At 46.1% G+C, this 71,598-nt stretch overlaps 2 protein-coding genes across 3 annotated transcripts in view; both read right to left on the reverse strand.

Moving 5' to 3' along the window:
- Positions 1 to 5,328: 5,328 nt before the first annotated feature.
- Positions 5,329 to 21,561, reverse strand: GPRC5A (G protein-coupled receptor class C group 5 member A). The gene is made up of 4 exons (XM_008140858.3): positions 21,426 to 21,561; positions 7,928 to 8,856; positions 6,621 to 6,679; positions 5,329 to 6,317 (listed from the first exon to the last, which is right to left on the reverse strand). The coding sequence occupies exons 2-4, from the start codon at positions 8,847 to 8,849 to the stop codon at positions 6,225 to 6,227; spliced, it is 1,074 nt and encodes a 357-aa protein (XP_008139080.2). The 5' UTR covers positions 8,850 to 8,856; positions 21,426 to 21,561; the 3' UTR covers positions 5,329 to 6,224.
- A 38,492-nt stretch (positions 21,562 to 60,053) lies between these two features.
- DDX47 (DEAD-box helicase 47) overlaps positions 60,054 to 71,598 on the reverse strand; it is a 13,676-nt gene continuing 2,131 nt past the window's right edge. Inside the window, exons 3-12 of one of the 2 annotated variants that reach the window (XM_008140426.3) lie at positions 70,092 to 70,280; positions 69,775 to 69,846; positions 68,747 to 68,865; positions 68,068 to 68,139; positions 67,820 to 67,936; positions 66,691 to 66,837; positions 64,867 to 65,004; positions 62,822 to 62,892; positions 61,991 to 62,120; positions 60,054 to 60,620 (exon numbers count right to left, since the gene is read on the reverse strand). In XM_008140426.3, the coding sequence (XP_008138648.1) occupies positions 60,489 to 60,620; positions 61,991 to 62,120; positions 62,822 to 62,892; positions 64,867 to 65,004; positions 66,691 to 66,837; positions 67,820 to 67,936; positions 68,068 to 68,139; positions 68,747 to 68,865; positions 69,775 to 69,846; positions 70,092 to 70,280 (1,187 nt within the window). In that variant the 3' untranslated portion in view covers positions 60,054 to 60,488. The remainder of the gene's footprint in view (positions 60,621 to 61,990; positions 62,121 to 62,821; positions 62,893 to 64,866; positions 65,005 to 66,690; positions 66,838 to 67,819; positions 67,937 to 68,067; positions 68,140 to 68,746; positions 68,866 to 69,774; positions 69,847 to 70,091; positions 70,281 to 71,598) is intronic. The other variant, XM_028143959.2, reaches the window with a different exon arrangement.

The raw sequence follows: 71,598 nt of genomic DNA on the forward strand, positions 1-71,598 counted from the left end.
GCCTCTCTCCTAACACAGAATTCCCCACGTCATCCTCAACAGAGCATCATTGAGATTGAACACCTCCAGCAGCAGGTCACCCACCACTTTGCAGGAAGTTCTTCTGGGATCTGCCTCCCTAAAACTCCTAACACTGAGCCACCTGTTATGCTGCCATTGTTCAAGACAGCTGGGAGGCAGCAGCATGGGGTCATGCATAAGGGATCCAAAGGCAGCCCTATCACTTGGTAGCTGTGTCACCTTGGAGCTTCCATTCCTGCAGGTGTTAAGTAAAAAGGGATGATAATCATAATCTACACTAATAAAAGAGGAAGATGCAAATTGACCATACCTTCATGACGCCCACCAGCCAATCAGGAGTGAGTATGCAAATTAACCCAACACAGATGGTGGGTTAATTTGCATACACAGGTGCCCAGCAGCTGGGGGCGGGACGCTTGCATCATCGCCATGGCGAAAACGCAGGCATTTTGTACCACCCCAGCCGTTCTGGGTCTCTGGACAGTGTGGGAAGGTGGAAAGGCGGCTCCGGGCCGGAGCAAAAGCTGTGCCACCAGCCAGGGTAAGGAAGGCCCATTCTGCACGAATCTTCATGCTTCGGGCATCTAGTAACTTATAAGGCCTTATAAGTATTAAATAATATTATACAAGTAAAGCCCTTAAAATAAAGCCTGGCACAGAGTAAGCGCACATTAAATGTTAGCTCTAATCATGATAACACACCCTGCAAAGTCCTCTCCTCTCCAGATGAAATATCTCTATTTCCATCAACCGTTCTGTATATCATGTGGTTCTTTTAAAAAGCTCCTCTGTGAGAAGCTCCTTCAATCCCATGAGACCCACGGAAATGGATTTAATATTCTGATGTGGTGTAACATGCCTCCCATTCCGTGGGAACAGTGCTGGCCTTGACCTACACTACACGACTTTGTCAGTACTGCCTGTGATGGCCTCGGCTCTTTGCCTGCTGAGCCACATCACGGGTCCTTAGCAGTCTTACAGCCCATTCTGTGCACAGCAGGGTCTGTGCCTTGGGAGGCTGCTTCTCCTCATGACTGTCAAACCAAGTACTTACGTGGTTTATTTGGGGAGGCATGAACACATTTATAACAAACTAAATTTGGGACCTTTATTCTAATCTGTTCCAATACATTATTATTCCATCTTTCCTAATGTTGTGTCATGTGTGTCATGGGCTTATCAGAGGGGTGATTTTTTTGTTGTTTGTGTTTGTTTGTTTGTTTGTTTGTTTGTTGAGTTGATGGATCTTAATATGGAAGGGGGCCTGAACTAGAAGTAGCTGGGACCAGACAGTTGGGTATTGCACATGTGGTAACCAAATTTCATTAAAGTTTCCTCTTCTTGCCGAAACCGGTTTGGCTCAGTGGGTAGAGCGTCAGCCTGCGGACTCAAGGGTCCCAGGTTCGATTCCAGTCAAGGGCATGTACCTTGGTTGCGGGCACATCCCCAGCAGGGGGTGTGCAAGAGGCAGCTGATCGATGTTTCTCTCTCATTGATGTTTCTAACTCTCTATCCCTCTCTCCTCCTCTCTGTAAAAAATCAATAAAAAAAAAAAAAGTTTCCTCTTCTTTTCTGTTGAAGATCGTGATTGACTCTGGTGCTTGAGACACACACTCAGGTCATTATACACAACAGTTACTTACAAAGTTTTTCCAGGGACTGCCTCTGAAATCTGCCATCAGAAACTGCACAGGGAGTGAGAGATTGCCCTTGAGGGGGCCCTGTAGCTCCACACCAAGGAAAGGAAGAGGTGCTGGGTATGGGTTCTTGACTCTATGTGGGACTTAGAGACGTGGAAGGATCATCATGCTGGCGGGGGGAATGAAGAATTCTTTTTTGCCTTGAAATCCGTCTTATGACAGCCCACTCCCTCAAGAGGCATATGCTCATTTGGCTTGGGGGTTGCAGGACAGTGATCTGTGGTTTAAGAAAATGTCGACCGCCCTCCAGTCCCTCTCCCCACAGCTTACATGCAGAGGGGAAGGGAGATCATTGGAAGAGAAACAGGGGAACAAAAGGCAATTAGGAAGACAAAGGAAAATGAGAGGAATTCAAAACATGGGTGACCATGGTCACTTTATCTGATTCTGTGCTCAAACCCCCTTTTGGAAAAAATGTGTCTAACACTGACCTCCCAAGTATCAACAGTATTCAGAGCACAGAACCAGAAATCTGGTCCCAGTCCTATCTAATAAAAGGGTAATATGCAAATTAACCATCACTCCATCACAAAGATAGCGCCCATAGCCACAAGATAGCGGTGCCCAGTCCTCTCAGCCCCGCCAGAGTACCCCAGTCCCGGGGGGCAGCCGCTGAGAGTGGGCAGCGTGAGCAGCCTGGCGGAATGCTTGCTTCGTTGCCATGGCGATGAGGCAAGCGTTCTGCGCCCAGCCATGGATGGGCCTCTGGGCCGCGGAGAGCCTCTGGGCAGCGGGCACGGAGCGGCCAGGCCCCACAGAGAGCTACTGGCGCACGGATTCATGTGCAGGGCTACTAGTTGTATTATATCCATCAGTCCTGAGCTCCCTCTGAAAAGTGAGGGCTGTGAGGCACCAATTAAAGAAACTCCGTGACCTTCTCAAACGCTACCATTTTAGGCACTGGAGTGTCCCACTCTGAAGGGTCAAGAAAACTGTAATAATCCAGAGGTTGCCAAAATCAGACTCAGACACCGATGTACTGCTCCCCACACCCATCTGCACACCTGAAGCCAGGGAGGGCAAAGCATTGTCTGCCCTGGGTGGAGGAGTTCCAGAGAAGCCTACAGTTTGGACCAGATAATTCCCCAAAGCAGCAGGTCCACAAGCTGAAGGCTGTCTTGCCAGATCCCAGATCTCCGCAGTCAACACTGAAGAAAGGTTTTTCTGAACCCGCCACTTCCAATTCTGAAATAATCCCTGTTCAGGTTAGGGCTGGGAGAGCGGCAAACCTTCCCACCCCGGTAGCAACGGAAGGACATGGGCAAGGAAGGACACGACCAGCTGTGTGCAGCTCAGTTCTCAGCAGTAAGGACAAGTCTGGAAATGAAGGAAGGAAACCCAGAATGCACCGGGAGGGGGAAGAATGGGTGTTATTGTTGCATTTCCAGGGCCAGGCTGTACCTTTTTGTTTTTGGCACACTTTTCCTGACAAAAAGCCAATGTTCTCACCACAAACATACTCGTCGACATTAGTAACAACAGCATATGAGACCATTGTCTGCAAAGATGCCAGATTGCATGCAAATGGGCTGGAAATACTTTGGAGAATTTCACAAAAATCAGACACAGGGCAATTAAACTCTGGCAGAGGAGATCGGAGCAAATTCTCTAAAGACGGTGGGAGGAAGGACGCAAACAGCTCATACACACAAGCCTTTCAAAATTGGACACGTTTGCCTCAAGCCCACTGGATATCTGCTGTTCTGCCTCATGCCCTTCACGGGAAAGCAGCTTTAGATGTTCGTTTTTGAGGGGCTCGGCGTCCTTGAGGGCCGATGCCTGAGGTTCCACTGCCACCAAGTGGAGCCACGCGGTATTGCAGCGATGGACGTTCTCTCAGCCTAAAGCGAGAGGCAGAAGTGACAGGTGGTCTATTTCTCATCTGACAATGAAAGATGAGAGGAAGGTTGTGAACTTCATTTTATTAGCATTCATTTAGTTCAAAGGAGGTGTCATTTTGGATCCCAGCCATCAATCAAACTGGCTTCGCTCAAGGACCTGGCTGGGCTAAATTTGCACCTTCTATTTCCGCCCAGGTGGAGACGGGCTGGGAAACTCTCTTCTCTAGTATCATCACAGAGATTGTTAGAGGCCAAAACCTCCAGCCCCCAAGATGTTCCTCGTTTAACAACAGAGTTTAATTATGTTCAGGAGGCATAAGACCTGAAGACGGGTTAACAGCCGCGGGGGGTGGGGGGGTGACAAGTGTAGTTGAATGGGGAGGGAGCCTTCCACGACTGCCTTTTAAGAACCAAAAAATCAGCGAAATGGTTGCCCACTAGTCCAAACGCCAGAGACCACTTTATTTCTTAGAAAAGAAACCAATTTCCACCCTGGCTGGGTGGCTTGGTTGGTTGGAGCGTCATCCAGTACCCCAAAAGGTTGCAGGTTCGATTCCCAGTCAGGGCACATACCTAGGTTGCAGGTTCCATCCGATCGATCAGGACACATATGGGAGGCAACCAATCAATGTTTCTCCTCTCTCTTCTGTCTGTCTGTCTCTCTCTCTCTCTCAAATCAATAAAAACATCCTTGGGTAGGGGTATAAAAAAAAAAAAAAGAAACCAGTTTCCAGCGATGGGTCCCCTTCCATGTCCTTCCATTTTGGAAGAGGTTGACTTGAGTCCTACGGATACAGAGGCCTATAGACTCTTTTCTAACAAGAAAGCAGATCCAGGTGTTCTGTGGCTCTACCTTTTATTCAGCCGCCTGCGCTTGGCTGATAGGCCAGACACCGAAAGGAAGACAAGAGGGAAGGAAATGGGTACTTCCTGGGTACCTACCCTGTGGCACATCGATAAATGTGAAACTATATTGCTTTTTCCTCACTGGATTATGCCCTCTGGGGAAAGACTAGAATAGTCAGGATATAAATCATTATTTGTAATTCCCCTTTTCAATGCAAAACTTGGCTAATGTTGGTGCAAAGCCATTGAGAAACCCTCAACCAAATCTTTGTGGAATGTAAATAGCCCTAATTCAGCGTGTCATCCATTCACCAACCTCACCTCACCCCTTTCCACGCTAGTTTTTCCTTTTGATGAAAAGCAGAGCATCCGGCTCTTGGGAGGTAACTCCCTAACTCAGCTACACGTTTTAAAATGCCATTTGGTTTCTGTGTATGGGATTTCTTTTTCCTTCACCAAAGAGCAATTTCCTATTGCCCTGCCCCATAGAGCTGTTTCGGGGATTAAGTAAATCATAGTTGTTAGGTACCATGACTTTTCCGAGAGATATTATGAACCAATTCCGTCAAATAAGGGATATGGATTTATTTCCTCCTACAATTAAACTTCGGGTGAATGGCCAAACTGGCTTTAAGGTCTCCTTCCTGTCTTACCTGGGCTGCCAAACCCCATTCCACTGTTGCCACTCCTCTGCCTTCCTGGAGCAAAGCCTCAGGGCCCGTGATCCCTCTTGGCTTCCCCCCTCACCCTTGCCACCCACCTCAAAAGTTGGGGAAAACACGCTTGTCTTGGACACATATGGAGAAGAGAAGGAGAGACACACGGAGAAGGGTCAAGCCCACACCCAGTGGAACCGAACCTTGAACTTCAGCTGCAACATGACTAACGTCCGCCGCTCCTACTGCCGCGGCCACAGTGAACGAGTTGCCACCACATCTTTATTGCATCTCCAGGTAAAGAACGGTGAATAACTTACAATACAAGGCACACTCCCCTCCACAGACAATGCCTGCTTACAGAACGCAGGAGGTGAACACAGTGCAAATCTAGTTACAGAGGCTGGGATTCGGACCAGTGCCAGGAACACACAGAAAGAACAGTGCACAAATGCTCCTGGCAAAGAGAGATCGGGCTTGCCCACACTAGTGAGGTCCAGAAGGAAAACTCCCGGTAAAACATGTAGGGGAGAATAGTTGGGGGATTGACAGCAAGTGTGGGAGTGACCCAAGGAGGGGGGGGGGGGGGACTGTGACTCGGTGCTGGGGACCCACAGAGGCCCTGTGTGTTAGCACCACAGAGATGAGTAAATTTAGGGTGACCTTTGGCCTCTCCTACCCAGGCAAGAAGGGAGGGTCCAGCAAGTTGGCTTCCAGTGTAGATTTAGGCAGGGAGGGGCTGAGAGACAGCCCTTTACTATTTTTGCTCAGATCTGCAGTTCTGCTCTGGGCTGAGCAATCCTTACAAAACCAGCGTTGAGTGTCGGCTTCTGAAGTTGAGTGAGCCAGTCCGCAGTTAGATGGCCGGAGCTTGAGTCACGTGTAAAGTGACAGAGAAGAGTAAGAGAGAAACCCTGAGTTGCCTAGAGACTCCCACCTATAAGAAGCGTCCTAAATATGGAACAAAGGAAAAACTACGGTGCTGCTAAAAACTGGAGTGTCCTAGCCCCCCAGCAACTCCAGAACAGAAGAATAGCTGTTGAGGCTGGCGCGGAGGCCGGGTCTTCCCACAACGTTGTGTATGGTTTCCTTAGAAGACTCGGGACTTAACCCACATCCCTTTAGTTCTGCTGACTTGTCGTGTTCATCCCGCTCTTCAGCTAACTGCCGTTTTTCCTTCCTTCATAGTCATTGTAAGGGCTAACCCGAGTCTGGGCCCGTGGAATGGAGAAATCCTTTTGGGAGGTCCGATTCTGAAAAGGAAGCACCATATTGTTAAGCCCTCTCCCGTTCCCGGATATTTCAACAGAACTTCAATCTGGGCAGGAATCTCACTTTCTTCCCTTTCTCCTAAACCCTCCCCCTAAAGTCCTCCCTGTGCCCTACCCCGCAGTCGTCTGCCCTAACCCCAGAAGGTGGATGAGAGCAAAGTAGACATGTCATCCTTTTAAGGTGGCCATTTAGGAGCCAACAGAATGGTAACACCTTCTATGCCCAAGGGACACGTTCCTGGGGCGCTGAGGCTGCTGATGAAAAAGGAGAAAGAGATCACTTGCCTGCAGCTGGAAATGGGTGGTATAAGGGACATAGGTGGTATCACCTAGCTCTTCAAGACCTGAAACAGAGGGAGAGGAGAAATTAAAGCATTAGGGTCCCATTCCTCGGGCACCCACTCATGCTCACCCCAGTTGAGTCATCTACCAAAGCGTGATAGATACCTTACCCATTGAATTTTCTCTCTGGTAGGCTTCTGAGTGCCCAGGAGAGCCCCCCACTCCCACCCCACCCCCCACTACAGGGAGAAGCACCAGAAGGCTTCGCACCCCAGGCTTCAGGAGCAGAGCCATTGTAAGCAGCAGCTAAGAACCGGGCCTTAGAGGCCCCTCACTCCTCTCCCAAACCCATTCCTCTCTCCTGATTAGGTCCAGAGATCAACGTAAACCCTGGAGAGCAAGACACAGCTCCTGATGGGCAAGGGCAGTGTCTCGATATCAGCTGAGCCTCTTTATGTTACGAGAACAACATAACATCTACTCACACCACCAGGCAAGAGCAAAATCGGTTCGTTCTTTCATGTCAAGATAGGATCTCTTCCCTCCCATGGGCCCAGACACATACAATAAAATGCAGCTCTTCAGGGTAAATTGGAATCCTTAGTAACTCTGTGGAGATTTCCGCTGGTTTGTGATCAAAAGGCTTTCTAACCTCTCTGTGCCCGGTGGTCACTGCAAGAAGTCGTGGCGTGGCTTTACGCGCCCAAATATAGGAAGGTCTCACATTTCCAGAAGGGGTGCCGAGTTATCTTTTATAAAGAACACGATCTCACCTACTTATCTCTAAGAATGTTTCGAGTCATTCCTTTTCCATTCCTTTGCTTCATCTTATTTTTTTTTAAAGATATATTTTATTGATTTTTCACAGAGAGGAAGAGAGAGGGATAGAGAGCTGGAAACATCGATGAGAGAGAAACATCAATCAGCTGCCTCCTGCACACCCCCCACTGGGGATGTGCCCGCAACCAAGGTACATGCCCTTGACCGGAATCGAACCTGGGACCCTTCAGTCCGCAGGCCGACGCTCTATCCACTGAGCCAAACCGGTTTCGGCTGCTTCATCTTATTTTTATTCAGAGAAACCTACATGGACTGTGTCAAAAGTGCTGGATTACAGCTCCAGAGGCAGCTTCTAGATCCACTTGTCAACTAGCTGGATGGTTTTAAGCATGAGCTGAGCCTTGGGGACCTTATCTGTTCTGTCAGGGACACGAGCTGGATAAATACCTGCATGCTCCTTACAGTTATAATACCCTATGATTCTCCCCCATCTCTCTACAAAGGACTGGCCACCCAGCCCGGCTCTATACCTTGAGTGATTTCCTCTTGAGTGTAGGCTCTGTTCTCCACGCCATAGCTCTGCTTCATGAATTGAGGTTTACAGAAAGCATCCTCAACAGGGTAGTCCATGGGGTTCTGTTGCTTTGTGAGCAGCTGAAACTCAGGTGCAACATAAGCCAACAGGAAAATCCAGCCATTGGCCACCAAGGCTGCACTGAGGATGGTATCATCCCACATGGTGTCAGGGGTAGGGGTGACCAAGAGCAAGGTGATCCATGCCACCCAGATGGCCATGGAGAGGAGCGTGGTGAGATAGATGTGGGCTCCGTGTCTCTTCCAGCCTGTGAAGGGGCCACAGAAGGTGAAGCAGGATGTGAGGAAGGTCAGTGCCATCAAGAAGAGGACGAAGATGAGGAGCATGACAAAGTCTTCGTTGCGCCGAGGAGGAGAAAGCTCAGCGAAGATGCCAGTATTGGTCCTGTTCATGGTGAGGACGACATACTCGATAGCGATGACGTCCTGCACCAGGCTGACGCCCACCGCCAGGCCCAGCATCACCAGCAGGGAGAGGGGCTTCCAGCCGCGGACCAGCTTCGTCAAGTTGAAAGCATGAGCCAGGAGGCAGGAGAAGCAGAGGGAGAAGAGGACGCCGAAGAGGAAGAAGCGTGTGGGCCCCGTGTAGCTGTCCAGTTTGATGATGAAGGCAAAGGTCATGCCGAAGACCCCCAGCACACCCACAAGGAAGAGGAACTGGACCGGAAGCACCTTCCGCCTGTTGGAGTCCTGCACCTTGCAGATGAGGGCCAGGAGAGCGAGCATGAAGGCCACTGAGGTCACAGCCCCCACGGCAGCCACAGTTTCCAGGACGATGCCCCAAGCTTCGGACGTATCACAAAGTCTGTGGTACTTGGGTTCCAGGTCACTGCGGCAATCACGAGCGGTTGTGGTCATTTTGATTCTGTGTGAAAGCAAATCAGAGGCAGAGGGTGAATGTCCTAACAAACGCAGGCACAGAGGACCAAGAGAGATTCAGAAAAAAATGTTGTATGTTCAGCCAAGGTTTTGCCCATGACCTTACCATATTAGATAAAGCTACTATCTTTTCTCTATGTCCTTGTGGCAAATCCTAAAGGCTGATGAAAGGAAAGAACAAATCCCATATGTCCTTCCCCATAACTGAACTATAATATTAATATTTACCCTGAAGCTAGAGGGCCCGGTGCTCTGTTGAGGGGTTTCAGAGTCTCAGTTCAAAAAATATGTCACAAATAACTTCCAGTATTCCTGATATTTTTGTCTAGTGTTTTCTTAGGAATCAGTGAGCATGGGAATACCTGTCTCAGACATTATTTGTGAGCATCCCACTCTCCCATGGATAAAAGGAGTTATCTAAATTGTAGATTTCCCTATTTTTCAGAAGCCACTGGATTCTCTTCTTAAACTCTGCTATCACATAGTAGGTGTCTTTCCCTCCTTAGCATTTGTAAGGATGGCTCTACTAATTCCAAAAAGTAATGAAGGAGTCTTCCTTATCATAATGAACTCTTAATTATATATGCAGTATAACACATACATTCATATATGAATGAATATTGTGTATATATTAGAATATTATATTAGTGGTATGTCAGCGTAAGTTAAATATAAATAACAAAAAATTTCTAGTTTAAATCTATCTTCCTAACTTCTTGTGAAACTGGCCCTCCAAGTTTAACTTTGTATTATATAATCATTCGTTCAACCATTATTTTTTTAATATATTTTTATTGATTTTAGAGAGAGAGGAAGGGAGAGGGAGAAAGAGAGAAACATCAATGATGAGAGAGAATCATTGATCGGCTGCCTCCTGCACGCCCCACACTGGGGATCGAGCCCGCAACCCAGGCATGTGCCCTGACTGGGAATCGAACCGTGACCTCCTAGTTCATAGGTCGACGCTCAACCACTGAGCCACGCCGGCTTGGCTCAGCCAATATTTATTGAATGCCACTCTGTGTCAATCACTATTCTAGATACTCAATGGGAAAGGGGGAAACAGACTTGTTCTCTGCCATAGCAGAAGAGACAGACAGACATAATTTGCCACTACTGCCCCAGGCATCCCTTGGCCTTCTCTTACCATGGGTCTGTCGCCTGCACTCTACCCCACAGGAATTACTCCTCCCACATGCAGAGCACAGAGCAAAGCACGGACTAGATTCTACCTCTCCAGGGGAGAGAATGAGAAACATGGGTAAGAAAGGCAGATGAACTTCAGATACAGGCAAGCCCTGAAATGCAAGTACCCAAAGCCTGAAAGCTCTGCCTACAAATGTCCACTCCGGGGCGCTATGGGAAGGGGAGATGTGGAGGGTGCCATGGTTACGGAAGAGGAGGAACCCTGTCCAATTCAAGGGCAGCACAAACAAGGGAAGGGATCCAGGCAGGCCCTGTGCATTTCATCTTCGCTCACTTCACCTCTCCTCTTCACTCCCTCTCAGATTAATCATCAGGGTGGTGTCCGGCTGCAAAGGTACTGCTCTCACCATCCCTGCCCTTCCCACTGTTCCTTCCCCACCCCTCAAAGTAGTGCTGTTTGTTGACAAGTAGTTGTTATCATACTAGCTGATAATTAATTATGAAGGACTTTGAGTCTGACGACTCCAAATCTCGACAGAGACTGATGAGGTTTTGCATAGAGGATAGTGTGGGGCTGGACAGGACGGTAAGGCAGACACCTCCTGCACCCAACTGGACCTCGAGGCCCCTCGCTCCGGGGCAGCAGTGCAGGAGGGGGTGGTGTCTCAGAGCCTCCCGACACCCACAGACCAGGGTCCGACAAGAGCAATGGACAGTGGGTGTGGTGTGTGAGAAAACCAATTTCCCCAATTTCACCTCCACCTCCCTCCCCAACCATGCCAGGGAGATGAGAAACAGTCCCTGAACTGCCTTTACAATAGTGGTGTGTTTTTTAATCTTTGAGTTTTTATTATAGACATTTTCAAGCATATTAAAAAACAAATAGTATAATGGAGGCCCACAGGCTCATCACATAGTTTCAAAACGTATCAATGTATCGTCAATCTTGCTTCAAAAATCTACATCCCCACCCCACTCACTCGATTACTTTTAAGCAAATCCAAGACATCAGATCATTTTATCAATAAATACATGCATACATATGTATGACAAAAACTCCTTTTTAACTTAGCCACACTTAAAAATTAACAATAATCTTTTTTTAAAATATATTTTTATTGATTTCAGAGAGGACGGGAGAGGGAGAGATAGAAACATCAATAATGAGAGAGAATCATAGATCGGCTGCCTCCTGCACACCCCCTACTGGGGATCAAGCCCAAAACCTGGGCATGTGCCCTTGACCAAAATCAAACCAGGACCCTTCAGTCCCCAGGCTGACGATCTATCCACTGAGCCAAACCAGCTAGGGCAAAAATAACCTTTTAATATCAAATATCTACTTAGGGTTTCTATTAGTATTTCCCAATTCTCTCAGAAATATCTTTTTTAAAAAAAGCTTTTAGTAAATATTTTTTATCTGAGTGGCTAATTTTTTAAAATATATTTTTATTAATTTTAGAGAGAGGAAGGAAGAGGGATAGAGAGATAGAAACATCAATGAGAGAGAAACATGGATCGGCTCCCTCCTCCCTAGTGGGGATCAAGCCCACAACCTGGCCATGTGCCCTGACCAGGAATTGAACCGTGACCTCTTGGTTCATGGCCTGACGCTCAACAACTGAGGCACACCAGCTGGGCATGAGTGACTAAGTTTTTGAACTAATATCCTTCTTAATTGACCTCTATTAGCCCTCCCCACCCCTTCCCCAGCATGACAGACATTACACAACAGGTCTAAAATGTTCTAAGTTTCAATTTAGTCAGAGGGAGAGAAACCTCGCCAGACTCATTAGCAAGCAGCCTGTACTGAGAAGGTACCATGTTGCCTAGGGAAAGGCCAGGTGAGGGAAAGAGCCCGGAAGTTGGCTGGGAGAGGACAGGTTCTGGGGAACTGAAAGGGACTTGTGGAAAGCAGGGGGTGAGAAGAAATAGGGAAGCAATCGGCATTGGGGAATATAAACTGTCAGGAGCTCAAGCAATAGCCTTGGAGAAGAACGTAAGAGCTGGAGCAAGAAAGAGAAAATGTAAGGAGTCTAGCAGTGATGTGGACATCGTTTGTAACCAAAGGGAAGGGCAGAGAGACCTAGAATGGACTCGCTCCAACAAAGACCACATGGGGGTGGAGAGAAACCATTTACTCTTGGACTGCTTTGAAGGGGAGGGAGGGTCTCATGATTCATTCACACCCGGTTTTATGCACTTGACTCATTGAACCCTCACAACCACCTTACGATACAGCTCACGTCATTATTATCCCTGTCCCACCAGTGCAGCAACTCTGTTAGCTGACTCGTCCCACTCTGTTAGCTGACTCGTCCCACTCTGTTAGCTGACTCGTCCAAGTCACACAGCTAGTAAGTGGAAGGTCCAGGACTCAAACCCGAATTCCAACTTCAGCGTCGCACATCTTAACACAACACCGTAGAGCCCACTTGTCTGGTAAGAACTTCAAAGCTAGTAGGGACCCTCCAGTTAGAAATGGGGTGACAACATCAGTACTGGGTGCTGCTTTAGGCTTTGAGCATGGATTAAACCGCTGAGAGCTCAGCCTACCCTTGTGAGTTACCCCAGCAGTTCGGAGTTATACACACCCTCCAATTCCTACACAGGAAAGAAATGACTATTTGCACACTGGCTGTGCGTGCTCTACCGAAGAAGGGAGGACAGGAAGGGAGATCCTGTAAGAAAGATGAGAAGGCGGGGCAGGAAGTATCCCAGGGTCTCCCTGTGGTAGGGGACTAGACAGACGTGAGCAGAGCAAGGACGATGGGCCAGGTACAGAAGGTCACCAGGGAGGAAAGCTCTGGGTGCCTAGCAAAGGACAAATGTAAGGTGGGACCTCGCCCCCAGGTTGACTTTTCTCCCCTAGCGTATCGGCTGGTGATGAGGTATGGACCCCCTGACCTTTCCCTCCCTGGAGACAACATTTAGGCCTCGATTGTATTGTAGCTCCAGGTCCAGAAAAGCAGCAAAACCAGACCAGTGACCCCATGCCTGACCTCAGGACCAGCTGCATTGGATAATGACCCCCTGCTCTGGCGCTGACCAAGCAATCAGGGGAGACCACAACCCTCAAAGGACACACGTGGAAAGTTGTTGAGTATTCTATTGAGATTTAACCCCTGGGACATACCCTAAACTCTCCACCCTTAAAACCCTTAGGGTGGAGGACCCAGAGGGCTCTCCCTCGGGGAGCATGTCTGAGCCTTTCCCTTCCTCTCCACACCCTGCCCCCCCCCCCAGGCATATTACCATTGGCTTCCTTACTCCCAAGCTCCAAGGGCCATTCTTTTGCCTCTAGAACTTGTTCCCTAAGCCCATTTCTTCCAGGAATTACTCTTTCTGCCTCTGTGATTTTATAAATAAATGTTCTCTTACAGTTTGGGTCTTGGCTCTGAATTCTTTCCTAGCCAGAACCCAAGTACCGAGGTTGCTGAACCCAGTCCAATCTGACCCCATGGATCAGACACCTGGTGCGTTCCCGCCTCCTACAAACATCCCCATTTGTGAACCCAAGGCAGTGACACTAAAAGCCAAGTGAAGATCGTACCACTGAGTTGGGAAATGGCCACAGAAACCTCTATTCCACATGAACAGACCCATCACCCACGTCCTACCTAGCACTTCCACCTCTTCGCTGTCTCTTGACTATGTCGACCACCAACATCTCCACTTGGACCACTCAGAAGCCCGACCTCTGTCTGCAGACTTGCCATCTCTAAGCCACTCTTGGTGGCCAGGGAAAGAGCCAGAACCTGCTCAGCCGGTGGAAGGCTCGGCCCTGACTGCCTCTCCAGCCTCATGCCTTGTCCCCACACCCTCCTCCATAACCCCAATATTCGAGCTTCTTGTCTCTCCTCCAAACCAGCACTCTATCTCCCTTCAGGCATGCTGTCCCATCTGATGGGGCATTCTCCCCCTTCCCCACCCCCTTCATTTGACTTAGAGGCCCCTTCTACCAGGTGCTTCCCTTGATGCCCATGTCTACTGAGACTCGTGTCCTTGAATTCTCAGGGAGCCTCCGCGTTTCCTACCACAGCGCCTGGCATGCAGCCCTGCCTTGCCTGTTGAGAAGTCTGCATCTCCTGCTGGACAAACAGGTCCCTTGGAGGTTGGGTTATTAAACGTCTCTCCCCAGCCTCTGGTCTAGAACCTGACTGTGGTAAGTGCCCCACCAGGATGGGTGGGCGAGCGTACGGTTAGGAGAAGTGGAGTCCAAGGAAAAGGGGTTGTTCATGAGACAGGGTGGGGTGGGCTGTACCTCACAAGCCCCTCTCTGCTGTCCTTAATCCAACCCCCACCACTTGCTCCCATCCTCCCTCTCACACAGGCTGTCTAAAGTCACACTTTGGGTCTGAAGTGAGGAGCTCTGGGCCGCGTCTGAAACCCTGCTCCTTAGAGACTCCAGGTGTCTCCTAGGAGACCGTGAATCCTGAAGCTTTCCCAGCAAGCAGAGAGGAATTTACTGGAATCCAGTCATGCGTTCCCACCCAATTTCCTGATGACTAAACCCTGCGCTTCGAAGGAGGATGGTGAGGTTTTGGAGGCCAGGGAAATGAGAAATGACTCTGAGTCATAAGGGTGAGACCCCCTTTCACTTAGGACAGCGGCTAACTGTGCTAACTACCTGCTGTCCAATAACCCAGTGACACCCACAGCTGAGACCCTGAAATCACTTGGCGATGCCTTAACCCTTCTGGAATGAGTCAGGCCATTGACCCAAAGGTTAAGAAATAAAGAAAGATGGGGGGGGGGGCATTGGGGGGAGAAGACAACTGGAGGAGGAGAGGCAGGCAGGGAGGAGAGGCACTTACTGAGCTCAATTCCAAACCCTCCCTTTACTCTGCCCCTTTAGGAGGAAGGAGTTTCGGCTGCCTTGCCAAGCGTGGACACTATATCCCGGAACCTCCATCCCCTCTATAAAATGAGGGTGGATGCTGAGCTAAGTGGTCTAGCTCATGTCCAGCTCCACTGTTCACCCTCTGGGGAGCTCCTTGTAGACAATTTCCAAGCCTCTTTCTCCCTCCCCTTCATCCTCCTTCTTGCCCATGTCCTGTCATTAAAAGAATATGTGCCACACAAACTCCTAACTCAACCCCAAACCAGGGCTGGAGACGAGGCTGAAGGGTCTGAGTGCAGGCCAAGGAGAATGCCCACCTGCAGGGCAAAGCCACAGGGTCCTGGAGCAGTGCTGACCCTCCACATGGCATTGACCAACAAGTGGCATTGCCTGGTGTGCAAGGGCAAATGGCAGCATTTGATGGAGTATTTGAGCATGAATTAGCTGGGGCCCTGAAACTTCCCAATAGCTGATCTCATCTTCCTCCTTAGGAGATTCATCTATTTATCTCATACGTCATCTAAAAATGAAAAGGACAAAACCTTCCTCTGAGGACTGCCTGGGGAATGACATCAATAACTTAGGTGTTTGTTGAAGCTGGGCCATCACAGGCAAATTTGTGATTTTCTATCATTTTAATTTCCTCTCTGACCTTCAATTGCCACATTCAATCCATAGTAATAACAACAGTCACAATATAATGATGAATAAAAAGAATGATGACTACCACCACATGCTGAGTCCTCTTGTGAGCCAGGCACAAGGCTTAGCATTTGTATGTTTTATATATATTCTCTCATTTACATGTTTTATACTTATTATCTCATCGAACATTACACAACTCATTTTGTAGGCGAGAAGACTGTGTGTTAGATGAAGTTACATACCCCATGTCACATAGTTAGGAAGAATATGCCTTTATGAGTTTAATCATAATTTAATCTATTTCATCTCTAAGTCAGTTATGATCTCAGAAGCTTTTCTCCCAAACTCCAGCCTCTCTCCATTTAAATCATCTCTGGGAAGTCTCCAAAGCAAGCAGTCTTGCATTAGGTCAATCTTCCTGTCAATCAACAGACATTTAAGTGCCTACTCGTGTCAGGTGCTGTGTTCAATGTACAAGTCACTCAGACCACACGTGTGGCTGCTGCCCTTGGGAAGACCAATAGAGTCACACAGACATACAAACAAGGAGTTTCTGAGTGTGCAGGGAATGCTGAGGGCACATGGAAAACAGTGGACCCGTCTACCTAATGGGATTTTTTTTAAAGCTTTAGCAAGAAAACCAAGGAGATGAGGCATGAAAGATGGGCAGGAAATGGCGAGAGATTTGGGAGACGTTAAAAGAGACAGGACTTTGGGGAATAAAGGAATCCAGATTAATTCTCAGATTTCTAGTTTAGGCAACTGAATGGACCTTAGAAATACAGGTTTATGAGGGGAGATGCCACGTCTAGCTTTTTTTTTTTTCTTTTTTTTTACAGAGAGGAAGGGAGAGGGACAGAGAGTCAGAAACATCAATGAGAGAGAAACATCGATCAGCTGCCTCCTGCACATCCCCTACTGGGATGTGCCTGCAACCAAGGTAATGCCCCTGACCAGAATCGAACCTGGGACCCTTCAGTCCGCAGGCCGACGCTCTATCCACTGAGCCAAACTGGCTAGGGCTAGCTTTGTTGAATCTAAGATGACTATGGGACATGCAGTTGGAGGAATCCAGAAAGAACAAACACGAAGTTATCCTAGGAGTTTACTCTGGGCCACACACGGTTTCATGTAATCCCTACACCACCCTATTATTATGTCCCCTTTTTACAGTTGAGGAAAATGAGGCACAGAGAAGTTAAATTACTTGCTCAAGATCACATGGCTCTGAAAGGCCAGGCTCTTAGACACCAGGTTGAGCTGACCCCTCTGCACGTGGACATGTGGGTCTGAGGTTCAGGAGAGGTTTGGGCTATACACACAGACTGGGCCCATTAAGAGGCAGCTGAAGCCTTGAGAGGAGACCGGATTACACAGGGTGCACATACGGTGAGGGAGCGGGCCGAGGACCGAACCATGGGAACACCATCTCATCTAAGCAGAAGTCAGCAAAGGATGTCAAAAAAGCAACTATTGGAGGTTAGAAAAAGAAATAAGCCCAGGTGGTTTCCCAGAAGCCAGGGAGCAGTTTCCCAAAAAAGAGGGGTCAATGGAGTTAAACAATTCAAGGGGAGCAAAGAAAAGGAGGCCTGGGAAGAGAGCCGTGGATTTAGCGGTTAAAAAGTATATTAACTCCTTTTTGTCTGTTATACTAGATTCAGCCTCAATTTGAGCTTCAAGGCTTTTTTTTCTAGCTGGTCCTCCCAGCCACCTCCTCTGCCTTTGCAGCTCCTCTCTCCCCCTCTGTGCAAGGCAAGCAAGGCTCCCAAGAGTATTTTTCTATCTGGTAGGAAATTGGGGCTCATCTAAGATCTTCCTGGAGAAAGTAACCCTCTTTGCCTCCCCACACACGTTATCCTTTTAGCCAGAAAAACTCTGCCCCTCCTAATCACAATCCATTTGCCATATTTCTCCGAAACTTGGCCCAAATCTTGAGGTTTTTAAAAAATTATTAGTCCCATCTCATTTTAAATTTGTAGGTCTCTTCACAGTTTTTACAAGTAACTACTTCTTGGCACTGAAGGTTTTCCATATATATGTTACATATTATACTTTAACATCAGGTAGACTCGCCTATCAGATAACAGGCGTCTTAAGGATTAAGGAAATAGCAAATCTTCTGTTTGTTGGTACCCCCCTCACTGCACAGTGGTTGTTGAGCAAATGTTTGGAATAAGACTGCCCGCTGAGTATTTACTCAAAGCAAGTTATTTATTAGCAAGTGTGAGTAATGGGGAGGACAGATTTTTCAGATGAATATGTGCTGATCGTCGTATTTTTATCTAGGCTAAGTTCTAAGACCAGGGTGGAGTCTCACAGAAATTTCTCTGCCCTGGATGAAGGATAAGTTGTAATTGGAAAGTGTCTCTAGGGAAATCTCCAGCTCCCCTGTTCTGAGTAGCTGTCCGTATTCTGATGACATAAAAGTGATGCGTCATGGCAACAGCTTATGAATAACATCCCTGAACTGAGTTTCTATGCAGTAACTGAAGAGAAAATAAACGATTCTACTACCATGGGCAGAGCTAAACAAGTATAACAACGGTGTTCATCCCAATTTATTTACTTTCGGGTAGTTCCTGGGGGTATTATCATCTGCCTCTAGTCTAAACAAACCATGTGAACTTTAGATTAATGTAAAATAAATTACTGGAATATAAAATAAAAAATACTGAAAATCATTTTTTTAAAAAACTTACGAATTTTCAAATCTTTTAGACCCAGAATTTTAAGAAATGAAACTCCCAGCCCCAGCTGGTTTGGCTCAGTGCATAGAGCGTCAGCCTGCAGACTGAAGGTCCTGGGTTCGATTCAGGTCAAGGGCACATGCCCGGGTTTCGGGCTCAATCCCCAGTAGGGGGCGTGCAGGAGGCAGCCAATCAATGATTCTCATCATGGATATTTCTATTTCTCCTTCTCCCTTCTTCTCTGAAATAAATAAAAATATATTTTTTTAAAAAAGAAGTGAGCCGAAACCGGTTTGGCTCAGTGGATAGAGCGTCGGCCTGCAGACTCGAGGGTCCCAGGTTCGATTCCGGTCAAGGGCATGTACCTTGGTTGCGGGCACACCCCCAGTAGGGGGTGTGCAAGAGGCAGCTGATCGATGTTTCTAACTCTCTATCCCTCTCTCTTCCTCTCTGTAAAAAATCAATAAAATATATTAAAAAAAGAAGTGAAACTTCCAGAAAAAAAGGCGGTTGGATAAAGTGAAGTCCTCTACTGTTATACCATCTCAAAGCTCTCAAAGACCAGTTTTAAAATATTTTATTTCAATATATAATGGCAACATATTCATGTTTGATCCAGCAAGCCCCAAGCTAAATTTGTCATCTTTCCTTGAAAGCCTGTATTTCTAAGCTCTGAGAATGGCACTACCATCCACTGAGTGGCCTAGTAGATATAAAAATACAATATAGACTACCTAATGTGGAGAGGATGGAGAAAACAGAATACATGGCCAAAAATTAGATGACAATAGCAAACAACTATTATTACAATAAATGTAAATGCTAACATTTTTTATTTTGAAAAAAGACTCAATTAAACTATTTTATAACTTTAAGAACCTCACCTAAAACAACAGGATTTTAAAAGTTGAAAGCAAAAGGAAGGAAAAAATAAAAATAAATGCAAAAAAAAGCACAATTATAATAGATAATGTTTATTTAGCAGGCATTATGTATCAGGTACAAAGTTAAATAGCTTGCTCAAGGTAAGACAATTAAGAAAGAGTTGAGGTATTAATATCATGCAAAGTGTAGGCAAAAAGGTATTATATTATAATAATCAGAATACTGCACATTGAAGATAAAATCATCATGAACGTGTATGCACTGAATAACATAGCACTAAAACACATAAAACAAAACTACCAGAAACACAAGGAGAAATCAAAGGAAATATTACAATTATTGGAGACCTTAATACTTTATCAGTCCTCAGCAGATTAAATAAAAAAATGAATAATAATATGGTAAATTTTATATATGTTCTGTGGATACTTTAATCAAAATATTCTCTATCTTTATATCTTATTAGATCTCCATTATTAATCAAATAATTCAGATCCTCTATATCTAAGATCAGCAAACATTTTCTGTAAAGGGCCAGATAACAAGTAGTTTAGCCTCTGCAATCCATAGTTTATAGCTGAAGCAGCCATAGATAATGCATAGACAAATGAGCATGGCTGTGTTCCGATAAAACTTTATTTACAAACATAGGCTGAGGGATGTGTTTGGCCATGGACCTAGTTTACCGACCCCTGCTCTATATGATTGCTTCTATGGAAGTGGTCTTGGAACATTTACCAAAAAAAAAAACAAACTATATTTTAGACCACACACAAAAAAAATCTGAAATCCTAAAATAAGAAATGTACAGACTATATATTCTGACCACAAACCAATAAAAATAGGAATAAAAGTAAAAACAGACACACCAAACAACTCAGAAACTCTACCCTTCAAGGGAAACCACTGTTCAATTCACTGTTGTTGAAGGTCCTGTTATACCAACACATCATTTCCTGCCCATTTCCTCAACTCAAGCTGTGGGTTTTTAAATAGCAGTGGACCTGAAGTCCAACACCCAGAGTGAGAAAAATAAAACCACACAAGTAAAATTCTTCTTCACACCCCGTTATCTTCAGTGCCCACTAGAGTGACTAGGAAGGCAGGCGCAGGCTCCACAGAGGACTGCCAGGGCTGGGATCTCAGCCTGGGGAGGCGCTGGGGCCTTCCCGAGAGCCCTTAGGGGGAACTCGGGGCCCAGGCCCTGGCCTCCCACAGCTGCACAGTCCTGTGGAGTCCGGAGGAGGAAGGCGGCTTCCTGACTCGAGTGGAGAGCACTTCCCAGGAACGTTCTGCTCCTTCCCATTTGCCCTTGAAGCACGCACCTCTCCAAACCTTGGAGGAGAGCCCGTCAGTCTCCCAAGTAAAACTCCTCCTGACCCTTCCTCCCCTTCATTCCTTCCCTCTCCAGGTAGCAACCAGCACCCGCCTGGAGAGTGGAGCTCGGCCTCCCTCCTCTCCCCTCCGTACCTGAAGCGGCTCAACTGCTCCCCCTCAGGAAGGAGCCCCCAGCCGCGGGGGATTCAGCCCAACCTGCAGCAGGTGTGGCGTTTACAAACCCTCCGAGGACAGACTCAGCCCGGAGAGAAGTCAGGAATGGAAAGTCCTTCCAAATTCCTTCAACCTGAGCAGTCCTCCCCCGGGGTGCTAGCCTTTCCTCCCCTCGGGTGCTGTAGGGCCTCAGGGGCATCTCTGGGGCCGCTCCCCAGTCCCACCTCCTGGTTTGCACGGCGGGGCTGTCCCCGGGCACGCGGGAGCTCCTGAGCCAGGCCGGGGCCGCAGCAGAGGGAACGCGGTGGAGCTGAGCGCCCCGCACTCACAGCAGGAGAAGGGCGGCTCCTGTGAACCTACTTCCCCGCGTCCAGAAGGGCTCGCTTGTTGTGCAAGGACAAAACGCTTGGACACTTTTCAGTAACTGGGTAAAGTGACCATTGTCACCATCTTTCTCCTCCTGCCACCCTCCCCCGCGCCCACCCCTCTCCGCCCCAGTCCCTGCCCTTCCTCCGAGATCCTTCTCCCTCTTTTCTCCGCTCCTGGAAGCCGGAGCTGCCCCCGTGCCGGGCCGGGATCCCGCCTGCTCGGAGCGCGTAGAATGCGTCCGAAACTACCACCTGATGTTCGTTTCGCTCCCCGCCGCTATCTCAGCCTGGGGAGCGCGGAAGAAGGAAACTATCTGAGTCGTGTTAAAACTAGAGGCATTTCTTTCCAGGGATTCTTTTCTGCTCGCAGCCTGCTGCAGTCCTCAGGACCGGGCTTTCCTCTCTCGCCTTCCCCCCTCCCGACCCCGCTCACCCCCAGGATTTACATCCGGAGGCGGGGCGCGCTCCGGGCTCCGCGCGCCTCGCTTACCCTGTGCCTGGGGCTTCGGCGCGTGGACTGGCGCTGCTTCCCGCGCGTTCGAGGCAGCTCCGAGCCCCTTGGTGCTGGGGAGCCCACGAAAGCGATCCCGCCCTCGCGGCGCCGAGCGGTTATAAAGGCGGCTGTCGCCGGAGGGAGGGAGGGAGCGAGCGAGGAGGTGAGCGGAGGGACAAGGGGCGGGAGAGGGTCAGGGGGGAGGACACGCCTATTCCAGTTCCATGGCACTGCATGCTGTTATGAAAATAAAGTCCTCGCGCCAGGGAATGAACCAAAAGCCGCCTGACGTCAGCGGCACAGTCACCCTTGAAATGGGGAGGAGGGCGCCCCGGCCCCGCCCCGCCCCGCCTCGCCGCCGGCTCGGAGCGCAGCGCACCCGCCGGTCCCCTGGCGCCGAGTCCAAGCGAGGGGCCAGCGGGCTGCGCATCCGTCCAGACCACTGCCACCTCCGTCCGAGTGCAAGCCGCGCTCCCCGCCCGGCACGCCTGCCCCCCAGGGGCAAGGGCTAGCCAGGCTGTGGCGCCTGTTTTAATGTCTGGGTCCCACAACCCGTGGGAGGTGGGGGACAGGGAGATAGAAACTTACTGTGTTTACTCGAGTAACCAGAACGGAGAGCTGGCCCCCAAGTGGCCCTTCCCCGTCTTTCCAAGACTCTCGCCCGAGCTGGGGAGGATGGGAAGCCAGGGGCCGGAAAGCGGTGCCCCCAACACCCCACCCCATCTCCCCCCTCCCTACCCCTGCCTTCCCCTGCTCAGGGCCCCCCCAGCCCAAGCGAGGTAGATAGAGGCCAAGGAAAACGTACTGGGCGTCCAGAGTTAACCGGCGGGTCCACAGTTAGGTGGCGGCTCCGCTGGTTAGTAGTGTCCTCAGATGAGGCCCATTAGTGCTGCCCCGGGGCGGAGAGATCATTATCTCTCCACTTTCCTAACTGCCTCTCTCAGAGCCTCACAATGCAGCTTGAGAACGGGGATGCCAGATAAAATTATGAAATAAAGGAATTTGCCTTTGGTATCTGGTTCCCCTCCCCCGGGCTGCCCACCCCTCTCCCATTATCAAGCCAATCCTACTGAAACTTGTCTTTGTTTACTTGTCAAACAATCCTTAAGTGGCTGCCCACACCGCGTCAGGGCTCAGGCATGGCTCTGCCCCACCGCCTGCGGGGGAGGCCTCTGTGCTATGGAAGTGCCCCACAGCACACCTGGGAAACCAGCCTGTGTTACTGTGCAAATTAACTCACGAGGGAAGATCCAGGGCTCCTCAACTTTTTCAAAATGGCTTCTTGGAGAGAATACCTCCACCTTTGTTAGGTTTTTATTTCACTCCCGAGAAACCACAGCCATTGTCTTGGAACACTTCTCACGAGGCCTGCAGCCCCGGGTCTGTAAGCCCACCTGCTCCTTTCCCGGGCCCCTGGTGTGTGTGTGTGTGTGTGTGTGTGTGTGTGTGTGTGTGTGTGTGTGTAGGAAACTGAGAAATCGGTGGAAACGGAAAATGACAGAGCTCTTTCGTGTGTGCCATCTGCCAAGTCAGGTCTTCTATCTGGACCTCAGTTTCCTCCTCTGTTAAAGGAGGAAGTTGAACTAGACCATCCTTGTCCAATAGATAGGTCACTCGAGCCACAAATGGGAGCTACATTTGTAATGTTACATTTTCCAGCGGCCACAGTAACAGAAGTAAAAAAAAAAAAAAAAAAAGGAATTCATTGTAATAATATTTTATTTAACCCAATAGATCCTAAGCATCATCATTTCACCATGTAATCAATATTTTTAAAAATACTAATGAGGCCGAAACCGGTTTGGCTCAGTGGATGGAGCGTCGGTCTGCGGACTGAAGGGTCCCGGGTTCGATTCCGGTCAAGGGCATGTACATTGGTTGCAGGCACATCCCCGGTAGGGGGTGTGCAGAAGGTGGCTGATCAATGTTTCTCTCTCATTGATGTTTCTAGCTCTCTTTATCCCTCTCCCTTCCTCTCTGTAAAAAATCAATAAAATATATATTTATATATATATATAAATATATATATATTTAAATACTAATGAGCTATTTTACATTCTCTCATTTTAAACCATGTCCTCAAAAGTCCAGTGTGCATTTTATATCTACAGCACTTGCCTGGGCGGGTGGGCTAGCCAGCCACACTGTGGATGCTCAGGAGTCCCGTGTGGCTGATGGCTCCCACGGTTCGGTACCGGTCTAGAGGTCTCTAAGGGCTCTTCCAGCCTAGAGTCCGAGTCACCATGCCTAGGGTGAGGCTCGTGACATCAAGAAAAAGATGTCAAGTCAGAGGAGGGAGTACAAGCAGAAGGAACATGACTTTGGGGGTTCCTTCCCTATCCCCCCACCCCTCCCCAGGACAAGAAACCTCCCGAGAAAGGATGGGTGTGTTTTGTTTTCCTGTTGCTCCTTGTTCTCTGGGTGTCGTCTGTGTGGCCTGTCCAGGGCTGTGTGTGGGAGACCTTGGTGGGGATGCTGGTTTTGAAGCACTGCCCTCGGTCCCCTGCACCCATTCTTCTTCACTTTGCCATGGATTTTGGATTTCCCACCTTGTCCTCTTAGCACCGTCCCTTCCGCCCTCCTTTGAACCGCTTTTCTCCTCCCATCCTGCTGTCAGTACACCAGCCCGGCACCGGGCCAGGCCTGGGCGAGGCACACGGAGCTCCTCATTTAAGAAAGCACTGAGCCCTGAGATGGGCGCCTCCTTACACTGTGGGTCCTGCTCTGCTCCTTGCCCCTCTTTGCCTAGGCCCAGCCCTGCCCCAGAACCCGCTCAGGGTCTGGCTGTCTGGGAGGTGGGGAGGAGACTGGCAAGGTGGAACAGCTGAGTAATTTTCAGATGCCCCGGAGGGGGACAGGGAGGGGGACGATAGATGGAATGCTGCATTTGCTGGGTCTCCCATCCTGCTAAAAATGGTCTGGAGAACGAGGTTGGGGCCCTTGGAAATCAATGGACGAAATAGTATAAGAGGAGCCTGGAAACCAAGTGCGACTCCAACTCTAGTTATCCTCCTTGGAGTGTTACCTGGCTTCAAGTGACAGGTGGCATTGTTGAGGGACACAGAAGAGGCGCTCACATGATTGGAAATGAGATGAGAAGGGAGAGCCTCACAGTAAGGAGCCGTTTTCCTCCTGAAAGAGAGGCTGGGCGGGTGCTGCCGAGGCCTCCATTCGGCAGCCAGGCCAGCAAGCAAGGGGTCGCTTTCCAGGAGGACGGGCCCGGCTCAGCCTCAGTCTGGGAGCCCAAGAACTGGGTCCCTGCAGACACTTCTTACGGACCCACCAACCAATACCAACATGCCCGCCACGCTTGACTGTAGGAATGAACCAGGAACGTGGTCAGCTTTCCCAGTGTCCTGGTCATGGCCCCTTTGCCAGCTTTACCTCGGAATATGGGGCTGGAGAACCTCAGGCCAGGGGCTCCCCCTTTCTCTCCCTCACTTCTTCACTAGCAAGACCCCCTCCCTGACCTCAATTAAATCTCACTTAAAAGTCACCTGAGACATAGGAGAAAAGCACAAGTAGTCAGCCTGTCACCTGGGCACAAAAGGCCACCATCAACTCTCCCCATGGCGTTCAGGGTGGCCCTCCCCCAGGGCCAGAGGCCTAAAGGGTCAGGAAGAGTTTTTCAGATGGAGAGGAAAGAGAGGTGAGGAAGGCGGGGTGGGGCATTCCAGGCAGAGAGGACAGAATTTGCAAAGGCGTAGAGGTGTGGGGCAGCCGTGGCCCTGCTCACGCGCACGCACGGTGTGAGCACAAAGTGCGGGCCGGGGGCAGATTGAGCGTGGAGCCCCAGACTCACCTTGGAAGCAGGAGGGCATTGAAGCATGAAGCCGGTGCGGTGGCCCTAAACCCAATGCCTGGTGTCCTTATACGAAGAGGACACAGAGATACACAGACACAGAGGAGACAGAGACACCGAGAAGAGGCCAGGGAGAGACAGACAGAGATTGGAGCTGTGCTGTCACAAACCAAGGATCGATGGCAGAAGGCAAGGGAGCAGAGAGGGGCAGTGTCCCCCTCAAAGCTCCGGAGGGAACCAGCCCTGCGGGCACCTCCTCCATTTCGGGCTCCCAGCCTCCAGAGCTGCGAAAGAATAAACTGTTGTTTCAAGCCTCCCAGTCTGCGATCCTTTGTTAGGAAACCAGTACACCTCTGAAGTGTGGGCCGTTCTGCATGTGCCAGAGGGTCGTGTGAGATGCTGAAAAGAGCCTGCCCAGCACAGCAGCAGTCTCAAAGGCTTGTTCTGGGAGTGGCCTTGGTTTCGCCTTCCCACCTCCACCAGGTCGAAGGGAGAGAGGTGGAGTGTGCAAAGGGGAAACACGTGTGGTGCACGGGAGAGGACACTTGAAGCCCCGGAATGCAGTCTGCAGGGAACCAGAGCCTGCGGTCGGCACCCGGGCCAACCCCCAGCTCTGCCGTCTCGGGCCTCTTGTTATCAAGCCACGAAAAATGCCGTGGCTACAGCCTTTTCTGGGACTGACTTTAAGATTGTGCTCATCTCATACTCAGCGTCCCAATTCAGAGGAAAGCTATGAGCTGAAGTGTCCGCGCTGAAACCAGAGAAGTGCCACCAGTAACCTCAAGGCTGGGTTAGAGGCCCATTAAGTGCCCAGACTGGTTCTGCGATGTGAAACCCCAGCGGCTGGAGCCCAGTGGACCTGTCCTGACCTCCCTCTTTCTCTCTCTTTCTTTCTCTGTCTCTGGCTATGCTCAGCCCAGGACAGGGAGTTTAGTGGCCAGGGCGATTTGTATTGGAATGAACTTGAACGATTAAAACCTTGGAGTTAGAAAGACCTGGCCTGAATCCTACTGACAATTCCGGAGTCTGTTTCCTCATCTGAACATTTCATTCACAGTGTTGTCATGAGCATCAAATAGAATGACACGGAGCACATGGAGGCATTCAGTGACACTCATTCACTCGCTCTTGGATTGCGGACACTGAAGGCAGGAAGGCAGCCCCTGGAGGCTGGACACGAAAGACAATCAAGACAGGGAAGCCAGCACAACTGCCTTTTAGCTCTTCCCTTTGTTACTTCCGGTTACCCAAATGTCCACGTACTTTTCATTTTTTGGAGGGTGAGGTTTATCCTCACCTGAGGATATTTTTCCATTGCTTTTCAGAGAGAGTAGAAGGAAGAGATGGAGGGAGAAAGAAACATCGATGTGAGAGAGAAACAATCAAACAGTTGCCCCCAATGGGTATTGAACCCACAACCTGGGTATGTGCCCTGACCAGGAATTGAACTCATGACCCTTCGGTGCTTTTCAAAGGGGGAGTGCCTATTAAAGAGGTTGATACTTAACACTAAAAGATTAACCACTAAGAATAGAATTTTAAGGAAACACAAGAATGACACAGCCAGTTCCTGGAAGGCATTTTATGAGAGGGTCCTGGCCTGACAAAATCTTTCCAGGCATAAGAAGCTATTTTGGAAATGTGGGTTAGACACCTGAGTATTTATGTGGACGAAAGGGGCCACATGCTGACCTGACAAGCTCAGGGGAGGCCTGCATGGCAGTCTTGCAAACTCAGAGACCTAAAGTAACCACAAAGGATGGTCTGAAATTAAACTTTAACTAAATGCAGTTATGGTGGGCAGTTACATCCTAGGCCGCTATCTTCACTGACAAGGTCAACCTTTACCTTAACTGCGCCTATAGGTCTTTTTGCATCTATAATAACATACCCTTGAAATGTCTGGGTAACTTGCAACTTCCCTTTTTCTGGACCTCTTGGGGCCACAACCTAATGTGCTGGGCGCCAGGACAGATACCACAAATTCCTTCATTATCATGTTAATTGTTCCTGCACCCACCTAAGTATGTGTCTATCATTTTACTTTTTATCCAATTCCAGGGGTCCCTCCCCCAACCCCCACCACTTTGCTTTCTCCCGCCTCTGTAGCCTATCACCAATGGATTTTGTGTAACCCACCTACGTCCCTTTCCTTTTATTGCAATGTATAAATACAGATGTAATCCGCCATTCTCCGGAGCATTACCTCAATTCATTGAGGTTCTGCTTCCCGGCATTATGTCGACAGTTTGGCTCAAATAAACTCACAAAAATTCTTTACAGGTTTCAATGGCTTTTTACGTTAACATTTAGAACTCTGAGATTACCCACACCCCTGCCTTGCCCTCACTTCACTCCCTGGTTTGAGCCCAGGATGTTAATCATGCAATGAATATGTACTGGATATCTCTATACTCTTCTAGAAGGTAGGCATGCCACAGTGAAGGGGACAGAGTCTCTGTCCTCATGTCCTCTGTCCACATTCAGTGGAGGGAAGAAAACAATAATGAAGTGAACATATTATGTTAAGCAGAGGTGGGAGGAGGGTGGCAGGGAAGCCTCTGGGAGACGATGACCATTACGCAGAGACCTGGAGGCAGTGAGGGAGGGAGCCTTGCCAAAATCTAGGAAAGGCATCCCAGACGGAGGGAACAGCAGTGCTGGGCCCTGTGCTTGGCATGTTCATGGGGCAGCAAGGAGGTCTGAGAGACAGGGAGAAAGGTGCAAGGGAGAGAGGGGAAGAAGCTGAAGTCAGAGAGGAAGTGGGAAGGAAGAGGGTGCTGACCAAGTCCGGCCTAGTGAATCACTGTCAGGTCTTCGGCTTTCACTCTGAGTGGGACAGGAAGCCGCTGGCGGTGAGGAATGACATGATGCAACTTACATTTTATGGAGGGTCACACTCCCGGTGTGGAGAATGCACAGGAGGGCTGGGGACAGGGCTGGCCAATCCAGGAAGCAGGGTGGCAGTGAGCCTCCACTAGAGAAGAAGATTGCCTGGAGCAGGTGCAGGGCAGGGGGGAGAGGGCCGGGGGCGGGGGGGGGGGGGGGGGGGCGCGCGAGCACAGGTAGTAGGAAGTGACCCGATTCTGAATACTTTCCAAAGAGCCAACAGAACTTAATGAATTAAATGTGGAATATCAAAGAAAGAAGAGGAGTCAAGGAAGATTCCACAGTTTGAGGCTTTGAATGTAATTGGAAAGAAAATCCTTTTGTTATCTGTGTTATCGATAAACAACTGGGGCTCTTATAGCTACATTCTTATTTAAATTCAATGTCCATATTTTCCAAATAAAACAGTGTGGACTACCAAATGGTTTTGATGCCACTCACAAAGTGCAGGAGGCAGTTTCAAAAATATAAAGACCTAAATATTGAAATTTCTGAGACGTTTTCAAGGCTACTGGGATCAGTTGTGGGATGAAGATTGAAAATGGGATGATCCCATAAAATGTTGTAAGCACCAACTTTTCCCAACAGAATTACAGAAATGCTTTCTCGCTGGTTCTCAGAAGAATCATGAAATTAGAAATTATTTCATGGTCAAGTCACACCAATGTGGCTGAGTTGAATGGAATGAAATAATCTCACGTTGAAACAGGAGTTTGGTGACACAATCAGATATTAAAACAGAAATTAACATGAAGCTGTCAGTCCCTGGGTGATTTAGAATAAGTCAGTCACCATTTAGCCGAAGGGGAAAATATCACAGGAGTATTGATTACAGCTCTTTCCATCTTGGTTTTGTGTTTGTTTATTCTTTATGGTGCCATCTTCCACAAGTTTAAAGTCATAGGTTTTAGCAGGGGACAGAGCAGGGAGGGGGGTTCCACAATTGTTCTCAGTAATGATTCATTTAGATTCCCAGCATAGGACAAGGAATTCCTTCCTATGCCTTCAAACCACAACATTGATCTCCAAGCAAAAAAATGAGAGGAATGAAACATTTCTACTGGAAGTATTTGAGATCTTGGTCCCTAACATATGTCATCAGTTTGACTAAAATAAACTCTTATAAAAAAATTCTCAAAAAAAAAAAAACACAAGCCGAAACTGGTTTGGCTCAGTGGATAGAGCGCCAGCCTGCAGACTGAAGGGTTCCGGGTTCAATTCCGGTCAAGGGCATGTACCTTGGTTGCGGGCACATCCCCAGTGGGGGGTGTGCAGGAGGCAGCTGATCGGTGTCTCTCTCTCACCGATGTTTCTGACTCTCTGTCCCTCTCCCTTTCTCTCTGTGGAAAATCAATAAAATCCTACCTAATAAAAGGGTAATATGTAAATTACCATCACTCCGCTACGCCCACGATTGGGCCAGCGGGAGGCGCAGGGGGCGGGACTCGGGGTGGCCGGGGTAGCCAATTGGGCCGCCGGGACGCTGAGCTCGCATCGCCAGCGGCGGCGTCAGCTCAGCGTCTGTGCCATGGCTGTGCTGCGGAACAGAAGGGGCCTCTGGGGCAGCGAGCTCACGTCCAGCCGCGGACCATCAAAAGCGGGGGCGGGGGAGAGGTGGGTGCCTGTCTGCTCTGGCACCAGGTCTTTCAGAAGCCTCTGCCACGCCAGAGGCTTCCAAAAGGCCTGGTGCACCACCGGACAGACAGCCAGCTCCCCCGCAATAGAAAGCGAAAGCGTGTAGGGGACCCTACACGTGCATGATTCAATCATGCACTGGGCCTCTAGTATACATATAAATAAATAAATAAATAAATAAATAAATAAGCCACATTAAAAAAAAAAAAAAGCACAAAACACCAAAACATTATACTCCCAGTGACTGGGACACTTGAGAGTTTCGACTAAGAAGACATGGAAGACCTTCACTTCTAAAGTGAAGTAAAGTATTTTCAAATAGATGAGCTCCCCAAATACCCAGGTCTCCCCATGTCCCTAGAGTGGTAGCCTTGGCTGAGACCCGTAGAAGAAAACTGACTTATCTAGATGAGACAGTAGAACCCAAAAACCATTCCTACCAAGATAATAAGGTCAATAAATGAAGTCAATTCTCCTCTGAGTACAGGGGAAATATTTGGCTTTCTAATGGCCTGAGGTTTTAAAATATACAACGGTGGGCAAAAGTAGGTTTTACAGTTGTGATTACACGAAACAGAGTTTATTCTTGTATTATCAGTTATTAATGATTGTATTATTTTCCATGCAAACAACTTTAAATCTACTTTTACCCACCCCTGCACAGGTGTAAGAACCAAATATCCATCAGAGGTCTACTTTGTGCCAGCTCCCCTTTTTTATGTAAAAAATCTAAGGAGGCCTATTCATACATTCTCTCAATAAACTTATACAAACACCTACTACGTGCCTGATATGTGTAGTGTTTCAGATGAAACTGAATCAATGAAAGGGCTTCATCCAAATTAATAAATCATCATGTCCTTTGCTCCTCTCTGGGGCTGGAAAATCAGCAGATTGTCACTTTGTGTTGCCTGTCCTTGGATTGCTGAGTGTATTCCATTGTTGATAGGTCAAAAAGGCTAGTGCCACACAGGGGTGGAATGAGAGGGGTCCCCAGGCTGCTTTTCAATCCCAGGCCACATCTAAGTTTGGTTCTGGCCTCGTCCCAGAGATGGGCCAATGGCACCAGTGGACAAAATAGACTGGTTAAACTAGCTAATTCCAAGGACAACACGGACCCAAACCAGAGTGAAACTCCTGTGGAGAGACTGCGGGCTGGCACTCAGGACACACCCTGGGGCTGCCACCAGCAGGGGCAGCCATTTCCTTATTTCCCTTGTGCTACCCCAAACCACCACGGCTGGAAACATCTTTTCAAGAAACTGATGGGTGTGACCTTGGGAGGGAACAGTGTAAATAGGCACTGACAAAGGTGAGTATTGAGAAAAGACTATTTTAAGGAACGTGGGAGACTATGCCACCTTCGTCTTGCTGAAGGTGAGGGCCCCAGATATTTCCTGGTATGACTACTAGTTTCCCATAACCAAGGCTTGTCCTAGATCCCCTGACAAAGAACTTCTGAATTGAGACCCATGGACATTGTATTTTCCCACTGTGAAGAAGCATGGATCTCTTCCCACAGAATAACAGTAGTGTGTGTGTGTGTGTATGTGTGTGTGTGTGTGTGTGTGTGTGACAGAGAGAGAGATCTAGAATATAGATATACATATATATGTTTTGCAGTGTTGAACTACTAGTTAATAATATTTGGGGGTGAGGGGAACACTCAGCATAGTGTGTCTGACCTTTGAGAAAGCATCAGTAAATAGTAGCTCTAGGTGGGAATAGCTTGACCAATGAGAGGACTGAAGTTCAGAAAGACCAAGGGACATGTCTTAGGTCCTAAATCTACTTAACTAGGGAGTCAAGATTAGAAGCCAGGTCTTCAGACTCGTATTACAGTCATCTAGCCTAAATCCCACTTCATGACTTATTTAAGGATAACAACTTAGATAGCAAACTCTTTTATATCATGCATTTTTTAAATCCTGTATTATTACTCCAACCCACAAAAATGGAAGAAACTTCATTGATAGTCTCAAAGACCACCAACGTTCTCTATTTCCTGTAGTGCATGGACCCCTAACCTGAGGTCCATGGACCACACACACACACACTCACACACACACACACACACACACACCAGGGATCCAAAGATGGATTTCATGTTGAGAACCCTTCTCCATTGTCAGAAATGTGTGTGCATTGTCCTTGAGAAAATGTCCATGGCTTTATCAGATTTTCAAAGGTATCCATGGAGGGATAAAAGGTGGTAACTGTTAGATCTGATCAAATAATTGAATCGATACCCCCTCCTCTGGGAACTGACCTTGAGACCACTTTACGACCGACATTCCCTTTTGCTTAGACCGCATTCCACTTACTAAAACCATTATTCTTCCCCTCTGGACCTGCCCAGAGAATTCTCCACCCAGAAAAAGCCTGCCTAGAGTCATTTAAAGATCTCTGACTCCCCTGTCCCTGGGTGCTGACGCCATTTGGGGGGCTCAGTCCATCTGGTATCCAGATGGCCTAATAAATGTATAATCCCTTACCACTTTTCGCCTCGTGCTTTCCTCCTTCAGCGACCCTAACAGTAACCATCATCGACCTATATCCCGTGATATTGTATTTGCCAGTGTAGATCGGGTTTTCCCTGGCTCTCGGTTTTAAAGGGATGCCCCTACAGGTGACATACAAGCATACAAACCAACATAGGCCTGACTGAGAAATGCAGGGTCAGCCTAGGGGTAAGCCTTTCCCTACGCTGGTGTCTTACTTAAAGCCTATTTGCTTACTAACACAGATTTGTTTCTCTCTCTCACTAAAATACATGATGGAATATTCATAAGAAGCAATGGTTTCTTTTTAACCTGTGTTATGGACTGGATATTTGTGTCCCCTCGAAATGTACATGTGGAAGACCTAACTCTCAAATGTGATGAGGTTTGGGGAAGGGGTCTTTGGGAAACAGAGCTAGAAGAGGTCACGAGTTTGGGGCCCTCATGATGGGATTGGTACCCTTATAAGAAGAAACACCAGAGCTCTCTCTCCACCAAAAAGATGTCATCTGGCCCAGCCGGCGTGGCTCAGTGGTTGAGAGTTGACCTATGAACCAGGAGGTCAGGGTTCATGCCCAGGTTTCGGGCTCGATTCCCAGTAGGGGGCATGCAGGAGGCAGCCAGTCAGTGATTCCCTCTCATCATTGATGTTTATATCTCTCTCTCCCTCTCCCTTCCTCTCTGAAATCAATAAAAAATATTTTTTTAAAAAGAGGTCATTTGGCCCTAACCGGTTTGGCTCAGTGGATAGAGCATTGGCCTGCGGGCTGAAGGGACCCAGGTTTGATTAGGGTCAAGGCAGCTGATGGATGTTTCTCTCTCATCGATGTTTCCAAGTCTATACCTCGCTCTTCCTCTCTGTAAAAAAAATCAATAAAGATATATTTTTTTTAAAAAAGAGGTCATCTGAGCACACCGTGACGCAAGAAGACAGGTCTCGGTATGAAACTACCTTACCGACACCTTGATCTCAGACTCCCAGCCTCCAGAACAGTGAGAATATAAATTTCTGTTGTTTAAGCCACCCAGCCTATGATATTTTGTTACGGCTGCCCAGCAGACTAATACAACCAGTTTACCTTTCTTTTCATGACAATGGACATCCAGAGTTTTTACAGTTTCCACAACACTTGTGCTTTCTTTGTCTCGTTTTTTTATATTTACAGAAACTCTTCCAAGCAGATGCTATCCTCATTTTACAGGTGAGGAACTGAAGCTTGGTGAGCTAAGTGGCCTGCATACTGTTAACTTCCAGAAAGTGGCCCAGTGCCCACACAGCCCCATCCCTGACTCCAGAGCCGGGCCACTCTCCCCGGCATCCCCGGCTCCTTGGCCCGGCAGGTGGCTGACTTTGCAGGGTTGTTAGAGGCTGTGCTCTCCGCCGTGTTTCCTGGGGATCTAGCGTTGCCTCCCTGCCAGCCTCGCCCTGCTGAGCTTATTTGCAGCTGGTGTTGCCCTGCAGCCTTAAACAGTCTGCTTTTTAGACATTTAGGTTTGGCAGGGGCTGCAGCTCCTCCCTTAATTCCTCTTCCCAAGTGAAAAGAGCTGACACACTTCTCTGGGGCCAGGCTGGCATCTCTTAGCAAATGTCTCCATTCACAGCTCATTTTCCATGATTCATGTTTGGTGATGCTCTTGTATTTCTACACGTCCTAAGATGCATAACAGAACTATCAAATGGCTGTATCTTTATTTGGTATCAGAAAGGGACTTTACCTGGTTTCTCGGGTTCCAGCTCACCTGTAAAATCGTAAGGACTTCTAGCAATCAAGGCCACGCCAGTCCAAAAGGAGCCAGAAGGGGTGCCCTCAGTCCTGGGTCTCCTCCTGCCCCCTTCCCTACTCCACTAATTCCATACCCTTTCCCATATTTCCTGTGTCCGCTGAACACCTTCCCACTTCTAATCTGCTCTTTTGTCTCTTTCTGTTTTTTTGGTTTTTTAATAAATATATTTTATTGATTTTTTACAGAGAGGAAGGGACAGGGACAGAGAGCTAGAAACATCGAGGAGAGAGAAACATCGACCAGCTGCCTCCTGCACACCCCCTACCGGGGATGTGCCTGCAACCAATGTACATGCCCTTGACCGGAATCAAACCTGGGACCTTTCAGTCCTCAGGCCAACGCTCTATCCACTGAGCCAGACCGGTCTCGGCTCTTTCTGTTTTAAGCTAACATCTGTTGGGCACCTTCTTATTCCAGGCACCGCCTGACATGTTTTATACCCATTATCTCAATCGTTTTCCCCTCCCAGGAAGAAGCTGATAAACACATTAATGGCAAGAAATGTAAGGCAGTTAAGGTTAAATGGATTAACCCTGGGCCACTTTAGTGGAAAGCATGAGTCTGTCTTGTAAATATACAAGTATTAGTAAGGCAGGCATGGCAGGAAATGCAAGGCTTGGTTTCATTTGGTAACCTGCAGGTGTCTTCTTATAAGCCCTTGATCATGTTATCAGGTTCGTTCACTTGTCCATCTTTTGCAAGATTGTTTCTCTTGGCAAGTATCCTTACTCAGTTGGATTCAGCACTATGGTTTATATAAAGCACCTACTGTGTGAGAGCATTGAACTAGTCTTACAACACAAAAATCTCTATACAAAGGAGGCTTCTACACTCCCAGCACCACAGAAAGTTCATGAATGAACGTCTCTACAGTTTTCAGGGGAAATTTTTTCATATCTTTCTGAGATTATCAAATTTCTTCAACTCACTAGAAGTTGAGAAATCTGCTTTACAGATTTAAGTTATAAAATAAGCCCCCAGCCCTAACCGGTTTGGCTCAGTGGATAGAGTGTTGGCCTGTAGACTGAAGGGTCCCGGGTTCAATTCCGGTCAAGGGCATGTATCTTAGTTGCGGGCACATCCCTAGTAGGGGGTGTGCAGGAGGCAGCTGGTTGATGTTTCTCTCTCATCAATGTTTCTAACTCTCTATCCCTCTCCCTTTCTCTCTGTAAAAAATCAATAAAATATATTAAAAAATAATAATAATAAGTAAGTAAAATAAAATAAGCCCCCAGATGTCAAGATAGTTTGTAAAAGGAATAAACATAAAAACAGAATTAATACATAAACACATAGAAAAATCAAGTCCCACTGTGTTACCATCTGCCATGGAGGCATGCTGTGACCATGTGGGACAGAAGGACCCTCTGCCCACCTTCACTGTCCTCTGGTCATGTAGCATCAATCAGGACTCAAACAAAAGGAGTGATTGTCTAAGCTACCCTACCTAAGGCACTTGGCAAAGGTAGGCCCCAGAACTGACTGACCTCTTATTTAGCCCTGAGTGAAGGGAGTCATCAAGATAAACAATTTTAAACACACACACACACACACACACACACACACACACACACACACACAGTAGTTCCGCCTTATTTATGGGAAATTCATTCCAAAACCCCAGTGGATGCCTGAATCCTCCAGGAGTACCAAACAATATAAAAAAATTATATATATACTAGAGGCTTGGTGCACAGAATTCATGCATGGGGTGTCCCTCAGCCCGGCCTGCACCCTCTCTAATCTGGGACCCCTCGAAGAATATCCTACTGCTGGTTTACAGGGATCGGGCCTAAACCAGCAGTCAGACATCCCTCTCGCAATCTGGGACTGCTGGCTCCTAACCACTCACCTGCCTGCCTGCCTGCCTGATTGCCCCTAACCACTCTGCCTGCCGTCCTGCTCGCCCCCAACTGCTCGCCGCCACCGGCCTGCTCACCCCCAAATGCCCCCACACACACACCAACCTGATCACCCTCAACTGCCCCTCGTGCCAGTGTGCTCGCACCCAACTGCCTCCCCTGCCGGCCTGCTCACCCCCAACTGTCCTGATCACCTCCAACTGACCCATACTGACAGGGTGAGGGGCTGATGGCTGTTTGCAGGCTGGCCAAGCCCCACAGCAGGGACCCTCACACCATGGGAGTGTGGCCAGCCTGGGTGAGGAGCTGAGGGCTGTTTTCATCCTGGCCACCCCTCCTCCCCCGACAATCCAGGCTCCCAGCCCCTCCTTTTTTTCTTTTCTTTCCTTTTTTTCAGCAGCTCCTTGAGCAGAGGCCAGGGCTGGCTGGAAGCAGGTATCTGGGATTTATTTATCTTCTACAATTGAAACTTTGTAGCCTCGAGCGGAGGCCAGGGCCAGCCAGGGCCAGCCAGGGCGGGAAGCTTGGCTTCCTCCATTGCCAGGGGCAACCCAAGCCTCCTGCTCGCTCCAGCTCTGTGGCTACCGCCTTCTTGGTTGGGCTAATTTGCATACTCACTCCTGATTGACTGTGGGTGTAGCAGAGTGATGGTCAATTTGCATGTTTCTCTTTTATTAGTGTAGATATGGAGGGGGAGAGAGAGAGAGAGAGAGAGAGAGACTGTTTTTCCTATATGAACATAACTTTTCACTTAAGGGAAGCACTTTATGGCTTCTCTTGGGCGTATTGCCAACATCACTGCTCTTGCACTTTGGGGCCATTATTAAATAAAATAAGGGTGACTTGAACACAAGTACTGTGATACCTAGACAGTCATCTTGATAACCGAGATGGCGACTAAGTGACTAAGAGGGTGGGGCAGGTAGCATATACACCGGACGAAGGGATGATTCACCCCCCAGGGTGGGACAGAGAGGAAAGGCACCAGTTTTCAGCACAGTACTCAAAACAGTGCACAATTTAAAACTGATGAATTGTTTACTTCTGGAATTTTTTATTTAATATTTTCAGACTGCCGTTGACTGCGGGAACTGAAACTGTTGAGAGCAACAACACGGATAAGAGGGACTCCTGCACACATATATTCATATTGTAATGTAAAGCAACAGACATCCGGGTTAGCCATCTGGTTCATTCATTCCTGCATTCAATCAACACTTAATTCCACCTGGAACCAGGCTCTGGAGTTAAGGATGTAAGTACAGTAGGTCCTGTCCTTAAGGTCCTCACTGTCTAATAGGAGAAACAGACATATAAGCACATGATTACAACACAATGAGTTAAGTGCAAAGAAGGAGATAAACGGAATTCAAAAGAAAGAGGGCAAGTTCTCTTGGGCAGATAAAGCAGGACAGGTTTCACAGTAGGAGTGACTGACAACCAGAAGAATAAGTTTAGATCAGACACAACAAAGAAGACACTTAACACCTGCTGTCCTCTGAGGGTTGCCTTCCATTCCTGCACACATTGACTCAACCGACGCTGACCTACACCTGAGTACTGAACACTGACTCCGCAGCCTGCGCCTCCTCAGAGGGCAGCAATGCAGTCAAAACACCAGGGATGTGCCCTGCTCCCTTCTCTGAGTGAGAAAGATAATAGCATTGCAAACACCCCAGCTCAGGTGGAGGGCACTTTGTGAGCAGGGGTTCCTGAGCTTCAGGCACGCTATAAGACAAGTTCAAATCTACTCGCATCTCTGGAGAAGCGAAAGCCGACCTTTGACATGAGCTATGTCAGGGAGGTCCATCTGGGAGCCTGACCCTCACATAGGAACAGGGGAGATGCTGCACCAGAAAGCCAGAGACAGAAAATGGAAAGACCTGCAAAATACATCCCCCCTGTTTGCCTGTTGTTGCCTTGGGCAGGTCCTTTGAGGAGGGAGCCAGGGGCCTGAGACAGGGTGTTTGAAAAGTGATTGGCAGAGCACTCTGCAGTGTCCAATGTTGTATTGCTACTCTTTCATGATTCTGTCTCCAGCTTTTCTTTCTTTTTAATAAAAATACTTTTATTGATTTCAGAGAGGAAGGGAGAGGGAGAGAGAGATAGAAACATCAATGATGAGAGAAAATCATTCATCGGCTGCCTCCTGCATGCCCCCAACTGGGGATCGAGCACAAACCCGGATATGTGCCCTTGACCAGGATCGAACCTGGGACCCTTGAGTCCGCAGGCTGATGCTCTATCCACTGAGCTAGGGCCTGTCTCCAGCCTTTCAATGGCCAGTAGCCATGGCTGCCATCCACTGCGCTGTGAGAAAGCCACGCACACCTTTCCTCAGGTAATCCTCACAACAGCCCCATGAAGTGGACATCAATTGTATCTCCACTTTACAGGGAGGAAACTGAGGCTTCATAAAGTTAAATAATGGGCTCAAGGCCACAAACCTGGCCAGGGGGAGAGCCAGGACCAACCTCAATCCCCTGACCAGAGACTGGGCTTTTCAGCACCACCGGAGGTTGAGGTTGATGATTACTCTCTCAAGGGTTTCTGTGGACTGAAACTAAATCTCTGCACAGAGGAAAGCTAGATGGGAGGCCCAGCACAGCAGGTCTAAAGACTTCCTGCCCACCCCCACCCCACCCCCAGGGCAGCAGGTCTGAAGGCTGTTTGCTCACCTGGCCTCCAACCTCCTCCCACAGGGCTTTCAAAGAAGCTGGGAAGTAAGATTTCTCCTCACACAAGGTGTCTAAAGGATACTATCACTTTGAGAGGAGTAGAGGCTCCTATGAGATTCCACTCTGAGAGGGGACAGGCCAACCTAGGCTTCGCAGGGGGGCAGTGCTGCCTGGAACCAAAGTGAGCTTTATCGTTGGCTTTTTATCCACTTAACACTTAGTTAACAATCCTTTATTGAGCATCAGCTAGGCATCGGGTTCCATGCTCGGCCCTGGGGGGTGACCAAGATGAAAATAAAACCAAAAGCATGGCCCTTGCCCTTAGAAAAGGTAATAGTGTAAGTAGAGGAAACAAGTGGGTAAGCAGGTGCTGCAATGTAGGAAGTGCTGAAAAGGAGACGTTCTGGGTGGGTTTGGCACATACGTGCTGTGGAGTTATTTACGAAGTGTAAGCTTCCGTTTCCTCGGCAGTGAAGTTTGGACAATAGGCCCTATCTCTTAGGCTTGTTGGAAAGAGTCAACCACAAATGTATGTGAAATGTTTAACTGGGGACCATTCCTGCTTAGTTCCTGGATAAGTGCCAACCTTCACAACCTTGGGCAGGTGACTTAACCCTTTCCTCCTAACCTTCCCCATCTGTAAATTAGGGCTAACCTTAGATCTTCCACATTTCTGGATCTGTCAATCAACAGAGGTTGCCCAAAAACTCTGACAGGTGTTGTGGGAGCAGAGGAGGACTCATGACTCAGAGGACTTCCAGAGAAGAAGATGCTAAGAGTATCATCCTGTTGGGAGAACAATATACACAGCAGGTAAGTGCTGAGTTACATGGTGCCTCCTCTTCCTCTTCAAAGGTTGGAGGTGAGAGTGGGCGTGACCCATGGGGCTGGGAGAGTGAAGAGAGGCTCCCGCAGAGGTGGGACCTGAGCCTTGAAGAACTTGTAGGACTCTATTGACATAGGACTCTCTCATCCCATATGGAATTAGGAACAAGCATGGGGTGTTGAAGGACAAGGGAAGAGATTAGAGTGGATCCTGTCAGGGTTCATGTAGAATGTAATCTTAGACCTTCACGATCTCCTAATTCAGTGGATGACACCACCACCAAGCTCATTCTTTGCCCACAGTCCCAGCAGCCACCCTTGTTGCCTCAAATGTCTCAAGAGCCCACACCCCCAGGTAGCAGCCTGGAGTACCCTGTTCCCAGCTATTCCCAGACCTTCTAACAACTGTGGTCTCCATGACCAACCTGTGTCTACAGAGAATGTTTGAGAAACTCAACTTGAAAGGCAAAGGGTGCACCAACAGAGTAGCCAACCAGATCTTACTGGTGTTTTACATGCCTAATAAACCAGAAAAGGCAAATAACACTCCCAGCGTGACCCGAAGGAGAATAGATGAGGCAGGTATGATAGATGGGGTGTGACCCTTCCAGGAGAGCTGGAAAACAAAAAAAACTCTCCTTCAAAGAAAATCGCTCACCTTGCTCAGTTTCTTTTGGGAGCAGTGATTTATGGGAGTGTACCTGTTATTAGCAATTGCCAGCATAAGCAATGAAAAGGGAGACCATACCTCCCAACTGAAGCATCCCTGCCCAGTTACTTGTAACTACTTATCTGTCTCCATCAAATAGCACATATTAAACAGTGCCTAAATAAACAAGTAAAAAAAAGGTTAATTTCCTGGCAGGAAATTCTTGTATAATTAGTCAGCAGCACCAGTCCCTGCTCTGTCACTAACCAGCACTGTGGCTTTTAGCAGTGCCATGTCTCTCCATCCCCATTACCATAACCTTAGGCCAGGCCACTGTGTCCCTCTCTTGGACCACAACAGCTTCTAATCAATCTCTGTCTCTAGTTTTTCTCCTCTCCCAATTATTCCCCACTCTGGGGACCTCCAATATAGAGATCTTCCTGAAATCCCAAATCTGGTCAACTCTCTCCTCCTTAAAATCTGCCACATCTCTTCCTTTACTCTAGGACCAAATCCAAACACCTTTGTATAACTTTCAAAGTCATGCTCTGGCCCCTGCTTACTGTTCCACACTCATGTCTTATGCTTCCCCATCCAGAGTCCTGTGTTCCAGCCATATTAACTACCCAGGTTTCCCTGTATCATACTAACAATCACCAACACTTATTGTTTGCTAGGTACCAGATATTGTTCTAAAGAACTCTTCATGCATTAACTACTTTAATTTTTACAATGCTACTAAATAATAACTGATGATCTCCATTTTACAGATCAGGAAACCAAGATGCAGAAAGGTTAAATATTATCCAAATTATCCGGCAATAAATGGTAGAACCTGAACACACCATGCTCACCATCCCCTCAACCCCTCTTCTTATCCCCAAGTCTTTGCACAGCGGGTTCCCTCTGCCTGGAAGACGATTTCCTCTCTCATCCTTTGTCTTCCGCCCCCTTTCTTCACTTGGCGAACTCCTACTCTTCCTCTGAGAGTCCCCATGTTTACAGCGCCTCCTCTGAGCTTTCCCTCCGCAGACTGCCCTCGCCCCTCAGTGAGAGTTAGTCTCCAAGGATGGTCCCCAATGAGTGATGCCCTGACGTAGCTGCCTCACTTGCTGACTCTTAGCTGGCGCCATGACTCACAACAGACTATGGCAGATGTGATACTGAGTAACTTCCGGGCCCAGGTCATAAAAAGCCTGGCAGCTTCCACCCAAATCTCTGGAATGCTCACTCCGGGGCAAATCAGACACCATGTAAGAAGTTCCTCATGCTGTGAAGAAGCCAAGGAAAACTACGTGGGGATAGATGTCCAGCCACTCTTCAGCTGTTTCAGCCACCCAAGGGCCATGCTCCAGCTACATGATAAAGAAATCATCTCGGATGTTCAAACAACACCAGCCCCAGCCACCACCTGACTACAACTGTATGAGGGACCCCAAGAGGGGAAGCAGACAGCTAAGTCCAGTCAGTCCACTGAACTGTGATTTGTTCTTTTAAGCCACTAATCTTTAGGGTAGTTTTGTTAAGCAGTGATAAATAACAAACTTATTTTTATTTGTTCTCACAATGGGAGTACAGTGGTGAACAACAGACTGTAACTACCCTCAAGGATGCCCTAGTCTAATGGAAAAGACCGCCAAGCAAGTACAACACGGTGTGATGAGTTTGAGTGGTGGGGGAAGGGTGAGGGAATGGCTGTCCAGTACTTGGCACAACCAAGCTGAAAATTAACAAAAGAAAGCATCATAGTGCGGTGGATAAGAGGATGAGCTTTTGAGTCAGATGGAGTTCTTTGAATCCTGGTCCTGCACTTGCTTTTTGAGTGACTTAAGGAAAATTTCTCAAACACTCTGAGCATCAGAGTAAAACAGGGATAACAAAGTTTAGTTTAGAAGATAGTTGTAAGAATTAAATTAATTACATATTTGTAATGTTTATCACATAGACTGCTACATGGTAACATTCTACATATCACATGTGACTAAATATATTTATAGTTAATTACAGAAAAAAAATATTGCCCAATAGTAACTTGGGCTTGTCAAAATTCATGTCAAATGAATACAGCAGAAAATTTCCTCTAGACGTGTGAATATTTCTCCATGTTGTACATTTTATGACTAAATCGTTAATTATATTTTGCTTACTTGAAAGCCCATACCTTTGGGAGAGAATTAAGAGGGGGATTATTCCTTATACAGGGTGTCCCAAAGATGTATGGACACTGTAACAGCTGATAGATCAGTTTTGAAAATGAAATGTATTTTAATAAACCCTGCCTTTATAATTATTCAAAGTGTGTGTACTAATATACATTTTTTGAGACACCCTACACTTTGGTGTATACTAAACAGGAGACTGGACTGGCCACTCCTTGAGGGTAGGCAATGAACCTGTTCACCCTCATATGGTTCACCCATGTTGATACCAGCACCTGGTACATAGTAGCTGCTTACTCAGAATGAGTTGAATGAATGAATGAATGAATGAATGAATGAAAAGGACTCACAATAAATGACAACATTCAAAGGGCCAGAACGAGGCTGAGCGTTTTACCTAAACTATCTCATTTCCTCCCACAACCCCCTATGATACAGGCGATATCATTATTTCAGGTTGAAACCACTCTTCAGCATTCAACACCTTGTAAACGCCCAGAAGCTGCCCCGAGGATACAGTCTTGAGATAGAAATGGAATGTTGAGACCATCTGGACCGCAGTACGTGACTGACCCCAGGTAACGCCCCCTGGGTACATGACTAAACCCAGTTAGGGTCTCCATATAAACTTTTAAAATTTGGCAGGCAGGCAGGGGAAACTACTCATATTAAGCCCCAGCCCAAGACCGCTGGAAAAAAGTTCCCTTGCTTATTAAACTTGCCACCTGCCAATCTGGAATGCTCTGCCTCTTTCTTCTGTCTCTCCTTGACTGCCCCCACCCCCCACCCCCCCCACCCCGCCCGAGTATAGGGGCCAGTTTCAGATTACACCTGGGAAGCCCCCAAGAAACTTGTGACCTAACAATTGCTGAGTCCTCCAGGAGACCAAAGAAATGGGTCTTGGGAAAGAGGCACCCTGGGGGAAATCCCGAGTTGGCCTCTATGTCTACGTGGGGAGGGGTGGTCAATATGTTAGATGTGTATAGACTGTCGCCTGAGTATGGGGGTCCCCTGAAAATGCCCGCTGACTTAATGGGCTTGTTTGAGAAACAGCAATAACACACTGTGGCAAAGAAGGGAAGCGCATGGCAGCGCAGTGGCCTCTCCTGTGGACAGATGAGCTGATCACAGAGCCCAGCTAGAGGGTGAAACTTCGGTTAGAGAAGGGTATGCGGGAGCAGGAGGGGGCTACGGGGAGGCTTGCAGACAAGCTGGGAGAACAAGATATAAAGCTAAATCCACACAAGCTGCTGTGGATTCAGGCCTACTGAGGCTCTGCCTGTGACAGGTTGATTGGGACCCTAAGCGGTGGAATCCATGGGAAAGTGTGGAGAGTGAAGGGGAGGGTGTTATGGTGATGGACAGGGAAAACAGAAACAGATTAAGTGCCCCTGTGCAGTCCCACACAAAGAACATTTTTAAATAGAATTACTCCAAAACACCTAGGAGAAAGTTTACATTCTTCCTTTATCACTTCAAGTTTTAAATCTTATCAGATCCTTGAAATGTAAACGCCCAGGAGTTAACCAAACCATTGCCCACGGACACTAAAGGAGAAAGGCCTTTTAAAAATGCATACCTCTGTAGAGTGTTCACCTGTTAAATGGATTTGTAAAAGAGCTAAGGTTTTTTTGTTGTTTTTTTTTTTTACAAAACTACTAAAAATAATAAGGATGCACCAAAAAAAAAAAAAAAATAATAATAAGGATGCTCCAAAAAAAAGAACCATACAGAGTTGGGGGAAAAGTATGTTTCCAGTTGTGAGTACATGAAACACAGTTTATTCTTGGATTATTATTTATTTTCCACATGAACAACTCTAAACCTACTTTTGCTCCACCCTGTATATAGAAAGTAGGATGTGTGTTTTCAGTAAAAGCAGGTATGAAAAAAAACAGGTGGAATTTTGTCAAGGGAGTGTTGTGGAGGAAAAGGGGCCCCTATGGGAAGTAGCCACTGATCTGGTCATAAATTCCAAACTGGCAGGTCATGGTGGGTAGTCCCACCCCAGGCACATAACTTCTTTATGAAAAGACTTATCTTTGCCTTAAGCAAGTCCTGTCCATTGTTTCTGTGTATCTAGGTTAACACACCTTTGGAATAAGGGTAACCACCCTCAAGAAAGCACATAATCTTGTTAGCCATCCAGTAATCCAATAACCTTGGTTTCAGTCCCTTCCTTAATTTCAACTGCACAAAAGAGGCTGTAAAATTTATTCTCTGAAACATCTGAGATATTGTTCTAGGCATGTGTCATCAGTTTAACTCAAGTAAACTCTGGCAAAAATCCTCTGTAGGTTTGGGTGATGTATCTTATGGTGACATAAGGAAAAATATAAAGAAGATTTATTTTTTGGTAAAAGAAAAAAGTAATTTTATCCCGAAGTAAAATAATTGTTTCAAAATAAGAAAGGAAAGATAGAACCAAAGCTGGGCCATCTGTGAAAGCTGCAGAGGGTTTGAGGAAGTTGCAGAAGGCTCGCTGAAAAGGGAGAAGAGATTGTACAAAAATCTTACTTACACCTATGGATGAGGACAGTGGGGGGCGGGGGTGAGGACATGGGGTGGGGTGGGAACCAGGTGGAAAGGAGCTATGGGGGGAAAAAAGAGGAACATCTGTAATAATATGAACAATAAAGATTTTTAAAAAATGAAAAAGGATCTTGAGTAAAGAACTTTGTGTGGTCAAGCTGCCGGAGATTGGAATAGATAACTCAGTCAGTTGCTACATTTTGTGTGTGTATGTGAACTCTCACCAGATCTTTAACTGTGGCCATTTTCAAGCCTGCTGTCATTTGAGTGTTATTGTTTTGATCTGATGCTTTTGCAAAAGTGTTTCTGCCAAGGTGCTTCACCTTCAAGGAGATTCATGGAAAGACTGACAAGTACAGGTTTCTGATAAGGAAGATCAATTTGCCTCCACGTGGGCGGGGGGGGGGGGGGGGGAGACAATGAGCTTTTCAAGTGCTTCCCCAAGGCCCCCTGCACAGCCCACAATATGTCATGGGACGGTAGCCCAAGACCTGTCCCTGCCCTCCCTTCCCCACGTCAGTAAAATGAGTCCATTGTATTGACGACATATGTTAACATGGGACTGGCCTCTGCTGCAGGACACTCTGCAGACTTTGTGGGAACATCTGCCAGGGAGAAAATGGGAGAGGAACCCACAGAAAACTCAAGGCCCAGGCACTGCCATAAGGTTTGGGGGGCCATTTGGTCAGCTAAGACTCATGTTGTCCCAGAAGCTGATTGGTAAGAGGCAAGTCTACCCAACCCATAAGGATGGAAAGGAAGTGCAGGCATTTGTAGGGATGTGGGGAGCCTGGGAGAGTTTTATCCCCACCTGCCACAGTGCCTCTGTCCTTTGTGCCTCCTGGTAAAGAAAGGCCACGTCTTGCTGTCTCAGCAGCCAATCAACTTATAGTGGGTGTATTTTTTTCTGGGTTTTTGTTTTGTTTTGTTTTCCTTCTAATCGAGGTGTGAGAACGTTCTAGGTTCGGTTGAAGTTCCTGATGAAGAAACACGATTGAGATTTTTTCAGTGATAAAACCTGCATATTTGTATTTCAAACAATGTAGCTAAAACTTAATGTAAATGCCTCCTTTTTTCCTTTTTTTGATTAATGAATATCATTTATTCAGTATGAAATCTTTATACTATATGTCCCACCTGTTAAGAATAAATGTATGCCGAAACCGGTTTGGCTCAGTGGATAGAGCGTCGGCCTGCGGACTGAAAGGTCCCAGGTTCGATTCCGGTCAAGGGCATGTACCTTGGTTGTGGGCACAGCCCCAGTGGGGGTTGTGCAAGAGGCAGCTGATCGATGTTTCTCTATCATCGATGTTTCTAGCTCTCTATCCCTCTCTCTTCCTCTCTGTGAAAAATCAATAAAAAAAAAAAAAAAGAATAAATGTACGTTAAATCTTGGTTTTAAAAAAAAAGGCACATGTGGGACTGGGGATCAGAGCAGCAAGCTGTGTTTGAGAAGACAAAAATATTATTGAAATGGATTAAAGCTCTGGGCACCTCTCAAGAGGGCTGCCATTCGAGTTAGCTGTGTCTGTGGCTCCGGAAGGTATGGCTCAGGCACTGTGGCAGAGACAACAGAAGGAGAGAATGCCCCTAGGATTTTGGTCCCAGCTCTGGAAGGGGACAGAAACCCAGTATACCCAACAGAGCCACAGCTCCTAGCAGTGTACACAGGGCTCCTCCAGGGAGAGCCTCTCACGAAGGAATGAACCTCAGCAGCCAGTGGGCTGAATGAACAGAGTGGTTTGGCTGGTGGTCACTCATGAGTCCTGGCTGTTAACCCTTTGCACTGACAGTTGGGCTGTTCTGAAGGGATGAACCCCAGGGCTTGTACAATGGGAAGGTGAGGGGTGGGTGGCCATAAGCAGGTCCTTTTGGGGTCAGGATGTGTGGAGGGATATTTGAGTTCACCTGCAAGAAGTTAAGACAGTCCAGAACTGTCTTCCACATCCTGGCTCAAAATACGGCCTGGCCAGTGTGTTTTAGTGGTTGAGCGTTGACCTATGAACCAGGAGGTCGTGGTTCAATTCCCGGTCAGGGCACGTGCCTGGGTTTCGGGCTCGATCCCCAGTTGCGGGTGTGCAGGAGGCAGCCGATCAATGATTTTCTCTCATCATTGATGTTTCTCTCTTCTCCCTCTCCCTTCCTCTCTCTGATATCAATACAAAACATATTTTAAAGTTTTATTTTAAAAATGCGCTGACAGCCCCTCTCAATCAGGAAGCTTATGCCCTAGTAACTGACGGTTTAGTAAATACAGCACAATTGAGTGCATAGAAAGAGTAGCCACTGCAGTACCAGAATGAGATGGCATATTGGCAAAGATGCTGGCTTGCACAGGTGAAGAGGGCAGAAGAGGAAAGCAGGCAGAGAAAAGAGCATGTACAAAAGCCCTGGGGCAGGCCGGAGCTCAGGGACTGAGAAAAGGCCAGTGGGGGAGGAAGGACAAGCGGGAGAGTTGCTGGAGAGGCTAAAGGGACCACGCAGAGCCTTGTAGGCCATGCTGAGTGGCTTTGTCTTTCCTTTCTCTAAAGAGCAAGGGGAAGAGACTAAAGGGCGGTGGATGAGTGGGTTGGTTGTCTTTTTGAGAGTTGGCAAGCGTTGCTTCACCTAGTGGGGAACTCTGGAAAGAGCAAAACTAGTGACAAATAATTCCTTGGACTGGCATAGTCTGCCTCCTCTAACAATAGGGAAAGGTGAGGGTGCAGGGAGCGTAAACACCCATGTGGCACTGCCCACACACAGCAGTCATGCCATGAAGTCACATAGAAAGCATGGTCCACCCTTGGTCTGAGCAGGATATCCCTTAGCCTTCCCCATTCCTGCACGGTCTCTCCTGTGCCTCACTACAGGGAGCGAGCGGGCACTGCCCAGGTCAAGCAAGGTTGTGTCTGCCCCACCCGGCTGGAGGTTTGAGGCAAATCACCTGAATTCTCCATTTGCTGTTTCCTAATTAGAAACACCAGAGGTTGAAAAAAAGGGACTCTAAGAAACCTGCACTTCCACCGTGTAGAAGCGAGCCATGGCGGTTCTCCATGTTAACCTCCTCTCAGCTGCCGGGATGGGGTGGGACGTTGCGGTACATTTCCTGGGTTTCCCTGGCCTCCGCACTCCCACTGCAGCCCTGTAGCTAGTGACTCGGGTTAATGCTGTGCTTTGTACAGTCCCTTGTGCATTTTGGCATCTGATGAAAGTTAAATTAGAAAACCTCAGGGTGGCATCACACAGCTTATTTTGGCTTCTATCTTGCAGAAGAGATCTTCATTGTGTGCCTTAGTATTTTTTCCAGATCAGGGGATGAACAGGAAAGCGAGCCAAAGCACTCCAAGCTGAATTGACAGAGAGGTGGAGGAAGAGATAAACGAGGATTGTTAGCTGCAGCTTAGGGGATTATTCCAAAGGAAGGTGGGAGGGTCACCACACACCATTTAACATGGTAGTAGTCTCAGGTTCAGGTTCAACTCCAACCAAACCTGTCTGATTTACAAAGCCTGGCGAAAGAAGATGCCGCCTACAGGATGACCAGAATTGAAAATAACAGTATGAATTCATAATTTTTTCCTGTCTAAAAACAAACAAACAAAACAAAAAAACAAGAAAAGGCGAAATAATAGAAATGCAAAGCAAACGGGCACAAGGAACATTTTTTGGGATGAGGAAGTGTTCTAAAACTAGAGTATGGTGCCGAAACCGGTTTGGCTCAGTGGATAGAGCGTGGGCCTGCGGACTCAAGGGTCCCAGGTTCGATTCCGGTCAAGGGCATGTACCTTGGTTGCGGGCACATCCCCGGTAGGGGGTGTGCAGGAGGCAGCCAATCAATGATTCTCTCTCATCATTGATGTTTCTATCTCTCTCTCCCTCTCCCTTTCTCTCTGAAATCAATAAAAATATATATTTAAAAAAATAAGCTGTTAAACATTTTTTTAATTAAAAAAAAAACAAAAACTGGCGCTGGCCGGTTTGGCTCAGTGGATAGCTCATCGGCCCACAGACTGAAGGGTCGCGGGTTCAATTCCAGTCAAGGGCACGTACCTCCATTGAAGGTTCAATCTCCAGCCCCAGTCAGAGCATGTGCGGGAGGCAGCCCATCAATGTCTCTCTCTCACATCCGTGTTTCTTTTTTTTTTTTTTTTTTTTTTACATCCATGTTTCTTTCTCTCTGCCTTTCCCTTTCCCTTCCACTATCTCTAAAAATCAATGGAAAATATCCTCAGGTGAGGATTAACAATAAATAAATACATACATACATACATACATACATACATAAATACATAAATCTGATCCTGGCCGGTGTGGCTTGGTTAGTTGGGCGTCGTCCCACGCACTGAAGGGTTGTCAGTTCAATTCCCAGTCAGGGCACATATCCAGGTTGCAGGCTCGATCTCCAGAGCGGAGCATGCAGGGGGCAGCCAATGAATGATTCTCATCACTGATGTTTCTATCTCTCTCTTCCTCTCCCTTCCTCTCTGAAATCAATAAAAAATATATTTTTTAAAAGAAAAATAATAATTATTTTTAAATTTTTTTAAAAAAGAAATCCACTTTAAATATAAAGATATAATAAAAGAGATGGAGAAGGGGGAAAAAATATCTCAAGTCAACAACCTAAGTTTACAACTTAAGGAACTAGAAAAAAAACAACCTAAGCCAACAATGACTTTCCACCTTAATCCCATTGGGATAACTACTATTAACAAAACAGAAAACAACAGCATTGCAAGGATGTAGAGGAACTTGAACCCTTGTGCACTGTTAGTGAGAAGGTAATATGGTACAGCTGTATGGAAACATTTGGTGCTTTCTCCAAAAATTAAAAATAGAATTATCATATGACCCAGCAATTCCACTTTGAGGTATATACCCAAAATAATTGAAAGCAGGGTCTCAAAGAGATCATTTGAACACCATGTTCATAGCAGCCTTACTCACAAGAGATAAAACATGGAAGCAACCTAAGTGTGAAGAGATAAGCAAAATGTGGTCTTTACATACAATGAATATTCTCCAGCCTTAAGAAGAAAATCCTGCAATATGCTACAACATGGATGAACCTGGAGGATATTATGCTGAGTGAAATAAGCCAGTCACAAAAAGACAACCGCTGTTGGATTTCACTTACATGCGGTACTTAGTCAAAATAATTAAAACAGAAAGTATAATGGTGATTGCCAGGGGCTGGGGTAGGGGAAAATGGAAAGTTATTGTTTCAAGGGTAAAAGAGTTTCAGTTCTACAAGATGAAAGAGTTCTGGGGATGGATGGCAGTAGCAGTTGCACAACAACGTGAATGTTTTTAATACCACTGAACTAACTGTGCACTTATAAATGGTTAAGATGGGTACATTTTGTGTTATGAGTATTTTAGCACATTTTAAAAAGTGGGGAGCCCTAGCCGGTTTGGCTCAGTGGATAGAAGGTCGACCTGCGGACTGAAGGGTCCCGGGTTCGATTCCAGTCAAGGGCAAATGCCCAGGTTGCAAGCTTGATCGCCAGTAGGGGGCGTGTAGGAGGCAACCAATTAATGTCTCTCACATCAATGTTTCTCTCTCAGTCTCTCCCTCTCCTCCCCCGACATCCTCTCTCTTCTATTCTATCTAAAAACAATGGAAAAATATCCTTGGGTGAGGATTTAAAAAATAATGAAGAGTGAACCTTAATGTAAATTACAAACTGTGGACTTTGGCTGATTACGATGTAGGTTCATGGATTGTAACAAAGGTACCACGCTGGGGGGAGATGTTGATAATGGGGAAACTATGCATGTGTGGGGTCAGGGGTGATATCTGTACCTTCCTCTCAATTTTACTGTGAACCTAAAACTGCTCTAAAGTATTTTCTTAAAAAGTCGGTATCAGAGTTTTGTTTGAAAATTAATTTCATAATGAAACAAAATAATTCTTTTAAAGAACTGCTGCCAGAATAATTTCCTAGGGCTTCAGTCTCCAACTTGTCTCACACTGTGCCCCTATTTAACATACAATTTTTTTAAACATACTTCCATGTTTGTATATTTTTAAACTAGAGGCCTGGTACATGAAAATTCATGCACTGGAAGGGGGGTCCCTCAGCCCGGCCTGCCCCCTCTCACAGTCTGGGAGCCCTCAGGGGCGGGAGGCGATGCCCCCATCACATCTCTGCTGCTGCCACTGGCAGCACCCCAAGCCTCAGCCAGCCCTGGTTACTTGAGCCTCAGGTGGCCCTGAGCGGCTGGGCAGCCACCATCTGAGGTTTGCCTGAACCTTGGGCCAGCTCTGGGTGGCTGGGAGGCTGAGGGGACTGGGGGACTCCAGAGATAGGCGCGCAGAGAGGCTGGGCCCGCCTGAGGGCGGGCCTGGCCTTGCAGAGCACCTGCCACCCTAGCAGGGCTGAGGGGACTGGGTGCCACCATCTTGTGGCTGTGGGTGCCATCATCTTTGAGGGCGGGGCAGTAAATTAGCATATTCCCTCCTTATTGGCTATGGGCACTGTCATCTTTGCAACGGCATGAGGGTCAATTAGCATATTCCCTCTTTATTAGATAGGATTGTTATAATACTTGTGTATGTTATAAAACACATACAAAAATAGAAATTCAAAAATATTTTTAAAAGTTCTGTATCTTCTTCCCACACCCCGACAAACTGTCATGTTCTCCCTGGATGCTCGGTCCCACTATGGAAACCACCCCTCTAGGCCACAGGGAACAGCTGCAAGCCGCTGGCCAGGGAGTGACTCAGGGAGTCTAGAGAGTGGAAAAGGGGCAGGAAATGACTGTATGCTGCTGAGTTCCAGAAAATTCTTTTTTTTTCTAAATATATTTTTATTGATTTTTTACAGAGAGGAAGGGAGAGGGATAGCGAGTTAGAAACATTGATGAGAGAGAAACATCGATCAGCTGCCTCCTACACACTCGCCACCGGGTATGTGCCTGCAACCAAGGTACATGCCCTTGACCGGAATCGAGCCTGGGACCCTTGAATCCACAGACCGATGCTCTATCCACTGAGCCAAACCGGTTAGGGCAATTCCAGAAAATTCTGAAGTTTATGTACAGGCTATACACTTTACATGACACGCTTCTCTTCTCCTTCCCTCTCTCCCTCCTTCCTTCTGTCCCTGCACACTCCCCAGGTGATCAACCCAGCGGTGGGTTCCTCTTCTCTCATTCCCACAGAAACTTCTTAGCCTGAGCCCTTCCTTGTGGGGCTTGCTGCTTCCTGCCAGGCTCCTCCTGGTGATCACACGCGAACTGGAAGTCACCTGGACAAAGATGCTAAAGAGGTGAGGCATGAAGTATGACTTAGCCATCCTCCTTCCAAGAAAGAACCTGGTTGAGGACAACACTAGCATTGGCTAGGGAAATTAGTTAGGCTAACCAGGGTTACCTAAAACACATTTTTGTCCCCCCAAATCTTCCACCACTATTCTCAGAAAGGAGACTTCAGTTTCTAAGATGTTAGTTCTGAAAAGCAAACATCTTTTCCTTGGGCAGGTATTATAAACAAAATTCCACTAGAACTTTTTTGAAGAATAGGAGAAGTCTACTTTAGTGTATCTCTTTAAGTAGCTATAACCATCGAAACACATTATAAAACATACACAAGTCTACGCATTGCAAAGCACATACAAACCGATAAACATACGTATAGTTAGTTCCTTTAAGTATCCTCAAAGGAAAAATGAACAATCTGGCTGATCACTAACATCTTCTCAAACCCTAAAATTATTTTTTAAAATATATTTTCATTGATTTCAGAGAGGAAGGGAGAGGAAGACAGAGATAGAAACATCAATGCTGAGAAAGAATCATTGATTGGCTGCCTGCTGGGGGTGAGCCCACAACCTGGGCATGTGCTGTGACAGGGAATTGAACTGTGAGCTCCTGGTTCATAAGTTGAAGCTCAACCGCTGAGCCATACTGGCCAACAAACCCTAAAATTCTGATATTTGTGTGAGGTTTCACATGAATATTATGGCAGAGATGGCAGAGTCCAAATGTCAAACTTACACATTTCCCAGAGACTTGGTGAAAATATAGAACTACAGTGAAGCAGGGAATCCTTCCCCCTCACCCAGGCCTCTGAATTCCACCAAAACCAATGAAATGAAAACAGAAGCCACGGATTAACTATGATGTGACCAAATCTCTATGCACTTTGTTGGCATGAGTTCACCCTGCAGAGTTCCTAAAGACCCTTGGATGAATGTAGGAAATCACAGAAGATGCTGAATAAGAAATGACCAAGTTGTGGTTTTAAAATATCACAAACAAGCTTTTCAATGTTTCCTCAAGAAATGACTCATTACCTCCAGGAAACTTAAAACTATATGGCAAGCACCTAGCAAATGCCTCCTGCACAGCAAGCTCTCCACAGCCTCGTTGTAAAGAATCACAAACAAACCATCACAAATGTGCAAACAGAAATCTATAGTAATAAAAGGTAATATGTTAATTAGACTGGGAGACCATCCTGGACATCCTTCCGGACAAAGCCATGGTGGTGGGGCCGAGGCAGAGGCAGTTAGGGGTGATCAGGCCAGGAGGGGAGGGCAGTGTGGATGATCAGGCTGGCAGGGAGGCAGTTGGAGGCGATCAGGCAGGCAGAGGGGGCAGTTGGGGACGAGCAGGCCAGCAGGCAGAGTGGTTAGGGGCAATTAAGCAGGCAGACAGGTGAGCAATTAGGAGCCAGCGGTCCCAATTGCCAGTGTAGGTCCAATCCCACAGGGATCAGGCTGGCAAGGGGGGGCAGTTGGGGGCGAGACAGTAGAACATCCCCTGAGGGGTCCCAGATTGGAGAGGGTGCAGGCGCGCTGAGGGACACACACACACCCCCGCCCCCATGCATGAATTTCATGCACCGGGCCACTAGTATATAAAATGAGAAACCTTCTCATGGTCCCTACTCTGTTGACCACCCAGAAAACACAACAATGGTGGTTGGAAGTCGGCACTGAATTTAATAGTTTGGGTTAGAGTGTCTGAGGGGTCAGGAATTGAGCAGGAGTAGACTCCTCCCCCAAAAGGAATGTTGGGAGAAAAGAGCCAACACAGAAATCAGAGTGGAGTTAGCCGCTGTCTGGTCCAATATTTCTGACCATCCCATATGACTGCTGCTACTCGTACTCTTTTGGAACCAGAGGGACAACTCCCCATCACTTGCTGCTGAAAGACATGGCTAGGACAGGATGAACAAACAAGTGGCTCACCAGCTTATTTGACGGAGGGCAATGGGAAAAGCTTACTCCATGGAGTAAGAGAGATACAATGAAAGGGAATTAATGGCTCAGAGAATTTACATTCATAAACACAAACAACATATACTGGGATAAGCAGTAACAGTACTCCTAGGTTACACAGTGTGTGTGTGGTGGGAGAGGCTGGGGGAGGACAAGAACAGAGGGAATGACTTAATCAGAATTCCAGAAGGAAAAGGCAGATTTTTAGAAAGAAAAAGCTGCTTGTAAGCAGAAAGGGAGGGAACGCAGACTGGGGCTTGAAGAAGAGATAATAGTGGAATGCAGCTTGTTCTTCTTACTACATCTGAACTTCAGTTTACTTCAGTTTCTCAGTCCCCATCTTCTGGGCCAACCTAGCAGATCTTCTTGAAGGCTGACACCCTTCAAATACCTCTAGGTAGCTCCCATACGCACCCTGACTCCCACCCCTTTGTCACTGTGGGCCAAACACTGCACAAAGAGTCCTTTTAATGAGTCCCTGTGTTGCAGTCACTGCTCAGAATGAAAACTCCTTCCCATTCAGGGGTATCTTTTCTCCCTTCTGCCATCTACTGGTGGAAATGAAAATATATTCCCTCACCTGGCTGTTCCTGATTTGCAAATAGGTTGGAGTCCAAAAGCTCATTTGTGTAATACTTATCATGTGGAAGACACTTTTCCAAAGGAAAAATATATATATTATAAATGATGGTTCAATCTTTCCTTCATCCAATAAGCATTTAATGAATAACATAATATGAAATTATACACACATAAACACAGTGTATATAATATAGAGGCTTCAAATTTTTACTTACCTCCTTATCAGCTATCCAACCTAGGCAAGCTACTTAGCCAGTCTTCATCTGTAGTGATAGTAATAATAGTGATAAATATAGTGGCTAACACTTATTAATCATTATGATGAGCCACAGTAGAGTTCCTTTAAACCTCACAACCCTGTAAGGTAGACATATTATGTAAGATCTATGGCTCTTCAGATAAGGGGACTGGAACATGGAAAAGGTGAATAACTAGCCCAAGGTCTCACAGCTCATAAGAAGCAGACCTGACAGTCTGACTCCCCACGTAGTCATAATAGGAACAACGATAACCACCTTTTAGGATTTTTCAAGGACTTAGACGCAACACATGTAAAGCTGCTGACACACAGTATGTTTTAAAAACAACAGCTACTGATCATTCACTGGGGGTTGGGCCCTGCAAGATCATAAAGTTGCATCCACATCCATGAATAAGCCATGGTCCCTGCCCTCTAGGCAAGCACAATTACAACGCAGCGCTAAGACCGTGTTCAGCAAAGACAGTTCAGCAACGACAGCATCTGACTTTTTTTTTTTTTTTTTTTAACTTTCTTCGGCATAATCTTCCTAGTACCTGGCACAGTGGCTAGGAGATAGCAGGCACTGGGAGGGAAGGAACAGAATTTTAAAAATAAAATTAGGTTCAAGACTCTGAGTCAGACAGGATAGATGCTCTTAATTTCCATATTAGCAAATGAGAGAGATCGAGGTTCAGTACCTATCACCAGATCTCATAGCAAGAGCGAATGGGAGCGACTAATACTTTCACCAACTTCACTGCATCCCCCCTATCCCTCTGCTTTCTTCCAGGCCCCGGGTGGCATCCAGAGGTCAATGAAGGTAATACCTTCTGAGGGTATCAGGTGGGTGGATGGCTATAAGCAGATAAAAACTTCAATATGAGCAGACATCGGGGACCACATCATAGAGATTACATGGTCTCTAATGGGCCCATTTTCCCCCGTCTCTCTTCCACTTGGCACAAATCAGCGCTTTACTCTAGGTGAGACTGTTTAGGGCTATTTCCCAGAGTTCAAGTTTCTACAGTTATTTTTAGCTGGAATTTTACTGCATACCGGGGACAGGTGAGGCATGAAAAGGAATGTGGGTGTGGGTAACCCTTGAATCTCTAGTACTAGGGTCTGGGTCTCTTGTCATTCCAGCCAAAGAGGGTTGACTCACACCCTGATTTATTATCTGCACTAAGGCTAGGTTTCACCTTAAGAACTATGTGGATTAACACTTCCTGTATGTTCTCTAATTTTGTATTCAAGTCTTTGTGTGTGTGTGTTTGCTCTTTGGAACATACTTTCTTGTGTTACTTTGTTACCTGCTTTTGATAACTTGGAATGCCTTCATTTTCTGTAACCAATATCACAGCCTGTGGTTCTTTCTGGTCCCATTTCCCAGGCCTTTGAGGGACCTGGGGAAGATCAGAATACCTGATTTACATTTTTTGACATATTTGCAGGTGAGGAGCTAACTGGAAAACACTGGCTGTAAGCTGGATGTCTTGATAGCCAGCCAAGTTCTAGGATATTCATTACATTGTTTAAGGACTAAGAATAGTGATCTATGAGTCTAGACCCCTTCTGGCAACCACCAGAATGCCCTCAGAGTGCCTGAAATTGCAGAGTGCCTGGGATTCTGAGCCTGCTTGAAGCTTGGAATAGCATCTCCAAATGACCCCTTCATAAGATAGAGGTATTTTCCTCATCTCACATTAGCTCTGTACAGAAGAGGTAAAACCAGGCTAACTAGGATCATGAAGTCATGACACCATAAAGCTATAAAGAGTGGTTTTATGATTCAGCTGAGAAATAGAGAACTTTTTCTCTGGGCCAGCATTACATGACTATTGACATACGCCCTTTACAAGGTCTTAAAAGTCAGGTGAGGTGTGTTTGTTTGCAGTTGGGAGAGGGGGAGAGGTTGGTCAGTTGGTTGAAGCTGTTTCTTAAATCAGGAAAACAGAACTAAGGAATTACACCAAGAAGGAACAGAACAAAGGCCAGAGACCTCCTTCCTCATTCCTTAACTAGAGCCATTGGTACCTTGACTGCAAAGACAATTTATATTTCATTTAAAGAAAGTAATTTTAAACCCCTAAACTTCTACCCATCCCACCATTTCTGAAGACCTATCTTCTGTCTCTTCTAATCAACTCTTACCACTTCTATTCCACAATGCAATCTTAAACCACAAGGAACATAGCAGTCCAGAGTTTGTAATGGTTGACTAGTGTACCCCAAAAAATTCATGTCTACCTGGAACCCCAGAACATGTGACCTTATTTGGAAAGAGGGTCTTTGCAGGTAAAAAGTTGATCCCTGAACACAAGAGTTAGTGATTCAACAATCCTTCCCCTGTCCCATGCAGTGGAAAATCTGCATATAATTTTTTAAATATATCTTTATTGATTTCAGAAAGGGAGAGGGAGAAATAGAAACATCAATGATGAGAATCATTGATTGGCTGCCTCCTGCACGCCCCCTACTGGGGATCGAGCCTGCAACCTGAGCATGTGCCCTTGACCTGAATCAAACCCGGACCCTTCAGTCCACAGGCCGATGCTCTATCCACTGAGCCAAACCAGCCAGGGCTGCATATAATTTTTGACTCCCCCCAAAATTAACTAAAGTTGCCCCTAAGTATCCATGAGGGATTAATTCCAGGGCCCCCTGCAGATACTCAGATCCCTCACACAAAGTAGCAGAACACAATGCATACAGTTGGTTCTCCACATCTGCAGATTCCCAACCACAGATAGAAAATACTGTTTGTGATCCACAGTTGGTTGAATCAGTGGAAGTGAAACCCAGGGATATGAAGGTCCAACTGTTAATGTACTGCAAAAAAATCTGTGTATTAGTTGATCCTTGCAGTTCAAACCCATGTTGTTCAAGGGTCCACTGTAATTAGTTAAGATGAGGTCATATTGGGTTAGGGTGCGCCCCAAATCCAATGACTGGTATGCTTATAAGAAGGCCTGGAGAAGACACGAACACTAGAAGGCTACCAGTATGTGAAGATAGTGGCAGAGACTGGAGTAATGCTGCCACAAGCCAAAGAACACCAACAATTGCCAGCAACCACCAGAAGCTAGGAAGGGGAGAGGAAGGGTTCTTCTCCTGAGGTTTCAGATGAAGCATGGCCCTGCCAGACCTTGATCTCAGACTTCTAGCCTCCAGAACTGTGAGGCAATGGATTTTTGTTTTAAGACACCCAGTGTGTGATACTTTGTTACAGCAGCCCTAGGGAACTAATACACACCTCAACAGGGGTTTCAGCAGCAAGGCTTAGAAACCTTGTCTTAGAGGACAAGAGCATAGCCCTGAATAACAGCATAAACCCACAGCCATGTCTCATTTACTAATGCATCACACTCATTTATTTGTGAGCCTCCTGCCCTTCACAATGACATCTTTACTTGTTCTGTTTGGGACTCTAATCTATGGTCTGGACCAGGAGTCCTCAAACTACGGCCCCGGCCCGCCGGGTGTTTTTGCCGTTTTGTTTTTTTACTTCAAAATAGAAGACACACAGTCCGCATTTCTTCTCTTAGTGTCCATCTTCCCATCCTAGCAAAGCATAATTAAGAATTTGCTTTAGAGACAACAGCTAACTTTTAGAGTGGTAGTTTTTAACCTTTTTAGTCTCCCCAGAAATATGCCTATTCCTCAGCTGTCCACAGACCCTAGGTTAGAGACCCCTGCCTATTTAGACTACTTCTAATCTCTCCTCCTTACCCACCACCCATACCCAGATTCAATTTCAGCTTGCTACTGCAATCATCCACTGAGTTGAAACAGCAACCATCTATTTACTTTTACCGATTGGCTGAGACAGAGAGAGGCCATAATCCTATGCCAGTTGTCAGCAAACTCATTAGTCAACAGAGCCAAATATCAACAGCACAACGACTGAAATTTCTTTTGAGAGCCAAGTTTTTTAAACTTAAACTTCTTCTAACGCCACTTCTTCAAAATAGACTCACCCAGGACGTGGTATTTTGTGGAACAGCCACACTCAAGGGGCCAAAGAGCCGCATGTGGCTTGCGAGCGCAGTTTGCCGACCACGGTCCTAAGCCATCCTGGAGATTCCCATTAGAAAAATACATTAATGAAGAATTAGCCTCCAGGAGTAGACACAACTCATAACAAATAGTCACAAGGATGGCCCCACTCAACCATTTGCCTCTCCTTTTCCTCTACCATTTCCTCCTTCCCCTTTTTATTGCCTCCGGACTCCTCTACCTTATCCTTCACTCTAATGTACCTTGAGCATCAATGAAATTTGAGGCAAACTAAACAAAACGAGCCATGTGTTAGATTCCAATTAACTTTAAATGCCTTACCCATAGGCACCCATCTCAGGATACATTTGTGGCAGAAAGCACCCTACCTGCTATATTTATAAGACCTTCCTGCAATCAACAGTTCACACCTGACTACCACATAGAATTTTACCGACATCTACTTTTTACTTCTCACCACACTTTGACTCTAAGAAACACAATTCTGAAACATGCACTTTGCATTAATATGAATGCATAACGTTTTTCTGCCAAAACTCATTCTCAGTCTTACTGGAATCGCTTCATCCTGGTTCTGCCACTCCAGACATCCTCTTCTAATAAAACTTACATTCGACAAAGATGATTAGACATCTTTATGTGTAAAAGCCGTCAGAGCACATGACTTCACGACTGCTCAAAGTTGTTTCTGATTTCCATCACCTCTCCGTGCCCCACCCAGCCCCTACAGTGCCAGTGTCTACTTCCCCCCCAGCAGCTGATGCCCAGCTTTATATCTCCTGAATTAAATAATCAACAGATGAGGCTAAAAGAAAGGAAATAGTGTTCAATGGTCACCAATGACAAGTGGATGAAATTGGGTCTTGGATGTCCCATATTTATGATGCTTTCTGATTTCAATCTAGTCACCTGGGGTTAACAATCTATATAAAAACCAGTCTTCCTAACCACTTGCTTAGTCCAGAAGCCAGGGAAGTGAATCTACTTAGGGATCTAAGAAGCACCACAGTCTCACTTAAGGACTTTGCGTCATCCCCTTTTACGTAGACCAACCTCCTTTTAAGTAGAACTTTCTTTCCAAGCCATTCTTCATCTTGTTCTTTTGCTGATTAATTTTAAATGTCACATTGAACTTAAATTAAGAACAGCCTATGAATTTGCCACATAACTGCCACTGTTAGTTTCTTACCCATGAGCAAGATTTTCTTAAATTTTTAAGTCCTTTAACTTATAAAGGTCTTCAAGAAGTTCGAGTCTTTTAAAAATAATATTTAAATTTATTATTTCACATTAGGCCTAAAGAAGCACAAGCTGAGATTGCTTAGGTACCCTAGGTATCCCCATTTTATCGATGCAGACGCTTCTTTACAATTCCAGGTAAAGTGCTGCATCAACCTAGTCCTTGACTTGCAGCTGAGAAAGCAACAGGTCTGTGTGAAGTGACAGAAGGGCACTTCCTACTCATGTCATGAGCAGGCACCAAGTGGAAGAACAGTAAAACCTGTACAAAACATTCTGCAGTCATGGCACTCCAACAAGGAAAGGAGAGTAAGTACTGAAGCAGCTGAGCAGATTCTGGACATAATTCTGAGAGATTTCAGTCTGAAGAACTCTACTGGAGGAGGTTTCTTTCTCTTCTTCAATCCCCTTTCACACAACAGAAGGCAGAAATCAAGTCTTTATATAAGAGACTAACGGCCTTTCCGTTTCTTCATTTTCCCTCCTGCCACCTTGTTCCTGACACCCATAGCGCCCTCCGTATCATCATTGTCCCCAGCATCCTCCCGTGCACGTTTCTTCTTTTCTCCATGCTCCCTTAGCTCCTGCAAAACAGAAAGGATGAGACTGAAAATGAACCACTGCCACTGAGGGTTAACACATCCTGGTCTCCCCTCCATAAAATCAATCAATGAGTACCTTCCTAAAGCTTCACATTAGCAAGGGAATAAGACCAAAACCCCAATATACAAAAATGTTAACCTTATTAACAATCAAAGATACAAATTAAAACAATAAGCTATTATTTTCACATGGCAGACTAGCAAAGATTTAAGAGAATGGTAATATCTAGTATTGACCAAAATGTGAGGATATTCACATATACTTTCACTGACAGTGTAAACTGCTACAGCTTTTCTACAGGCAATGCAGCATTCCATGTGAATTCAAATTTTAACTGTATACTCCTCAGCCCAACAGGTCTAAGGGTTATTCTAAGGAAACAAGACAAGTATGCAAAACTGTACTTACTAGGATGTTCAACTGTGCTAGTTAAAATACAAGAAATTACAAAAAGCCTAAATACATATCCATGTAAATCATGTTACATATTCCTAACAATTCTTTGTAGCAATGAAGAAATGATCACATGGATCTAATTTGCTGAAATCAAAAAATATTAATCATATACAATTAGATAAAGTCTAATTATGGCTAAAAAGAAATATAGCCAAAGGTTACCTATGGTTCTCTGTGGGGTGTAATTTATATGTTCTATTTACTATTTGAATCCTTTCTGTATATTCTGAATTCTCTCCCTCCCCTCATCCCCCCCCCCACCCCCCCATGCACATGTAAACAGAAATATCAAACAAAGAATTCTATTTTGGAAGAAAAACAAAACCAAGTCCACACTTCAGCTACTCCGAGGCACCCCATGGGCGAAGTTCGTCTGTCCCTCAGACTAGAATTCCAGGGAGCTGGTAACACTTGCAAGGATTCTCCTTTAAAATCTTCTCATCTCCACTGCTACTGTTACTGCTATTATTAGCAACTAAGCAGTTTTAGCTCATCTGGTGCTCATAGAACCCCGTAAGGTATGCAAGGTAAGTATTACTCCCTAAATTAGGATAGGAACTGCTTGGTGAGGAACTGTTTCTGAGAAATCAGTCACAACTGGGACATCTGATCTCAAGTCCGAAGGTTTTCCGGCCACATGTGAAACATGAACAGTGGCCGAGAACGTGGTCACTGTGCTCAGACTGAGTCTGAATCCTGATTCAACCACCTAGTTGTATGGTCTAATGATGGACCTACCATCTCGAAGCTTTAGCATGCTTAGAAATGCATTTATTCTTAAATTCAGAATAAATTATTACCCAGCTCCTGCATTTTATTATGAGGACTAATACAATATCTAGCACATACGTAATATCATTTGCAAAGAAGATGGTAAAAAAAGCAAGTTGCATACCATTCGGGCGAATCTTTGGGCTTCAGTCACACGTTCTGTCAGCATCATAACCTCATCATCCTGTGTTGGAAAGACAGGCAGTTTCTTCCCAATTAAGTGTTCTATGCGCTGGAAGAGTTCCACATCATATCTGAGGAAGAAACATTGGCATGGCTTTGGTGGACTGACAATGCAAATGTCAGCCCATTTCAAAATAGATATTATATTATACGATGCAACAGGAGCCAGTGTTAAACAATACTGAATCTATTGTACCTTTTCAGAATACTAACTAAATGCAATATTCTGTGCATTGCCCACTAGAAAATCCCCCAAAACAGTCTTTACTCCCAGAAAGCACTAGCTATATAAAATTTTTCCTTTAAAAAGAAAATCAGAAATAGTTATTCTAATTCTGTGAGTTGAGGGAAAGGTCACTGCTCTCTGGCTCTAGCAGTTAAAGAAATAACAGGGTGGTTTTTGTCCTTCTACATACCAAATACTGTACTAGACCTTGTAGACAACATCTCCAATCTCATTAAAACCCTGCACTATTAACATTAGGGCCAGTGAATTCTTTGTTGTGGGGGCTTCCTTTGTAGTGCAGGATGCTTAGCAGCATTCCTGTCCTCTACCAGGTGGCACTGTGACAAACATATGTTTTCAGACTTTTCCAAAGGTAGGCATTATTTCTCCAAAGGTAGGCATTATTTCCATTTCACGAATGATGAAAATGGGATCAGGGAGGTTAAGTAACCATTCTAGTAACTGGTAGAGTCAGGTTCCAAGTTGGTCTGCTCCCAAGCTCTGCTCTTTTCTCAACTGCTCTGCCCCCGACACCGATTCACTTACTGTGTGACAAAGGTAATGGACTTTCCGGAGCGCCCAGCTCGAGCTGTTCGACCTACTCGATGGATGTAATCCTGAAACAAAAAGGGTAAATGAATTTGAGTTACATGTAGTATAAATAAAACACTATGCATGTGAAGTCTTATTGCAAATCTCTGAAAGAAAACAAATTCGTAGTGGAACATGGAAAAATGGATTTAAAATTTTGTTGAGATAAATCTGCATCATCTATTTTATTCTCACAACACAAACTGACACAATTTTTCCTTTCTTTTATAGAAAGACAAATCTACAAAGCATATCTACATGGTCACTAAGCATATTAACATGGTGTAGAGAAAAACAGCACTGGATCTAGAGGCAGACCTGGGTCACAGCTCTGGTTTTACCACCTATCAGCTACACAACTGTCTGTAAATCACATAACCTGTCTGGACCTTGGTTTCTTACCTATAAAACAGGGATAGAAGACATGCCCAAACTCACAGTTATTGTGAAAATCAAATGAGACAGCACCTTGTCTACAGCAGTTAAATATATAGCCAAGAGATACGGGTTGGTCTCAACCAGGGGTGATTTCATCCTCCCCAGGGAGTATTTGGAAAAATCTGAAAACATATCTGTTTGTCATAGTGTCACCTGTGGGTAGAGGCCAGGAATGCTGCTAAGCATCCTACACTACAAAGGACAGCCCCCACAATGAAGAATTCACTGGCCCCAAATGTTAATAGTGTCCAGATTGAGAAACCCGAGATACAAGGACCACAAGCTGTCACTTCTAAAGAAATGAGACGGACAAAGATCAGCACGCTGCATCTGCCCCTGACTGTGATCATTATTTAACACTTCTCTCTGGCTACCTTCATTCACCTTTATTAATAGTGTATCTGCAGGCATGTGCAAAATGGTAAAAATGAATAAATCAGGAGCTTTCCTAGTTTTTGACACTTAACTAATCATGGACCAAAAAAAAGAAAGATAAGATACAGTTAACATTTCATTAAGAAATATACTCTGGCCCAGCTGTGATTCAGTGGTTGATCATCAACCTATGAACCAGGAGGTCACAGTTTATTTTTTATTTTTTTAAAATATATTTTATTGATTTTTTTTACAGAGAGAAAGGGAAAGGGATAGAGAGTTAGAAACATGGATGAGAGAGAAACATCGATCAGCTGCCTCCTGCACACCCCCTACTGGGGACGTGTCTGCAACCAAGGTACATGCCCTTGATCGGAATCAAACCTGGGACCTTTCAGTCCGCAGGCCGATGCTCTATCCACTGAGCCAAACCGGTTTTGGCGGGAGGTCACAGTTTAATTCCTGGTCAGGGCACATGCCCAGGTTGCAGACTCGATCCCCAGTGTGGGGTGTGCAGGAGGCAACCGATGGATGATTCTCCCTCATCATTGATATTTCTATCTCTCTCTCCCACTCCCTTCCTCTCTGAAATCAATAAAAAATTAAAAAAAAATACACTCTCAATACAATGGAATATTATTCAGCCATAAAAAACAATAATTAAATCTTGCCATTTGTGATAACATGGATGAATCCTGAGGGCATTATGCTGAGTGAAATAGTTCAGAGAAAAACAAATACTATATGATCCTAACCTTTATGTGAAATCTAAAACAGAAACAAAAAAACTGAGCTCATAGACACAGAGAACACATGTGATATTGCCAGAGGTTGAGGTGGGGTTAGGGGAGTGAAATGGGTAAGGAGATGGGGCGCAGTATCAAAAGGTATAAATTTCCAGCTATAAAATAAAAAAAGTCATGGGAATGTAATATTATAGTCTGTAATACTGTAATGCGTATTTGAAAGTTGCTAAGAGAATAGATCTTAAAAGTTCTCATCACAAGAAAAAAAAATGATGATTATGTGTGGTGACGGATGTTAACTTGGCTTATTATAATGATCATTTACAATATATACAAATATAAAACTTTTACCCTGTATACCAGAAACGAATATAATGTTACATGTGAATTACACCTCAATTTCACCTTGGGACTAGAAAGTCAGGTCAGAAAAGGACTCACCTTGGAATGGGTAGGAATGTCAAAGTTGACAACTACATCCACATGAGGTATGTCCAAACCTCGGCTTGCAACATCAGTTGCTAGAAGAATGGAACGAGTCTTTGCCTTAAACTTATTAAGGGATCCCAGGCGCTTGCTCTGAAATGGTGAAAAAAAAAACACATGAAAATAATTTAAGGACTCTTGGAATCTAAGACATACCAACTAGACATATTAAATACAAGAGATAAATTTTTTAAAGGCTATTTCCCCCCCAAGTCCAGATTGAACTTCACGGGTCAAAAAGAAACATGAAAGCAACAACAACAACAAATCTATATATATAAAGAGCCAGGGTCCAAAACAACCAAATACCAGAAGTCAGTCTTGCAGTCAGTGACCCAGCACTAACTGCCAAGGGGGCTGCGGATCAGGCCCAGAGAGAGAAGCAGGGTCTAATCCGCAGCCTCCATGGCAGCTGCTGATCAGCCCCGCCTCTCTGATCAGGCCCAGAGATAGGCCCGGAGACGCTGACTGGCATAGAAACTGACCAATCAGAACCAAATCTGGGGGAACTGTGAGGAACCAATGGCTGCCTAGGAGGCAGAGCTTTCGACACTGACTGGCATAGAGACAGATCAATCAGAACCTAATCTGGGTGAACTGCGAAGGCAGAACCTAAGGAGGGGGCTGAGGAGGGATTTTAAGGGCAACAGCTATTTGGTGTAAGGTATAAGAAAGCGGTTCAATTTTTTAATGACCAGTTTGGCAGTGTAGTGCATGTGACTGGCTATCAGTCCAGATATAGGGATTATTTATTTTTGTCCGCCAAGAGCATCTCCTCCTGCTGAAAAAGGCTTCCCCCTGCCCATTTAAGCGATCTTATCCTATATAATCTATTTATACTAATAAAAGGGTAATATGCTAATTAGACCAGATCGAATGGTCATCTTCCGGACGTCTGACTTCCTCTGGACAAAGCCATGGTGGTGGGGGCTGAGGCAGAGGCAGTTAGGCGAGATCAGGCCAGCAGGGGAAGGCAGTTGAGGGCGAGATCAGGCCGGCAGGGGAGGGCAGTTGGGGGTGAGATCAGGCCAGCAGGGGAGGCCATTGGGGGCGAGATCAGGCCGGCAGGGGAGAGCAGTTGGGGGTGACTAGGCCGGCAGGGGAGGGCAGTTGGGGGCGAGATCAGGCTGGCAGGGGAGGGCAGCTGGGAGTGAGATCAGGCCGGCAGGGGAGAGCAGTTAGGGGCGAGATCAGGCTGGCAGGGGAGGGCAGTTAGGAGCGATCAGGCAGACAGGCAGGTGAGCAGTTAGGAGTCAGTGGTCCCAGATTGTGAGAGGGATGTCCGACTGCCGGTTTAGGCCCGATGTGGGATTGGGCCTAAACCGGCAGTTGGACATCCCCCATGGGTCCCCGATTGGAGAGGGTGCAGGCTGGGCTCAGGGAACCCCCCCCCCACCCCATGCACGAATTTCATGCACCAGGCCACTAGTATTTAAGACTAAGGCTAGAAAATACTAGCATGACGTAAGAATTGTTTAACATAATAATTGGGAAATAATATATTGAAAATCCTTAGAGATCAGAGAATCACTATTACCACTAGGGCTGAATAAATCAACTCAATAGCATCCATATCAGAAACTACCTAAGGAATTAACTGGAATCTCTTGCTTATCCTGAAAGGAGGAAGTAAGCATCCAGAGCAACACTCCAAGTGCATAAAATCAATCACGGGAAGATGCAATAAAGCCATGTGTTGTTACTGTACGAATCTATTGCTATACAGTTTATCTTTCTCATGCCACCTGTTCACCTCCAATGACACCAAGGAATCTTTACCTGACTCATCTGTCCGTGGAGGGGGATGGCAGTGAATCCAAGATTTCGGAGTAGCAAAGCTGTTCTCTGAGTATTGTTACAGGTGCTGCAGAATATCATAAAGGAGTTTCCAGCCAATTCATTTAGAATATAAACCAGGTAGGTATCCTAAATTACAAACAAAAGACAATACGTGTAAATGAACCTGGAAGAAAAGGTTGGGGTCTTGGGCATATAAATTCCATAAAAGTCTAAACTTATACTTGCTTCTCAATTATACAAACCCCTAGCTGCCAGCTTTGCACTCTGTATTTCATTTTTTGTTAATTCTAACCCGAGAATATTTCTCCATTGATTTTTCAAGAGAGTGGAAAGGAGGGGGAGAGACAGAGGGAGAGAAACATCGATGTGAGAGAGACACATCAACTGGTTGCCTCTCGCATGTGCCCCAACCAGGGCTGGGATGGAACCTGCAACCAAGGTACATGCCCTTGACTGGAATTGAACCTGGGACCCTTCAGTCCTCAGGCCAACGCTCTATCCACTGAGCCAAACTGGCTAGGGCTAAAAAATATATTTTTACTGATTTCCGAGAGGAAGGGAGAGGGAGAGATAGAGAGAAATATCAGTGATGAGAACCATTGATCTGTTGCCTCCTGCATGGCCCCCTACTGGGGCTCGAGCCCTCAACTCGGGCACGTGCCCTGACTGGGAATTGATCTAACCACTGAGACACACCAGCCAGGTCAACTTTGCACTCCTTAACCAGCATTATCATCTCTATAAACTCTGAATTTCACATACAGCCTGAGCCAAGCACAAGGAGATCTGTACTCAGCAACCAAAAAAATCCTCACATCAAAACAAAACACAGGGTCCCTGACTACAAAAAAAGCCACATAATAAGCACACAAAAGAAAAACTACCTCAAGGATGGGGTTGGGAAGGAATTATATCATAATTTCGTTACTGTGGTTTATTTAGTATGTTGTGAATTTGTGGAATGTTTGACTTTATCAGTGATAAACAGAACCACAGCCTGCTTTCTAAAGCAAACAGAAAGAACTCCAATCTGTAGCACAGCTCTTAACTAATCAAGAGTTGACTCATTTTCAGATGTTTTGGTAAGGAAGAAGAGGGAACACTTTACCTTGAATTTAGAGGGAATAAAAATATAATATTGCTGTAATTTCTCAACCGTCTGGTATTTAGAGGAAACAGCACATTTCACAGGATTCTTCAGTGCTGCTCGCTGAAGTTTTTGTACCTAAAGAAAAAACAAACAAACCTTAGGAATAGTATACTGATTCCCAAATGCTCTTTCTAGTTTTACTATTATTGTTGTTTGCATTAATCAAGTCTTATAAAGAAGAAATAAGAAGTCCTAGAAAATTTCACCTTCTTGGTCATGGTAGCAGAGAAGAGAAATGTTTTCCGATCTCGGGGAATCACTTTGAGAATCTTGTCAACCTAAGGCACAAAGAGGAAAGGGTATCAATACAATATTTAGACTAGACATCTGCAAATTTCTTTGTGAAGGAGACAGAGAATAGAGTAACAAACTAAATACGACACTGTGGGGATTTGGGGACTCAAAAATTCAATTCAATCCAGCTAAATTTTACAAAATATTTACTATTTGATACCATACCAAATGCTATCAAAAAAATAATAATGTGATTCAGTGAAAAAGAGCAATTTAAATTAGTACATTAGAACTAATCTAAGAGAAAAGTCGAGAATAGGTATTAATCAAATAAATAAGCTATGATGAGTAGGTCATCAAAAAAAAACAAACAAGCACAGCTTTTCAAAGTGTATGGAAAAGGTCTATATCAAATGAAATGGAAAAAGAAAATCTGGTTTTGATATTCCCCATCTCTGAAATCCAAATCCAGCTATATTCGGATGCTGAGGCACTAACAATGGGAAGAGCACCACGAGTGAAAAAGGCAGCAGATGTTTAAATTAGCTAATAATGATGCAGCTCTCCCCATAAGGCAGGTGTGCAATGAATCAAATTTTGAAACAGGGCACCTGAGATGCTCTAAGAGGAGGAAAGAAATTGGGAGCTCACCTCTGTCTCAAAATCCATATTCAATATTCGGTCTGCTTCATCCATGACCAAGTATTTGAGAGCTCTTAAGTTGAAACCTTTTGTATTTTCCAAGTGGTCAATCAGTCGACCAGGAGTTGCTAACAAAGAAAGGTTGAGGAGAAAGAGCAATGTTTAAGAACAAAGACAAAAAGAAAGTTACTAAGCCCCTCCTTCACCCCCCCTCAATTTCAGAAATTAAAAATTAAATAGGTTTACAAAAATCTGTTCTTCAAAGTCTTTCTGTTAGAGTAAGCAGTTAGGCATGACCAGAGCAGCAATGTATGGAATGATACCAGGGCGGAAAGTTCCAGGTGCCTAGCAAGGGGCAAAACTAAAGAGCCAACTATTATAGGCTGGCACCTTGCCCCAGGGTGACCTTTCCCCCCCTAGCATGTCATTGGTCATGCGGTTTAGACCCCCTTAGAGGAACAAGGGGCTGGAGAATAACCTCATATGACTCCTGTACAAGAACAGGAGACGAGAATGGGAAAGGCCCTGATAGGTCAGCTTAAAGAAGGAGCTAAGCCCAGCCAGCGTGGCTCAGTGGTTGAGCATCAACCTATGAACCAGGAGGTCATGGTTCGATTTCTGGTTCGATTCTGGTCAGGGCACATGCCCAGGCTGAGGGCTGGATCCCCAGTAGGGGGTGTGCAGGAGGCAGCCAATTGATGATTCTCTCTTATCTTTGATGTTTCTATCTCTCCCTCTCCCTTCCTCTATGAAATCAATAAATATGTATTTTTTTAAAAAGGAGCCCTTGCCAATACCCCAGGGCAACTCTCTGAGCAGCCAATGCGACTCTTCCCTTGGAGTGTACTTTCGCTTTGCTTGCTAAATAAACTGCCTCCTGAGCTAGAGTTCTTGGCTCTGAATTCTTTCCTAGCCGAACACAAAACCTGAGGTCCACATTCGCCGCTAACATTTCCACACCAGTAAGTAACACCCAACATTGGTAGATTTTCTCCAATTCATCACTGCCAGCATCTTTACCTTTGGCAACTACTCACCTATTACTACATGTGGTTTTTTTGCCAGGGCCAGAGACTGGGACATTGAATCAATTCCACCTACAATCACGGCTACAGGGGGGGGGAGAAAAGAAACATAGGAAAGAGACCCTTAATTTTTTCCATAGTTCACTGATCACCTTTTAAAAGCCAATGCTAGATTTCTACTTAAATATACAACTTTCCCCAAAGCTAAAATACCATATTAGCTTTTTGGTCAATAAAACGTGTGCTAATTATACTTCCTCCCATTCTCCTTTCACACTCATTCTCAACTAGTGACGGAGCCCTAAGACTCCTTTCCTCTTCGAACTTACCAGTCTGTACTCCAATAGAAGACCCTAGGGCTTCAAACTGCTCTGAAATCTGAAAGGCCAGCTCTCGGGTGGGGGTGAGAACTAAAGCAAACAAACGCTGGGGCGTCTCCAGCAGCGCATTCAGAATGGGCAAAGCAAAGGCCCCCGTTTTTCCAGAGCCGGTTTCCGCCAGCCCAATGATATCACGACCTAGGGGGTGGAAAAAGAAAGAAAACATCTCATAGAAATTTTCTCTGCATGTTCCCACATTTTCTACAATGACACAATGTGGGGCACAAAATAAACATTGAATAAATATTTGAGGAACTGGGGGCAGAAGAAGGTTGAATAGACAGAAGACATGGTCTCTGCTCTAGATAAGCTCAAAATCCAGGGGCACAATACACAAATACAGTATAGTGTGATAAGGGCTTTAATATAAGCCCCTGCAAAATACAGTGAGAACACAAAGGAAGGAGTAACTTACTGCCCTAAAGCATCAGGAAAAGCTAAAAGAAGTGATGAGTAAATTAAATCTGGAAGTAAGCACAGAAGGAAAGGAAGGACATTCCCATATGATGGAGGAAGAGGCTGAAAGCTTTAAAAAACATAGCAGACAGAGTAGGGAGAGTGAGCTGTACAATGTGCTGGAGCAGACATCTTACGGGGAAAGGGGAGAAGAATGAGGCCAGAAAGGAAACTCATAAGCCCTGCTAAAGAGTTTTGATATCTTCCCATAAGTGAGAGGATCTGAAGGATCTGAAGCAGGGAATATCATGACCAATGGTATTCATTAGGAAGATAAACTAAGCCTGCCTGATGGCACAGGGAGGAGTCAAGGAGCTAACAGTCCAGGTCCCTTCTTCTGAGGGAAGAATGTCCTAAGTAATTCCTTAAGCCATTACGGGTAAGCTTTGGAAAATACCTGCCAAGCCAAACCACCAGAACAGTGCCCAATGGAATGGCTTCCTCCTGAGCGATGACCTCCACGGTTGTTCCCACGGTTCCTGACTGCGTGACTGCTGAGGCTTCCTTACCTAGACGTTAACTCCCTGAAGTAACCTGAACATGACTCTGTTCTTTACCATCTAAAATGAACCAAACTCCCAGAATGGGGAACACACAGGAAAATGAGAGCTCAATTAGGATACCAAGGGAGTTACAAGGCATTGAGAATGGAAACCAGTGAAATTTAGAAAGTTCCAAAAGGCAATGTATTTGACACTCAGGTTTCTAGCAAGGGAAACTCAAAGGTCATAAATTGAGAGATTGGAACTACAGAAAAATTAGTTCCGGTGAGGAAAACAGTGACTCTGGTTTAGACATAGGGAGCCGGAGGTTCCTACAATAAGTTCAGAGAAATAGCTAAAAACCAGATGGGCATACTTGCGTGGGGCTCAGAAGAAAAGTGGGGGTTAGTTCAAAGCACTATTCTCTCTCTAGAGCTAGTTCAGTTCTTAACCTGGGACTTGTGGGAGAGGAATAAATTCAGAGCAAGGGATAAATTTTTTTTTTTAATTTCTTTATT

The sequence above is a fragment of the Eptesicus fuscus genome, chromosome 7 (genome assembly GCF_027574615.1).
Source record: "Eptesicus fuscus isolate TK198812 chromosome 7, DD_ASM_mEF_20220401, whole genome shotgun sequence".
Taxonomy (NCBI): Eukaryota; Metazoa; Chordata; class Mammalia; order Chiroptera; family Vespertilionidae; genus Eptesicus; species Eptesicus fuscus.

What these genes read in the sequence shown, in the direction of transcription:
- GPRC5A (XM_008140858.3), bottom strand. Translation starts at nt 8,849, where the DNA reads ATGACCACAACCGCTCGTGATTGCCGCAGTGACCTGGAACCCAAGTAC. An exon ending in TCAAGAGGAAATCACTCAAG is followed by an intron (nt 6,680 to 7,927) that starts GTATAGAGCCGG and finishes CCTCTGTTTCAG; the next exon opens with GTCTTGAAGAGCTAGGTGAT. An exon ending in CCACCCATTTCCAGCTGCAG is followed by an intron (nt 6,318 to 6,620) that starts GCAAGTGATCTC and finishes CTTCCTTTTCAG; the next exon opens with AATCGGACCTCCCAAAAGGA.